A 72089-nucleotide genomic window follows, 5' to 3' on the forward strand; every position below is an offset into this window, starting at 1 on the left:
TTTTATCAGGCATATCAACATAAGAGATGGGTTGATGCAATGAATGAAGAAATATAAGCCTTGCATAAATGTCAAACATAAGAAATAGTTAGAAGACCTTTGAATAAGAATGTTGTTGGATCCAAATGGGTTTATAAAATAAAATATACGCCCGATGATAGTGTGGAGAGATACAAAGCATGACTCGTGGCAAAATGATTCACTCAAGAGCATAGATTGGATTATGATGAAACATTTAGTCATGTGATAAAAATGGGCACCATTCGCATTATTATGTCTCTAGCTGTTGATTATTGTTGGACACTCAATCAGATGGATGTTAAAAACGTTTTTCTCCATGGCAACCTAAAAGAAGAAGTGTACATGAAACAACCAAAAGGGTACACTCAAGGTAATCCAAATGCTTATATGTGTAGATTACAAAAATCCATTTATGGATTTAAGCAGGCATCACATTCATGGTTTGAAAGCTTTTCTCACAAAATTCAGAGGCATGGGTTTGTTTGTTCATATCTTGATTATTCCATATTCATCTACAAAAGAGAAGGTTGTATAACACTTCTTATATATGTTGATGATATGATAGTCACAGGGAGTTCAGAAGAACATATTCCAAAGATCAAAGGGCTACTTAGCAGCAGATTTCAAATAAAAGATCTTGAAAAGTTCAAGTATTTCCTTGAGATTGAAGTTGACAAGCAAAAGGAGATGTTAACAATGACTCAATATAAATATACTATTGATTTTCTTGTTAAGAGTGGGATAAAGGACCGCAAACCAATGGTCACGCCATCTCCCATTCACCAAAAGTTAAGTAATGGAGATGGAGACATATATGAGAATGCCACAAACTATAGGAGCATAGTTGGTATGCTTCAATATTTGACCTTTACCAGGCTAGATATAGTTTATGCTGTCAATCAAGTATCACGATTCATGTACAAACCAAGGACTGTTCATATGGAGACCGTTAAGAGGATCTTGTGGTATTTGAAGGGCACGATAGGAGATGGTTTGGTGTATGAGAAAAGAAGACAAAATCATGACATACTAGTGTTGATGGCATACTCAGATGCAGATTGGGTTGGAGATCCCAATGAAAGAAGATCAGTGATTGGTTATTGTGTGTTTCTTGGGGAAAACCTAGTCTCGTGGAACAGTAAAAAGCAAAGGGTTGTTGCAAGGTTAAGCACAGAAGCAGAATATTGTGTGATAGCCTCTGTCACATCTGAATTAACGTGAATTAAGCATCTTTTAGTTGAGCTAGGAGAACTTTTACCCAAATTTATTTTATTATGTGACAATCAAAGTGCAATAAAGATCTAAATGAATCCTATACATCACGGAAGAACGAAACATATTGAGATAGATCAACACTTTATCAAGCAAAAGATTGAAGATCGAGAACTAGAAGCAAGATACATTGAAATAGAAAATCAAATTGTAGACATGAACACTAAAGGGGAGCATGATTCAAATGCATGCTCATCTTGAGGGAGGTTGTTAAGACGATATAATGTATTCTTTTATTATACTGTTTTGGGTTTGGGTCATATGTGGATCCAAGATCCAAATATGATGTGTAATAATGTTATATTATTAAGGGATGTTTAGTCTTTTGTAGCCCTAATTAGACTGTAACATAAATACAAGAGGAATACATGTTTAGGTCTGCGGCTGCAGCTTTTGTCTCCCTCTCTACATTTCTTTTTCTCATCTTCACACATCAAGTGGCCACTGCATATCTGATTTTTGATTTCCTAACACTGGGGACATGTTTAAATGACTTGAGTATTAATGTCCCTGAAAAATTATTGGGATTTTGCAATCATGAGAGTGAGGCAGACAGAGAAGGATCGAAGCGTTGATGGTGCATGACTCTATGCTCCGGCGTTTTGAATCCAGGTAATAAATTTGATCAAATGATTGAAGGACCTGTGTGCTCAGTCATCTGTGGACTGGAGTAAAATATTGAAGTGGCAATATTGAATGCGTATAATTATATATATTCTTAAAAAAAGTTTTAATTCAAATTATATAATGTTAACTTTAAAAAGCAATTTAAAAAACAAAGGATGGTATATTTTAAAAGTGAAAATGGCCTTTTCAACCTTAAGAAACATGCTTTGGATCAAATTGTTTCAATGGAAAACATAGGGTCTATTTGGATGTTTCTTCAAAATTATTTTAGATAAACCCAATTTTCAAAACTTGTTCACTTAAAATTAAAATCTCTCGCTCTCTCTCTCTCTCTCTCTCTCTCTGAACGGCAACTATTCTGACATGGATATGGGATCTTAGGGTGTGTTTGAATTGCCATCCACAGGACACAGAGAGCGTGAACCCCCAAGCGTGTCCATGCAAACACAGGATACACTGACACTATTGGTGTCCCACAGATGCTCCGTTGCCCCTTCCCCCAACCCACCCACAGAACAGTGGAGGACCAAAAAGAAAAATATGTCTTTTTGGGGGTTCGTAGACAGGGCAGGACAGTGCATCCTGTCCTGTCTGCAGACACACATGAACATCCAACACTGTCCTGTCCACATGCGTCTGTGATTCAAACGCTCCCTTAATGTCCATACAGAGAACGAGTTTGGAACCAACCCTCTCAGAGCAGGCGCAGGTCCAACAGATAGTTGAGCTTTACTTTTTCTCTCAGGTCACTCGTATGGATCTCACCCCTTGCACCCATGAGTCCTTCCTTTCTCAGGACACCACCTTATCGACTTCCTTATTTCACTGGGTTGCACATCTCATTCTCTCCTTTAGCTTTCTTTGGGGCCATCCACTCGACCTCCTCTATCAACACCACTATATCATCACCAGCCCCCAGCCTCTTCCACTCTTACAGTCATTGCCTCAAGCTTCCAATATCCTTCATCTCTCTTAACCAGACTGTAAACCTTGATTCAGCTTGACAGAGAATGCCTGAATTGGCATCAGAAAACAAACAATTCCAATCACTCCACACTCGAAAACCTGCGGGGACATGTTAGTGCGTATGACCAGAAACAACAGAGGGGGTTAAAGAAATAAAAGCCCCCCATGAGAACCATAACTTCAAAAAAAACAAGTTTTAAAAAACGGCATTTTACTGTTTTTCATAACATGTTTTTAGGGGCCTTTTAAAAAAATGTTTTTAGAGTCTTAAAAATGTATTTTGAAAACCTTTTTTTTTTTATAAAAGCATCAGCCACAGCCACACCCACACACACCCACAAAACGTTTCAGGAACAGTTGGTTCCAAAAACGTTCTACGCATCGTCAGGAAGAATAATCATATCCAGAATCATAGGGAATCCAAACTATCAATATGAAGATCCATATTTGGGAGTCATAAAGATATATGCTTACTATTTCGAATGTCCATATCCATAAAAAACTTAACACTGCATATAACCAAAACAAGGGCATGCAGTGAGTCCAATCACAACTCAAAAGAACCAATTTAAAAAAATGACCATCTAAAGAGGCCGTACGTAAAGTTGGTAGCTTCCATAGCAGAACCTGGACATATATAAATGCGGCAACAATCTATTGAAAAGTAGGAACCACTCAGTTGTTAAAAATTTGAATTCCAGGGGAAACGGTATTCCCTACATGCATGCGCACAAGCTCATCACTTCAACAATTTAAACAACACAGGGTAGCTCCCTGCAGTCTATTAGAAATCAAAGATAGAATCGTCTATCATGCAGAAAATATAGCAGAATGAAAACTAACGGGAGGAGCACTAAGCAGTATATCAATCCTGTGTAAGCTTCAACTTGATAAAATTTACAGCGACTGAGATAGAGCATTAAAAAAGAAAAAAGGAAAAAAATGGCCATATTTTAGCTCTTGATGTTTCATATAACTGAAGAATCCAGCATCACTGGGATTTCTATCTCTCACGTTCTTTCGGAAGTCCGCAGAAGAATGGCCAATGAAGTATGCTCCAGTCACTTTAACATGAATCGACAATAAGGAAAAGAATAACCTGTCACTTGAAACATTTTGACCGACTGAATACTTGGCCGGTGGCATCTTCAAACTTGCGTTGTATACAATGACCCATTTAGCCATCTATACGCACTCACGCAGACTTGTTACCACATACCCTTCAACCTAATCACCTCTGTCTCTCAAAAACGGTGCAGGAACTCCACGTTACAACATAATATAAGCCAAATAAATAAAAATTCTAAAGTGAAGGGCCATGTTAAGTACCTTTGACGCTTAGAATCAGGGGGGCTAGAATCAGGATCATCTCTATCCTGCGAGTTACTGCCCACACCTTCACATGATCTCTTCCTTTCGCCCTGTACAAGTTCCTTAAATAATAAATATAGAACATCAGAAAACATGTCATGAAAATAAAGATGAATATGCAGTGCTGTCAATAAGTTGAATGCCTGAACTTGAGCGACCTGCAATTAGGGGTGGGCAACGGGCCTGGGCCAAAGGCCCGGTTCGGACCGGCCCGTTGGGAAAACCCCAGCCCCCTTGGGCCTAATCTGGACGGGCCTATAATATAATATATATTATATTATATATATAATATATATAATGTTAATAATATATACACCGGCCGAACGAGGCCATAATGTTAATAATATATACACAGGCCGCAAGCTGGCCCGGTTCGGGACAAGCTTGGGCCTAATTTATAGGCCCAAGCCCAGCCTGATGCCCAGCCCTACCTGCAATGCATACTGCAGGGTTAGTTCGGACAAACAAAGCCAATTACAAAAAATCGTCATTAGTGGATCCCAACTCTAAAGTATGTTTGATCTGGGTCAAGCACATGCAGGCCAGCCAGGTCATGCCAAGTTTTGTCAGCTTAGCTGTATGCAGTAGAAAACACTTTCATATTCAGACTGCATTCTTAGAACCAGTTGGATCCAGAACCTCCTTCTGGATAAACCAATAAATGGTGTGGGTCCAGGACTGGGTCCACCTGGGGAAGTTACAGTTCCACCTGTTGACGAACTGATAAACAAAGCAAAATGCAATATTCCTTACATGTGGCAGCGATGGATCGGATCCCGAAGATTCATGTTGTACATTTTCAGATAAAGAATTGACCTGCATATCAACAGCAACACTCTCACTTGCTGGTGTCTCATGAGAACCACCTGAGACTTGTGGGGCGGGGCTTGCCTCCTGCGCCAGGCGCTGATGTACAAACGGAATCACCTGCTGCAATACTCGAGACAAAAAGGTTCCCAGATCAAGAGGGATCACTGATGCTTCACCTGTTTGCTCATTTCTTGGGCCTGTATCCTGCAGCCCAACACTCAAACCCGGAATGCTGATGCCACTATGCATTTGGTCCCTGGAGAATATGGTATGGAGGAACTGACCAAATATGCTGCCTGCATGTTGTTAAATTGTAATTCATAAGACAATGTATTTTCTATATATATTTTATATATATAAAAGAAGATACATACATATATATATATATATATATATGTACATGTATCCAACTACTTGTATATATAAAATATATATTTCTTTCTTATATCAGCTGTAGGGGTATTTTAGTTATTTTTGCATTTTACGCATATTCATGTTTTTGAATATGATTGTAATTCCTCCTTTTTATTTTTTCTTATTTTTGTATATTTTTTTTTCATTTCTTTTTTGTTCTTTTTATATAATGTTTCTGGACACAGTCAGTGGCTGACTGTGTACAGTGTACAACAGTCAGCCAACTGTTGTACACTGTTTAAAAAGATAGACGTCGGGCTAATTCCCAAAGTCTCTAATAAGAGCCGTTGGGAATAGCCCAATGTCTCTTTGGGAATAGCCCAACATCTCTTTAAGTATGCTTATAAATAAGGCCTATGTGAGCCCATTGAGGTAGAGTATTACAGCAAGGAGTTGTCTCCTTAAGCTTATAAATACTGTGCATTTATTGCACTTCTTTTGCAGTGTAAAGCTTATAAACATTGTGCATTTTATTGCACTTTTTTGTGGTGTAAAGCTTATAAACACTGTTCATTTATTTTCTTGAGTATTTGAAGTATATTTGAAAACTTATTGTTTGCAAGGATTCTTCACATGGTATCGGAGCAAGGTTGGAGAAAGAAAGATCGTGTGGATTCTCACTTTTTTGAGTGCTTCGAAAAGCGCGCCCTCGATTTTTTTGTGATTGGAGTGGATCCTCTTGTTCATCCAATATTTCAGAAGACTCTTCTATCAAGAAAGGTCTAAAAATCCTTTCTGGTACGCATTCTTTTTCATCATCTCTCCTCTCTAATGGGTGAAAAAGACTCTTCTCTTGGCTTCAAACTCAATGGGTCCAACTATCACGTCTGGGCCAAAAACATGGAGGCTCATATTAAAGGAAAAGGGCTTTGGGCTATGTCCAAGGCTCGATTCTCGAACCGGAGTCAAAGATAACCTTGATAGAGAAAGGAGAAATAAAAATCCTTGAAGGCGAAGAAAGAGTCAAGGCTCTCGAAGACCACCAAAAAACATGAAGAATGAAAAATGAGGAATTTTAAAATCCTTTCATGGATTTTCTCATCCGTAGAAACAAGAATTAACGTCAATATTATCAAGTTTAAGAAGGCTTCTCAATCGTGGGAGTACCTTGAGAAGATGTACACCTCTAGAAACTTGTTCCATAAATATTACCTCCAAAAGAGGGTGTTAACTCGTAATCAAGGAGAGATGACTATAAGGGAGTATTTTGCCGAACTCTCTTCTATTTGGGATGAGTTTGCTATGCTCGAACCCAAGTAGAGTGGAGAAGCCATAGAGTTTTGTCATAAACAATTGAAAGAAGATAGATTTTTTAATTTTTTAAATGGGCTTAGGCCCGAATTCGAACAAATCCGGTCTTCTCTTTTATCCGCTTTCACTTCCCCCTTTCTTGAAGATGTAATTACTAAACTGAGTGGGGAAGAGACTCGCATGAGTCTAAGCAAGAATAACTCAAGTGTTCTAGCTACACCTTCCAATAATGAAGAAAATGAAGAAGTTAATGTCGTCTCAAGACCGGAGAGCAACTTAAGGACCTACAAGCCTCCTCACTTCAAGAATCAAAACTCAAGTGATTAAGGAGGGAAGAAGGATTATAGCAAGCTTTTATGCCATTTTTGTAAGAAACCGGGGCATATCAAACCTATTTGCCCAAAGTAGAAAAAGTTACTTGCCATGGCTACTACATCCCAACTTAAAAAAAAAGAGTGCTCGTCATCTTCAAATGGAGCTCTCTCATTGCAACAAATCGTGGATGTACTTCAACCTCTTCTAAAAGGGGCTATTTTCGGAGCCACCATGTCAACCTCTTCTCCTCCTGGTAGGACCTCTTGGCTTTTAGATTCGGGTGCTTCTTTTCACGTGACCCCAAGTTTTAGTTCTTTTTTCGAATACTCAAAAAACCCCTCTTCATCTTTTGTTTCAACTACGGATGGAACATCTCTTGAAGTAAAAGGAATAGAAAATTTTGAAAAACAAGGGTTCTTTATTCCAAAAATTAAATTTATATCCAAATTAAACTTAAATTTGCTTTACGTTTCTCAACTCTCGGATCATGGGTCTGATATAAAGTTTTCATCTAACAAATGTTGGATGCAGGATCGCCGGTCCGAGAGATTGATTGGGGGAAGGCTCTAGGAAGGGTGATCTATATTATGTCAATTCCCTTCAAATTCCAAAGAACTCGTTTTGTAATGTTGTCCAACAAAAGGATATTAATGTGTGCCACAAGAGACTTGGACATTCAAATATTGTAAAAATTTCTCATTTACCTTTTGTTAAAAGTCTATGTAAAAGTGATTTCACTTGTAACGACTATATTCTTGGGAAAATGAAAAAATTGCTTTTTTGTCAAAGATCTATGTTTACAACAAGACCTTTTGAAATTATCCATTCGAATGTATGGGGACCGGCACTCGTCCTATCAAAAGGAGGATTTGCATATTATGTCATTTTTGTTGATATTGTTGGATTTATTTTCTTAAACACAAATATGAAGTTTTCTCAATTTTTAAAACCTATTATATGATGATTAAAAAACAATTTAATGGGAATCTAAAAATTTTTAGAACTGACTCTGGTAGAGAATACATTTCAAGTGAATTAAAAAATTATCTTGAAAGTCATGGTATTCTTCACCAAAGATCTTGTCTGAAAACCCCTCAACAAAATGGATTAGCCGAAATGAAGCATAGACATATAATAGAGACAACTCGAACATTACTTGTTTCTCAAAACATCCCAAAAGGTTTTTGGGCTGAAGCGGTTTTAGCATTTGTCTATCTGATAAATCGTCTACCTTCTAAAAACTTGAACAATATCTCACCTTTTGAAAAATTGTATACCAAAGAACCCGACTATAGTCGTTTGAGAATTTTTTGTTATAAATGTTTCGTTCTTACTGACAAGAACGACAAGCTTTCACTAAAAGCCATTGCCTGCGCTTTTCTTGGATATTCTGAAACCCAAAAAGGGTTTCGTTGTTATGATATTAAGAATGACAAGCTATATGTTTCCAGAAATGTGAGTTTTCTGGAAAATGTTAATGGTTTTGAAGGGAATGAACCCTTTGAAGAAAACATGGATTACTTTTTTTTATTTGAAATGTTATCACATGATGATAGTGATGACGTTTTCATTCATAATGACGTAAATGATAAAGAAGACGTCTCTTCCCATCCACCTATCTCTCAACATAAAAATGAAAGAGCATTGAGAGATCCTATAACATATACCCATAGAGATAGAAAAAGTTTTAGGAGTGCAATTGAAAAATTCAGTGAACCTAGTGGGTCCAATTCAACAAATGATGAAAACCTACAAAGAACTGAGAGAAATAGAAAGATGTCTTCTAGGTTTATTTCATATGATTCGTTTACTCCTAAACATAGAGCCTGCCTTAGCGTCATTCATTCCTATATAGAACCCAAAAACTTCGAAGAAGCCAAAAAGAATGATGAATGGCTAAAAGCAATGAAATGTGAGCTTTCAGCTCTCAACAGGGCAAAGGCTTGGGAGTTCCAAGATCTTCCTAAGGGTAAGAAAGCAATAAGGTGTAGATGGGTATTTAAGGTAAAAACTAAGAGCAATGGATCTCTTGAGAGATATAAGGCTTGATTAGTTGCAAAGGGATATAGTCAAGAATACGGGATTGACTATGAAGAAACTTTTGCCCCTGTGGCCCGAATGGTCATTGTCCGATGTCTCATTATCGTTGTCTCAATCAACAAATGAAACATATATCAAATGGATGTTAAAAATGTCTTCCTAAATGGTGATCTTAATAAAGAGGTATATATGAATGCTCCACCACGAATGGAGACTACCAAAGAAAAAGTGTTTCGCCTTCGAAAAACACTTTATGGTTTAAAACAAGCCCCCAAGGCTTGGTATGATAGATTTAACTCCGTAATGTTAGAAAATGATTTTTCTTTCTATTTCATTGACACTGCCTTATTTGTTAGAAAAACCAATGTAAGGATTGTCATTCTGCTCTTATATGTGGATGATATGCTTATAACCAAAAGTGATTCTAAAAGGGTTAAAAGCATAAAATCAATTTTGAAGGATAGGTTTGAAATGTCTGATTTGAGATTTCTAACTTATTTTTTGGGTATTGAAGTAACATGCTCTCATAGAGGGTATTTTTTATCTCAAACTAAGCTTGCCTCTGAGATTATTGACAAGTCAGGTATTACGGATGATAAGGTTTGTGAAACTCTTGCTATAGTAGGAGCCAAAATGAAGATTGATGATGGTATTCCTCTCTTCGATCCCACCCCCTACAGACAGCTTGTGACTCTTGCTATAGTAGGAGCCAAAATGAAGATTGATGATGGTATTCCTCTCTCCGATCCCACCCCCTACAGACAGCTTGTGGAGTCTTTGATGTATCTGAGTATTACTAGACCAGATATCTCTGATGTAGTTCATACTACAAGTCAGTTCCAACATGCACCAACATCAGTTCACATGAGTGTCATCTTGCGGATTGTGAGATACATAAATGGCACACTAAACAAGGGAGTATTCTTATCCTCTTCTTCTGAATTAAAATTAATTGCTTATACTGACTCTAACTGGGGAGGTGACCCAAATAACCGTCACTCCACCACTGGTTTTTGTGTGTTTTTAGGAGACCCGCTGATTTCATGGAGATGTAAGAAGCAACAAAAGGTGTCTCTATCCTCAACAGAAGCTGGATATCGTGTCGTAGCGACTACTACCATGGAAATTGTATGGATTCATCAGCTATTAGAATACATGGGGATCTCAATAGAAGGGCCCACCAAGCTATGCTGTGATAACAAGAGTGCAATATACATTGCCAAAAATCATACTTTTCATGAGCGAACTAAACAACTGTCACTATGTTCGGAAAGCGTATCTGAAAGGAGTTATAGATCTTTCATATGTAACTTCAGAATATCAGTCGGCATATTTCTTCACCAAAGCTTTGTGTGCTCTGCGGTTCAATTTCCTCGACAAACTTTTGGTCATCTTGCCCTAAGTTTGAGGGGGAGTGTTAAATTGTAATTCTTAAGACAATGTATTTTTTATATATATTTTATATATATAAAAGAAGATACATATACATATATATATTTGATATATATGTACATGTATCCAACTACTTGTATATATAAAATATATATTTCTTTCTCATATTAGTTGTAGGGGTATTTTAGTTATTTTTACATTTTACGCATATTCATGTTTTTTAATATGATTGTAATTCCTCTTTATTTTTTCTTATTTTTGTATTTTTTTTTTCATTTCTTTTTTGTTCTTTTTATATAATGTTTTTTGTACACAGTCAGATAGTGTACAACAGTCAGCCAACTGTTGTACACTGTTTAAAAAGATAGACGTTGGGCTAATTCCCAGCTTCTCTAATAAGAGCGGTTGAGAATAGCCCAATGTCTCTTTAAGCATGCTAATAAATAAGGGCTATGTGAGCCCACTGAGGTAGAGTATTACAGTAAGGAGTTGTCTCCTTAAGCTTATAAATACTGTGCATTTATTGCACTTCTTTTGTAGTGTAAAGCTTATAAACACTGTGCATTTATTGCACTTCTTTTGTAGTGTAAAGCTTATAAACACTGTGCATTTATTGCACTTCTTTTGTGGTGTAAAGCTTATAAACACTTATAAACACTGTGCATTTATTTTGTTGAGTATTTGTAGTAAAAACTTGATTGTTTGCAAGGATTCTTCACACATGTGGCATGTATCCCTGTTGACTGTCACCTGAGGTAACATTAGCTTGAGCTTGAGCATCACCAGGGGTCATGGTAGGAACTGCTGCTGAAGGTTCCTGAGGGATATGATTCGATGTGGAAACAGAACCTGAAGGATCAATAAGCAATTGCAAAAAGGAGAAATCAATGACAATAAGAGGAATCGCAGCAGAACAAAGACGTATCAAGACCTGACAACCGGAAGCCACATTGAAGTAAAAACAAGTGCTAGAAATGATTAAGAGCCACCCTGATCGATGAGATAGAGGAGGCTATCCAATAGGATAGCCTCATCTATGAAATAGCAAGAAATTATCCATTGAATCACCATATAATCATTTATGTACTGACATTGTTGAATGTATATATAATTATATATATATAGAGAGAGAGAGAGAGTTAAAGATTGCTACAATCAGTATTGTATGTACAAACTACTCGACAAAATTTGTTTTTCTATATAAATTTTTGTTTTTTGTTCCAAACGACCCCATGGATGAGATCCACATCTTTTTAGTGAGAACGGGCTTTTAAATTGCTGGAATCTGACCTGTGTACAGGTTATTTCAGGTGATGAAAAAATTGATGGTTGTATATGCACCAATTTTTCCCGACTCAAAAAACCATGTTTTTTCATTAAAAAAAAGATCTAAAGGTCGATTCCCACTTAATCGACCACACTGAACGCACCTATGAGTTTAGATCGAGTCAAAACAACTTGCATCGTGAGATTCCAACTAGATTGTACCTACAATAGACTATATATATGTTGATAATACTTCATTCTCAAATCTATACATTTATAGGATGCACACCTTTCACTTTTTTCGATATGCAAGTCCATCTAATCATCCAGCCATCTCATTTGACCACACACATTTCACTTGTACATATGCAATAAGATTAAGATGAGCATACAACTGTTGATTTAAAATAAAGTCTAATATTGACTTTATTGAGATCATTGTCTTACAAATTTATATACAACATAGAGCATTTATCTGTTTGTTACAAGTGTACAATTAACAGATCCATTAAAAAGCAGAAAAGAAAGTATGTACTTCATGAAAGTGTGCTCCCAATCACTCATGCTCAAGACATGAATCATGTTCTAGATTTGAGGGAATATGTACCTAAGGCTGAAAATGTGACCCTAATATAAAAATCTGGTATCCATAGACGACATCTCAAGAAACATAGTTTTAGTGTTTCACTAGGAATCCACTTCCCTACAAGAGTAAACAAGTCTTCCACTTATGATTTAAGGTACATAAATCATAGGTACTTCATCCTGGTGTTCTTATAAGCCAACTCATGACGTCACAACTAAATGCACTCCTCAAATCAATTCTATGTTGCCCAATTTAATTATACATCTTAGATGCAAAATACAAAAATGTTTTACTAAATTGCAGGTATGTATGTGCGTGTGTCTATGCACTACAAGGCCACCAACCACCAACAATCTCACAGTTGCACAATAGCGAACAGGGCTTTGGAATTATGGAGACATCATCATGCAGGATTCTAGAACTATATTCAATGATCAAACATAGAATGGAAGTAGAAGGGACAACCTTGTTAAAATGTAATTCAAAATCATCATTGTACACATATATATTTATATATAGAGAGAGATACATATACATATATACTATGTATGTATGTATACGTCTCTCTCTCTCTCTCTCTCTCTCTCTCTCTCTCTCTCTCTCTCTCTCTCTCTCTCTCTCTCTCTATATATATATATATATATATATATATCATTCATAATACCCAAAAAGGGTATTTCTGTAATTTCACCTTGTGCGCATATTCCCCTTGGAATATTGCTTGTAATTTCTTTTTATTTTTTTTCTTTATTCTTATTTTTCTTTTTGTTTCTTTTCTTTTTCAAGATTGAAAATCGCACCACCTTGGGGGGCTCCCAATAGAGTCGTTGGGGGCTCCCCAATGACTCTTTTGGGAGCCCCCCATGTGGCTTCTCTTGTATGTACAAATAGGGGTGTTCTCCCCTTGTATTTGTTAAGCTTAAGAGTCTCAAGCATTCTCCTTTTTTATTGAAATGCATGCCTTAGTGCATATTTGCTATTTTTACGCATTTATGCGTATTTGTTCAAGTGTTGTGTGAGTGCCTTCGCGCACATCTTTTGTAAAGTATTTGTGCTTGTATGTGTATTATCTCTTCATAGACATCTTCATCAGAGCCAGGTTGGTGATAGAGGATCGTGGGATTCTTCGTTTTTTGAGTGCCTTGAAAAACGTGCTTTCAGTGTTTTTGAAGATTGAAGTGCTGGATCTTGCTTCTCTAATATTTTAGAAGAATCTTGCGCAAGTAAAACTTAAAGATATCTTTTTGGTTTGTATTTCTCTCTCTATCTTTTCTCTCTAATGGGCGAAAAAGAGTCCTCCTTTGCTCTCGGCTTTAAACTAAATGGTTCCAACTATGTCACATGGGTGCGGGTGCGGGTACGGGTGCGGCACTTTCAAAAACCTTGGGTGCGGGGGTGCGGCAAATATATATATATATATATATATATATATATATATATATATATATATATATATATATAGAGAGAGAGAGAGAGAGAGAAGGGGGGTTCGGGGGTTCCCCCCGGCACGGGTCCCCTGTCCCCAAAAAATTAGTTGCCTTCAGTGTACATCTCGACCGTTGATCTTAAGAGATAGATGATCGGCAAATGACTGGGGTCCACGTGAACGAGTTCAACGGTGGATGTGGCACCCAATAGCAATGGACGGCTCTGATTTGATCTGTGCCACCCGCCTTCCTGCCTTAAACCCAACAAAGTCTGGTGGAGGCAACTCAATGCTCTTAGGAAAGCTGAAACCTGGGAACTCCAAACTCTACCTATTGGAAAGAAAACTATAGGTTGTCATTGGGCATTTAAGGTTAAGACTAAGAGCGATGGATCTCTAGAGAGATACAAAGCTTGATTAGTCGCAAAAGGGTATGGCCAAGAATATAGTATTGATTATGAAGAAACTTTTGCTCTCATAGCCCGAATGGTTACAGTTAGATGTCTTATCACTATTGCGTCTATAAGTCTGTCTTGACTTTGAAATTTGAGATATCAGATATGGGATTTCTGATATATTTTCTTGGAATTGAAGTTGCTTATTATCCACGTGGTTATTTTCTATCTCAATCTAAACTTGCCTGTGAGATTATTGACAGGTCAGGAATTTCTGATGACAAAATTTGTGAAACTCCTGAGATAGTGGGCTCAAAAATGAAGATTGATGACGGGGTTCCTCTAACTGATCATACTTCTTACAGGCAATTGGTAGGCTCATTGATGTACCTTAGCATCACTCGGCCTGATTTGTCACATGTTATTCACATAGCCAGTCAGTTCCAGCATGCTCCCACAAGTGTGCATATGAGTGTTGTTCTTCGCATCATCAGATATCTAAAGGGAACAGTAAATAAAAAAGTATTTTTATCATCTTCTTCTGAATTAAAGTTAATTGCTTATACTTAACTCAGATTGGGGAGGTGACCCTAATAATCGTCACTCCACCACTGGCTTTTGTGTCTTTCTAGGTGAGTCAGTGATTTTTTGGCGATGTAAAAAGCAACAGGTCTCTTTGTTTTCCACAAAAGCATAATATAGAACCATGGCGTCCACTACCATGGAAATTGTATGGATTCGGTGCCTTTTAGAAGATATGAAAGTTTTTATTAAAGAACCAACAAAGTTATGTTGCGACAACAAGAGTGCAATTTATATTGCCAAGAATCACATTTTTCATGAGCGAACAAAGCACATAGAGATGAACTGCCACTATGTCAGGGAAGAATACTTGAAGAAGGTCATTGATCTACCATACGTGACGTCCGAATATCAACTGGCAGACTTCTTTACTAAGACACTTTGCTCGCCCAGATTTCACTTTCTTCTCAACAAACTTGCGGTTATCGCACCGTAAGTTTGAGAGGGGGTGTTAAAATGTAATTCAAAATCATCATTCCACACACACACACATATATATATATACCCGAAAACTGTAATTTCACCTTTTATGCATATTCCCCTTGGAATATTGCTTGTAATTTCTTTTTATTTTTTTTCTTTGTTCTTATTTTTCTTTTTGTTTCTTTTTCTTTTTCAAGATTGAAAATCGCACCACCTTGGGGGCCTCCCAATAGAGTCGTTGGGGGCTCCCCAATGACTCTTTTGGGAGCCCCCCATGTGGCTTCTTTTGTATGTATAAATAGGGGTGTTCTCCCCTTGTATTTGTTAAGCTTAAGAGTCTAAAGCATTCTCCTTTTTTATTGAAATGCATGCCTTAGTGCATATTTGCTATTTTTACGCATTTGTGCGTATTTGTTCAAGTGTTGTGTGAGTGCCTTCGTGCACATCTTTTGTAAAGTATCCGTGCTTGTATGCGTATTATCTCTTCAAAAACATCTTCACAAACCTAACATTAGTACACAGAGTGAAGATCATGAAATCCAAGTTAGATATGAATACTGGGAATTACCTCCCTGATGTTGAGCTGCTGCACCATTAGAACTGAGATTGGCAGAATTATTCTCTGCAACAGAAGGATCATGTGCTGACCCTAAGTTTTGTGATTGTGTGGAAGGTTGAGAACTTTCAGTGTTTCCGTGATGATCACCAGAATGTATAGGCCTGCTTGTGTCTCCGTGATGATCACCAGAATGTATAGGCCTGCTTGTGTCGTTCAAATTGCTAGGATCTAAGTTCTGAACTCTTGCAAGAAGTGGGTAGAATACACCAAGTGCACCGCCATTAGATGCATCAGATACTGGACGAGTGACTGCAGCAGGGACAGCAGCAACTACTGCTCTAACGGGCACCACCCGAACCCTACCAGATTCTGCAGCAAAGGATGGAAGCCCTGAAACAGATGGGGTGTTATGCGCGGTATTTCCAGCACCAGTTGATCTTGCTTGATCTTCCAGCCCAACTTGTTGATTTCCAGAAGCATGTTCACCTTGGTCGGCACTGCTGTTTGATCCTGACAGTTCAAACTGTTAAAGACCAAACAAGAAAAACACACAAGATTCCTAGAATAGAATAATACCTGTGTGTATCCTTATATCAATATTTCTAGGAACAAAACCAGTACCAAGTGCCCCACTTGCCAAAGCATGACCTGGATGCATGATTCCCATGGGGGTGGTTCCAAAACCAGTTCCAGGAAGAGAAGGAAGACTCTGCACAATAAACAAAAAGAAACTTCAACATACAAATTCCAGGCATAGGCAGAGAAAATGGGGAATGTGGAAGTGAAAAATGAAAGGAACCTGGACCATCATAGGATTTGGACCAGTTGTAGATATGAAAACTGGTGGTCCTGAATTTACTACTGCTTCAGACTGTTAAATAAGAACAATAGTCTCAGCTAGAAGCACTGGTAATCTACTGATCACAAAGCATAATCACAAATGAAGGAGGAGGTCCTACTGCTGCCTGTCCCATGCGTAGTGTCATCGTTGCACGTCCAAGTTCAAGTAATAAAGCCCCTGAATTTTGCAACAAAACTCCTGTACGCATTGCACTGGACTGAAGGGCCATGCGTGCCATGGGATTGGTCACACTGGCCGCCTCTTGTAACTGTCTCGCAAGTTGCTGTGGAATGAAAACAATAGTAATAAATATGTTTAAACAGTAGATTATGACTTCCATAATCATAATGGATCCATGCTGTTATGTGCTTACAGGTACTTTTTTTTATATAAAAACGGAAACAAACTTTTATTTCTTACACCAAAATGCATGTCCAATAGATGCGAATAAACATGAAATCTAGATTTTCCTATCTATGAACTGAAATCCAGATGCCAAGAAAGGACCCTCTCTCTCTCTCTTGCTGATGAAGAGAGAGAACATAGTTACTGTTTATACTATCTAGTGTATTGTGTCCCTAGTGTTCAGAAAATGTCTATTCCAGCCCTCCAACAAAAACCAAATTTAACACAAATTAAGAACAGCATTTGTTATTTGTTTCATACTCAGGTGACTCCTCCAGAGTTGTAACAATAGAGCTATTAACATTATTGGACCATGTTTATCTTCAGAAGATTAAGAGCATGACTTCCATGTGTTGCATAAAATTTCATCAGCCAAGTTTGCGAAAAAAAAAGAGCAAATTAGAGAAAAGCATTCTGGTCATCACATGCTTAAGCAGATGGTGAAAAACAATATACTATTTTTTGTTACAATTTCACAGCAGCCATGTTTATACCCTGCAAGTGTCTGCTTGTGTATACTTCTTAAGTTCATTAGAGTTACAGAGATTCTTTGGCCTTTTAGAGTTCACCATCTGATGTTGTTCCCTAACCCATGTTAATCAACATAGTTCCTTCATGAATGCTGAAGCTTAAAGCATCAAACAACTCCCAGATTACAGCCATGTAAAAAACAATCTTCCCTTTAGCAAATCCATCTTTGATTCTTTCAAAAAGAAAAGACAATAGTAATAGGTTTGAATGCTATAATTGAGGGTTCATATGACAAATTCCATCAAGGTAAATTAACTTAGGACATCAGCAGAATTCCTCCATTGCTTTTGTCCAAAAAGAGACCTGTAAAACATATGCATGTGACTAGACAAACAAGGGAAAGATTCAATTTTCAACCATTAATGATGCACATGTTCTTTAGACTTCAAAATGCCAAAAGTTCCCAGAAACAATAAACGTTTCAAAACTTGAGCACATGACCACACCTGAAAACTCTCTTCACCCATTGAGAGTATGCAGTAGCCGCTCTAATATTTATAGTAGGAAAGTGTTAAAATATGATGTATATTTATATATATATATATCTATATATATCGATTACGACACATATACATATATATGATATATATATATGTCTACGTGTCTATCTATATATATAAATATATATATATATATTGTAAAACCCCACAGGGGTATTTCTGTCATTTCATCTGTACACGCATATCCTTGATATGCTTTTTCCTTTCTTTCTTTTTCCTTTTTTCTTTTTCCTTTTTGTATTTTTTACTTTTTCCTTTTTTACATTAGAGAGGGGTCCACATAGAGTCGTTGGACCCCTCCAACGGTCATAAATATGACCGTTGGAGGGGCTCCAACGACTCTATGGGAGCCCCTCCTTGGGTCCCTTGCTGTGTATAAATAAGGGGCTCAGCCCCATGTATTCCTTAAGCTTCTTTTGAAGCATTCTATGAAGTGAGATATATTTTTTATCTTCTTTTTGTGCTTGACCACTTTTGTGGTTTATTTTGCCCTTTAGTGGCATCTTGTGTATGTGCGTGCTTCCGTGCTTTCACTTGGAGACGTTGCTCTTTTCATTTGGCACTTCATTACATGGTATCAGAGCCTTGGCTAAGAAGGCTTCATTGGATCCTCCATTGACAAGTAATACCTCTCCTCTCTCTTGTCTTATAAATTTTTCTTCTAATGGCCAACAAAGATGCAAAAATCGATCTCTCATTCAAATTGGATGGGACCAATTATCGTATGTGGGCGGCCGCTATGGAGAATAATCTCAAAGGTAAAAGGCTTTGGGGTTATGTATGTGGAACCATTCCGGAACCACAACTTAAGTTAACTAAATTTGAAGGAGGTGAAGAAAAGGCCTTAAATGAAGAAGAAAAAGAAAAGACTATTCTTGATTACTCTTCTAAAATGGAAGATTGGGAAAGTGAACATGCTAAAATCTTAGCGTGGTTCATGAATAACGTCGAATTGAAGATTTGTGCAAATCTTGCTAAATTCAAGAAGGCTAATGAAGCATGGTTTTTCATGAAAGGTATGTACACTCAAAGAGACCTTGCTAGGCATTTTTTTCTTCAAGAAAAGGTAAGAGCTACCAAGCAAGGTGATATGAGCATTAGAGACTACTATAGTGCTCTATCCTCTTTATGGGATGAACTTGTCCTTCTCGAACCTCAATGGGAAGGAAGTGCTATTGCTATGAGACAAGAGCAAATGGAAAAAGAGAGGTTCTTTCAATTTATTCATGGGCTTCGTCCCGAATTTGAACAACTTAGAGGATCTCTACTTCATAGAGCCTCTACTCCTCTAAGTGATATTTTGGCCGATTTATGTCAAGAAGAAACCCGTTTGGCCTTAAAAAGGGATGTTGATGAAGTACATGCCGTGTCTAGACCCGGCAACAATGTAAGATCATATAAACCACCACATTTTTGGAAGAACAATGGTGGAGGAAGGAAAATCATTTGTCATAATTGTAATGAACCGGGCCATATTCGTCCCGATTGCCCTAAATTCAAGAAGAAGGTAGCTTCTGTGGGAGAAACTCCTTCAAACATCAATGAAGATTCAAAGAAGGATGGTGACATAAAGGATTCCATCGCTCATCTAACCGAAACTCTCCAACAATTTATGAAGATGAACGCCTCTACATCATCATCCTCACCTTCCACTTCCGGTGCCGCCATCTCTTCATTCCCAGGTATGTCTTCTTGGATTCTTGATTCGGGTGCCTCTTTCCATATGACTCCAAATGCATCACTTTTGTCAAAACCAAGTCTCAATAAGTTTAAATCATATGTATCCACCGCCGATGGAACTTCTTTAAATGTTGAGGGTATTGGAAACCTTGAGAAAATTTATGACCAAAACAAAGAATTTTTTGTTCCCAAAATCCGAATCATCCCAAAACTTAATCTAAATCTTTTCTCCGTCTCTCAAATCACCGATTTTGAGTGTAATGTCTCTTTTTCACCAACCCATTGCTATGTGCAGGATCTCCGGTCCGGGAAGCGGATTGGGCAAGGCCATAGAAGAGGGGACCTTTACTATATGGATTTTTTGTCTTTGCCATCCAAATCATTTTGTAATCATGTTCAATCCAAAGATATTGAGACTTGGCATAAGAGACTTGGGCACCCTAGTATTTCCAAATTGTACCTTTTTCCATTTTTGGAAAAATTTTGTAATACAAATACATTTACATGCAATGATTGTATTCTTGGGAAAATTCACTCTCTTCCATATTCTCATAGCAATTTTGTGTCAAAAAGGCCTTTTGAACTTGTGCATTCCGATATATGGGGACCGGCACCCATTATGTCCAAAGGAGGCTTCTCTTATTATGTTTCTTTTATTGATGATTTTACTAGATACACATGGGTTTATATTATCAAGAATAAATCTGATGTCTTCACTAATTTTAAAGAGTTTCACGCTCTTGTTCAAAATCAATTCCAACACAATATAGCCATTTTTAGATCCGACTCAGGAGGAGAATACATGTCTAAAGACTTCCAAAATTATTTTAAAACAAATGGAATTTTGCACCAAAGATCTTGTCCTAAAACTCCGCAACAAAATGGTCTTGCGGAAAGGAAACATAGGCATTTAATTGAAACCACAAGAACTCTTCTTGTGTCTAAATGTGTTCCTAAAAACTTTTGGGCCGAAGCTCTTCTTACCGCAACATATCTTGTGAATCGTATGCCCTCTTCCTCTTTGAAAAATGTTTCGCCCTTTGAAAAATTATTTAAAATTACTCCCGATTTTAATAGATTAAGAATCTTTGGATGCAAATGTTTTGTACTTAGTTTAGGACAAGATAAGTTGTCACCTAAAGCTATTGAATGTGTATTCATTGGCTATGGTGAGAATCAAAAAGGCTATAGATGTTTTGATATTCGAAACAATAAATTATATGTGTCGAGAAATGTAAACTTTATTGAAGAACAAAATGGTTTCGATATCCACACATCTAAGGAAGACATCGATTATTCTTTTCTATTTGACTTAGCTCCTAGATTTGAGTCTCCTGAGGCTATTTCTTGTGATACTAGTTGTGATGGAATTTCACATTATAATATACAACAACATGACAATACCTCCCAAAATGAAAACCTTAATGATATAAATGTTTATACCCGACGGATAGGAAATGAACATCAACCTGCTATTGACAGATACTCTCAAGACTTCTCTTTAGAAGAATCTACTAACAACAATCTACCTAGGAGATCTTCTCGTACCAGTAGGCCACCACAAAAGTTTGTGTCCTATGAATCTTTTTCTCCAAATTATAAGGCCTGTCTTATGTTAATACATTCGTATCACGAACCTACATCTTTCAAGGAAGCTAAAGATCACCCACATTGGATTGAAGCCATGAAAATCGAATTAGAGGCTCTTAACAAGGCCCAAACCTGGAGCATTATTCCTCAACCTTTAGGGAAGAAGGCAATTGGGTGTAGATGGGTATATAAAGTCAAAACTAAAAGTGATGGGTCTCTTGAAAGATACAAAGCTCGTTTGGTAGCAAAAGGCTATGCCCAAGAATATGGGATTGATTATGAAGAAACTTTTGCTCCCGTGGCCAGAATGACTAGTGTACGAACCTTAATTGCTTTAGCATCCATCAAACAATGGCCTATATACCAACTTGATGTTAAAAATGCTTTCTTAAATGGAACTTTATGTGAAGAAGTTCTTATGGATCCTCCGCCGGGTCTTGAAATTGGGAAAGGCAATATTCTAAAATTAAACAAAGCTCTTTATGGGTTAAAACAAGCGCCAAAAGCGTGGTATGATCTCTTTAGCAAAGTAGTTCTTGATAATGGTTTTTCCTCATGTTACACTGATACTGCTTTGTTTGTTAAATCCTCTAATGAATACATAACCATTTTGTTATTATATGTTGATGATATGATTATCACAGGTAATGATAAGAAAGGTATTGATCTTATTAAAAATATTCTTAAGAAAAATTTTGATATGTCTGATCTGGGTTTTTTGAGGTATTTTCTAGGAATTGAAGTTGCATACTCACCCAAGGGGTATGTCCTATCTCAGATGAAGCTTGCCTCTGATATTATTGCTAGGTCTGGGCTAACAGATGACAAAAGGGTGGAGACTCCAGAAGTGATCAATGCCAAGATGAGAGCCAATGATGGCACTCCTTTAGCAGATCCCACGCCTTATCGTCAATTGATTGGATCATTAACATATTTATCTATTACCAGGCCTGACATTTCCCATGCAGTTCATAGTGCAAGCCAATTTCAGACTGCTCCTACCACCACTCACATGGCAGCAGTGATGAGGATTATCAGATATCTAAAAGATTCCATAACTAAGGGAGTATTCTTATCCTCTTCTTCACCTCTTACTTTACTTGCGTATACTGACTCTGATTGGGGGGGTAACCCCGATGATCGTATTTCTACCACAGGTTATTGTGTGTTTCTTGGAGAGTCACTTATCTCCTGGAGGTGTAAAAAGCAGCGTAAAGTTTCTCTCTCATCTACTGAAGCTGAATATCGTGCGATGGCCACCACCACAACTGAGATTATATGGTTAAGAAGCTTACTTAAAGATATGGGTGTCTCATTCTCAACTCCCTCAAAGCTATGCTGTGACAACAAGAGCTCCATTTATATCGCTAGCAATCACACTTTTCACGAACGAACGAAACACATTGAGATGGACTGTCATTATGTTCGAGATGAGTTCCTACGTGGCACCATTCAACTCCCATATGTTCCTACCGAATATCAGTTGGCGGACTTCTTCACCAAAGCCTTGCCTTCGCCTCGCTTCTATTTCCTCCTTAGCAAACTCTCGGTGATTTCACCGTGTGTTTGAGGGGGGGTGTTAAAATATGATGTATATTTATATATATATATCTATATATATCGATTACGACACATATACATATATATGATATACATATATGTCTACGTGTCTATCTATATATATAAATATATATATATATATATTGTAAAACCCCACAGGGGTATTTCTGTCATTTCATCTGTACACGCATATCCTTGATATGCTTTTTCCTTTCTTTCTTTTTCCTTTTTTCTTTTTCCTTTTTGTATTTTTTACTTTTTCCTTTTTTACATTAGAGAGGGGTCCACATAGAGTCGTTGGACCCCTCCAACGGTCATAAATATGACCGTTGGAGGGGCTCCAACGACTCTATGGGAGCCCCTCCTTGGGTCCCTTGCTGTGTATAAATAAGGGGCTCAGCCCCATGTATTCCTTAAGCTTCTTTTGAAGCATTCTATGAAGTGAGATATATTTTTTATCTTCTTTTTGTGCTTGACCACTTTTGTGGTTTATTTTGCCCTTTAGTGGCATCTTGCGTATGTGCGTGCTTCCGTGCTTTCACTTGGAGACGTTGCTCTTTTCATTTGGCACTTCATTACAGAAAGTGCCATCAAACTTGGGAAACATGCTAAGCCATTAAGCTTTTGAACCAACAGCCAGTTTAAGCTGAACAGCAATAAATGCATTTCATTTCCCTTCTTTTTTAATGAGTTCTAATGATATTCTTTTTCTAATACATTCAATCATTTTAGAACTGTAACTTGGGGCACTCCAGTTTTGAACCGTGAAAGAAAGATAAATAAAAATCGAACATGTGATTGTTTCCTTGTGACCTATTTTGTATGTGTTTAGAGTCTGTTTTGCTTTGGTTGAGTCATGACTTAAGTGTTGAGTCACTTGTAACTTTCTCCGGGCCACCCTTGCACTTTGGTTTAAGTTGATCAATACCCTGAAGGGTTAGCCCGTAGATCTAAACTATAATAAGCTTGCGGGCAAAATAGTAAATGAATGTAAATGGGTTGAGTTTTCTTTGTTCACCCCCGTTGTGATTACCTTCAAGTGATTGCAATTTCTCTCCTCTTATCTTTCGCTCTCTTGCACTCTCTATACTCAAAGCTTCTACAGCGGCAAGCGAGTCACCGGATAGGTTTGTGGCGGTAAGAAAGGACTGTTGCACCGCACTGGCCTATTGAAAAAATAGGCTCGTGACAAGTGGTACCAGAGCCCATTCTCGAGCTGAGGAAGGGACTTCGGAGTCGGTGTCGAGAGACGCACCGACAGGCTGTCATTTGTGAACAAAACATTGTGGCGCCACAATACAACTTACGTAGCACCAAAGGTAAGGCAGTTGCCGAAGCCAAGAAGATGTGTTCACCTCGGGGCCATGAGTAGATGGTCGACACTGTCAATAGACTGGTGGCTGATGTGACTTCGCATGAGAAAGCGATTTCATGCGCAGTTGAGTAGTTCGGAGCAATGGACGATGAGGTAACAAGCTTGCGAGAGCAGGTGAACTTGCTGATGGAACAGGTTACATCGATGACCATGACAATGGCCACCATGCAGACTGAAATAGGGGAGCTTCAGTTGAAGAACCACATTTTACAGCGGACAGTGACCGTAAATGGCGGAAATGGCGATAGGCCATCAAAGATAGATGTGCCGAGGCCAGCAAAATTCAATGGTTTCAGAGACAGTAAGGCCATAGAGAATTTTCTGTTCTAGATGAAAGACTATATGGATATTTAGAACGTATTGGCCGAGGGCCTCAGGGTGAAGGCTGCAGCAGCTCTGCTCGACGGAGATGCTATATCCTGGTGGAGAAGGAAACGTAGCGACATGAAAAGAGGGCATTGTGTCATTGATACTTTTGAGGCCGTCAAAACTGAGCTACAAAACTACTTTATGCTGCAAAATATACAACGCCAAGCATATCGGATGGTGTCAGAATTGAAGCACACTAGAGCCTTGATAGATTACATCCAGAAGCTCATATTGGGCGTACCTAATATGCCAGATGAAGACAGACTCAACTGGTTTATTGTGGGACTATAGCGGTGGACACAGTCCGAAGTAGAAATGAGCAATCCTGAGACTTTGAAATATGCATATGTGACGGCCAAGTGCCTAGTGGATGCTCAGCGTAAGACCTTCACTCCATCAACCAAGGTCGAGAAGAAGCTGGACCACGGAGGAAAGAAAAAAGATCAGCGCGACAACAAGGGTGAGGCGTCGACCCAACAACACTTCGACAAGAAGCAGAATTTCAAGAAGTACAACGACAACAAACGACGGGTTATGACTTGTTGGTTCTGTGACGATACGCATATCGCAAGGCAATGTCCAAAGCGCTTCGTAAAGGACGACGAACAAGCCAATGCGGTACAAGCAGAGAGTACTGATACCGAGGTCGTGCAGCCCAGGATGGGGTCATGCAGACCATAAATGTGGTCAGAAGTTGTGCAGTGAAAAACATATTGGTCAGCAAAGAACTCATATACTTGAAAGTCATTACGAATGGGAAGTCTACTATGGCAATGGTAGACTCTAGGGCCACACATAACTTCATCTCGCGGGAAGAGGCAGAACGGTTAGGCTTGAAGCCCGAGCCAAAGCAGAGGACCATCAAGACGGTGAACTCTGAGGCCAAGCTCATTCTTGGTGAAGCAAAGGATGTGACTATCCAAATTGGGAGTTGGGCCAGCAAAGCCAACTTCTCAGTGATGTCCCTAGACGATTTTTGGATGATTTTGGGCATGGAGTTTCTTCGCAGCCAGAATGTAATAATGTTACTGAAGGTGAATTCATTGACAATCGTGGGATCGAATTCTTCGCACACAGTTCAATGCTTCACTCTTGGAGGCAAGATTTCAATGCTATCTGCTATGCAACTAAAAAATGGCGTCAGGCGGGGAGAGTAGACATTCTTAGTTGATGTGCGCACCGAAGAAAGGAAGGTTGAAGCAACAGTGTTGTCGACCCTTGCCTCATTGTTGCCGGAGTTCGAGAAGTGATGCCTCCGAAACTGCTAAAGTGTCTGTCGTCAAGACGTGAGGTCGACCATAGGATTGAGTTGACCATTGGAGCAAAGCCCCCAGCCATGGTCCCTTATATCATGGGACCGGCTGAATTGAAGGAGTTGCGTAAGCAGCTGGACGAGATATTAAAAGCAGGCATCGTTCGTCCTTCAAAAGCACTCTTTGGCGTCCATGTGCTCTTTCATGTGAAACATGATGGTTCCAAAAGGTTATGTGTGGATTACAGTGCACTGAACAAGGTCATGGTGAAGAACAAGTATTTGTTGCCACTGCTAGTGGACTTGTTCGATCAGTTAGGCAATACCCGAGTCTTTTCGAAGCTAGATTTGCGATCGGGTTACCGACAGGTGAGGATTGCAGATAGTGATGAGCCAAAAACAACTTGTGTCACTCGCTATGGTGCCTATGAATGTCTGGTGATGTCATTCGGGCTGACTAATGCTCCGGTCACGTTCACTATATTGATGAATAAGATTTTCTACCCTTACTTAGACAAATTCATAGTAGTCTATCTTGATGACATCGTGATCTATAGCAGCAGCATGGAGGAACATGTCGGGCACTTGTGAACAGTGTTTCAGGTGCTGAAAGAGAATGACTTCTGTGTCAAGCGAGAGAAGTGTCTCTTCGGACAGGAGGATATCAGCTTTCTTGTCCATGTTGTGGTGTGTGGTTTGCTACGTATGGACGGGCAGAAGATAAGAGTCATTCAGAAATGAAGTCCGCCAACCAAAGTGTTAGAGTTTTGGTCTTTCCTTGGTTTGGCAAACTACTATCGACGGTTCATCGAAAGCTACTCTCTCATTGTTGTGGCCCTCACGGATTTGCTGAAGAAGAATCGGGTATGTCTCTAGATAGGAGTCTGCCAATATGCCTTCGATGGCTTGAAGAAAGCCTTGGTGAGAGAACCTGTGCTGCGATTGTCAGACCACACAAGACCCTTTGAAGTCCATACAAATGCTTCAGACTTTGCCATCGGCAGAGTTATCATGCAGGAGGGATATCTGAGTGCTTATGAGAGTAAGAAATTAAAGGATGCGGAGAGGCGCTACACTATGCACGAATGTGAGATGACGACCATTGTGCACTGCCTCAGGACATGACGGCACTATCTTCTGGGTGACCAGTTCGTCGTCAAGACGAACAATGTCACTACGGGCTATTTTCAAACGCAGAAGAAGTTGACGCCCAAGCAAGCTCGGTGACATGTTTCTGGTTGAGTTCAATTTCGCTTTGCAGTATAAGGTGGAGAAGACCAATGTTGTTGCTGACGCCTTGAATTGTAAGGCGAAATTGGCGACTGTACAGGCGGAGCCTTCCGAAGTTCACTTGGAGGGCACATTGCTAGACTGCATTCGTGAAGGAATGCAGCAAGACCCGACGACGCAACATCTTGTCTCTCTGGCGCAAGTGGGAAAGACTCGATGATTTTGGATACGGGACGGCCTCTTCGTGACAAAAGGGGGACGCGTCTTCGTGTCGCGATGAGAAAGCCTTTGCCGCAAACTGCTTAAGGAGTGTCATGATACACTACGGGCCAGTCATCCAACACAGGAGCAGACCTTAGCACTCCTTGAGTGCGGCTACTATTGGCCGCAGATGAGAGACGATGTGGAGGGGTATGTGCGAATGTGCCTCGTCTGCCAGCAAGACAAGGGGACCAACCAGAAGACTGTCGACCTCCTTGAACCTCTACCTATTCCAGAATGTCCTTTGGAGAGCATTTTCATGGTCTTCATTGTTAGTTTGCCGAAGGTAGATGGCTTCAGCTCCATCCTAATAGTGGTGGTAGATCGTTTATCTAAATATGTCACCTTCATCCCAACTTTCAAGGAGTGCCCTACAGAGAAGGCTGCATAGTTGTTTGTCAAGCATGTTGTGAAGCACTGTGGTGTACCAAGAAGCATTGTGAGCGATCGCGATGCTCGCTTCACAAGCAAATTCTGGCGTGAAGTGTTCCGGCTACTCGGCTCTGATATGTTGTTTTCAACAAGTTTCTACCCACAGACGGATGGGCAGACGGAGTGCATCAACGGACTGTTGGAGCAGTATCTCAGACACTTTGTTAGTACCAATCAGAAAGACTAGGCGAAGCTCCTGGACGTGGCTCAATTCTGCTACAATCTTCAGAAGAGTGAGTCTCCAGGCTACAGCCCGTTCGAGATAGCCACGGGGCAGCAATCATTGACTTTGCATACTCCAATCGCACAGGAGAAGGGAAGGTCATCCTTTGCCTATCAATTTGTTCAAGACTGGCACGAGCAGACCGAGCTGGTGAAGGCATTTCTGCACAAGGCGGCTAAGAGAATGAAGAAGTGGGTGGACAAGCGTCGTCGGCCTGCTGAGTTCCGTGTTAGTGAAGCTTTATCCTGATCGCACAGGCATCTTCTGTGGAAAGCACCGCGGACTGATCAGGAAGTATGAGAGACCATTCACCATCACCAAGAGAGTGGGCAAACAGGCATATAAGCTGGACCTGCCCCCGGACTTCAAGATGCACCCGGCCTTTCACGTCTGCAACCTAAAACCATTCTATGCGGATGAGAGGGATATGGAACGTAGCGTACCACAACACGCTCCTATCCTGCAGAGAGCACCGGCAACACAACGGGCCGAGAAGCGTCTCCACAAGATCCTTCATCACAAGGTCAACTACTTGGGTGAAGCGAAGAAGTATTTTGTGCAGTGGGAGGAGACAACGGAACCGATGTGGGAGCCAGCATTTCGAACGAAGAGCCGCTATCCAGATGAAGTCAGGGCTTACCATGAAACAAATGGCACTGAGGGCGACGCATGATTTGAAAAGGGGAGCATGTTCCCTTGTGACCTACTTTGTACAGTTGTATCTAGAGTTTGTTTTGCTTTGGTTGAGTCATGATGTAAGTGTTGAGTCACTTGTAACTTTCTTTGAGCCACCCTTGCACTTTGGTTCAGGTTGATCAATACCCTAAAGGGTTAGCCCGTAGATCTGAACTGTAATGAGCCTACAGGCAAAATAGTGAATGAATGCAAATGTGTTGAGCTTTCTTTGTTCACCCTCGTTGTGATTACCTTCAAGTGATTGCAATTTATTTCGCTCTCTTGCACTCTCTATACTCAAAGCTTCTGCAGCGGCAAGAGAGCGACCGGATAGGCTTGCGGCGATAAGGAAGGACCGTCGCGCCGCACTGACCTATTAAAGAAATAGGCCTGTGACAGTGATAGTCAGACATATTTCATCAACAAGGGGGTGTGCTCTTGATAAAAATCCTTCTGTTTGACCAATTGAACTACGTTGCAAGACCCTTCTTGTTCCCCACATGCAATCCGAATGACTCGACAAAAAAAATGTGGCAGAAAGGGTTGGGGGTGCCCTTTTCAATGAAAAGAGCAGAAATGGAAACACACTGCAAATTGGAATATAGTAAGCCTACCCCACAAACAAGGGGGCTCTTGGAATAGAACAGTGTAATCATGCATTGAGCATTTGTTGCAGAATGATGGTGACTTTTCACTCCCACTTCTTAAGGCAAAATATATTGATAGAGATTCACTTTGGCAATGGAAAGAACTTACCAGTAATAAGAAAGAATTGGAAAGGGTGGATGGCCATCCTAGATATATTCTTAGATAGCACAAAAGTGAACATTAGGAATGGATGAAATAATGAATATTTGAAGGATCTACGAGTCCTGTAGACTAACCAATAATGGACATTTTCCCACCTCTCATAGTCTGCCTGATTGCTGAAACACAAACGTATGGCCTCACCTCTCAATCACAAATTATTGATGGATCACATGTTGCTGTCATCCTGAAGATGAAGCACTCAAACATTTTGGGCAAACAATTTCAAGCATTGAGAATACGGTTCATGCTCCTTACAAATGCAATATCACAGGTTAGAAGGTCCAAGATGATCAATTTACAGCAAAATCTTGAAAAAACTTGATCAGCAAGCCTTCATTGTTATATTTTCTCAGAAAGGTTACTTAGGAAGTGGACCTTTTCTCCAAAAACCTTGATTTAACAGCATCTTGCCATGAACAGTTAACAATTGACAACATTGAACGAAAGGTTAAAATGTAGCCCATCTTTCTTGATATGCTCAGAAAACAATGAGTCAGTAATACCTTTATTTTTCTTATTACTTTTTTCTCCAAGAATCTTTCAAATGGTGTGCCTAAAACAAAAAGTAAGAATTAATTCTTGTAGAGAGATTATTCCTAAAAAGGGACACAAATTACAGGAAAGAAGTGGTACTTGGCCTGTGGTGGCCTTTGGCTACTTGGTGACATGGTTAGTCATCTGCAAATTCAAGCAGGAAGCCAATCTTAAGCGACATCCATGTGGCCAGGTGGGGATGGCATTCTCCTAACGTTTACTGACTTGCTCTTATTACTCCTCTTTATCTTGCCTGTAAATTTGTGGTGACACCTTTCCATAACACTAGCAGAGTTTTTTTTAATTGATGAAACTCACTTTTTTTACATTTAAAGAAAATATCTAAAACAAAAAACAAAAATCTAAAGTGTGATCAATCACTAGAAACTAAGGAATGAAATCAAAAGAAAAAGGATAATGTATATCACTTACGGACAAACAATCGCCAACTTGTTGAATGAGAAACTGTCTTGTTGATAGCGCAACTTCAGCCAATGTAGCTGGTGTCGGGAGACCACCTTGTGCTAAACCAGCATGTGCTGCAGTATCAGGGTTGTGCAATACAGAATTGTTCACATCACCAACTGCCACATTGTTGTCATGTTCCCGGCCTGCAGACAAGACTATGCTTCAATCTTCTCAATTTCAGATGCATTATCATAACTTCACTGATTGCTAAGTCCATGAAAAAAAATCACTGACCACTGGCGCTAAACTCTTGTCTCATGGTGTGCAGATACTGAGTAATAGTCGTTAAAGAATCCAGAATAACCTGTAAATTTCATGTAAAGAAAAAGGGCACATGAATTTTCATTCAGGAAGAACAGCATATGCAATATTGCAATAAATAACCAGGCAAGCAGAAAGATGTATTTACAGTTCCAGAATATAGCTTATGGGCATGGTGAAAAATGTCAGCTTAGCATAATTATGAGATACAGATGGCATGAAACTTACCGGGGGCAGCAAAGGCCCAAAAGAAATAGACGTAGGAAATCGGAAAGCACCATGCAGGGGATCAGACTGACTCCTAGAAGCTGATTGGTCAGGATGGATTGGAGTTGAGTCTATCCCAACAGTAGCACCAACCATTCTTTCACGTCTTTCAGGGCCAGTGACCTGCCATGGCACAATTAAAGGACACTAAGTAAACAACTACAGTCTGGACTCTAGAAAAAAGTTCAAGTAGTAAAAGTTTGTATGACTTCATATTCAGAAGTTGCAGAACGTCAGTAGTCAACAAACTCATCAAAAGCTCATATAACCCATAAGGTATTTAAAGTAGATTACCCCAACATTGTTCTCTTCATTTCTTGTTCCATTGTTAACAATTCCAACAGAAGCGAGAACAGCTGAAAGAACCTGAACTCACAAAGAATAAGACATGCAAAGAATAAAGAATTCACTAAAATAGAATCAGCCAATAAACAGTAAAGTAAATTTAGTTGCTCACGTTTTTCTCCATATTTTAAATAAAGATGCAAAATCATATGCCTTGAAACTTACCCGACTGACATCTGACATTGCAGCACCTCCTCGATCAGAAATGTTAAAGGTCCCAAGCACCACACTACTACCTGCTACACCATTGCCTCGACTGCGGTTGGAGCTTGGTGTTGGATCAGCTGCTACAGGCAATCAGACAAAATAATCAAGAGTTTCTGGTCATGAGTTGGAACTAATTATTTATCTGAATGTAAACACTAACCAAAAAGCTACATCACAAGTAAAAGCTTAAACTGACTGAACACCTCATTGACTACAAACAGTTATACAAGACAACGTGCACACACACACAAAAGGAAGTCAAACAGCTGAAACGTGAGTGGCTGGATGTAAAGGGTGAGGCCAATCTATGATATTTTTCCTACCTAGATCCGCTCATGGATAATGGGTCCTTGCAACCAGTGTGACAAATATCAGCATTTTTTTAAACCACGCAAAAAAGTGCAAAAGAATGGTCAGATGTTTAAAACGCCTAAATCTCATGTCTTTTACAAAATATCATGATATTATTGTTTTTAACTTAAAACCTGATATTTTATAAGACAAAAAATGCAAGATATGGGGTCAAATTCTTGGGTTTTCAAATTTGGCAGTTCAAATCATTAAAAGTTTTTAATCATCACATGTTTCAAAACGTGTGCACCCCATGCACTGTCCTTAACAACACATGGTTTCCTATTTTTTATTTAATTCTTTCCAAAAGAGTATGGATTCAGTTGCCCTTTCAGTGGTCATGTTTTGGAAAAGCACCTCTACCTCTAATTTCACCACAATTTTCAAGTTTGTATCTTGGAAAAAAGAAACCAGGTTGAACTTGACTTAACTATTCTTAGGCGGGTCCCGCCAGGAACAGTGGAGCTCATGCACTAGGTTTAAATCTGAACAGAATCAGATCAAATGTTAAGTAATATCCGTATGAAAATCCAAATATGATGATACTCTGTACATAGATCCAAGATCTGTAATTGAATTGCTAATTCAATGAGCATTCTCAATATTCTGACTTGAAGAGGACTCAAACCTCCACGCTCTTTAGCACAAGATTTTGAGTCTCGCGTGTCTACCATTTCAACAGATCCGACCAGATTATCTAATTGGATTTGAAAGTTTATAACAAACCCAACTAAATGCTTTTGGGTCTTTTATCAAAAAAAAATGGGTTTGGATTGGTTGGATCCATAGTATTTACATTCTTAGTTGAATGTAAGCTTATTATGTGGAAAAAGATTTTACAAGTTTTTTGCATGTGAAAATTTAATTGTGTAAATACGGTATTTTTACTATTAATTTTATTTTTATTCATTTTTTAATTTGGGTAATTTACAGAAACATACCCAGTTTATTTTTATAATTTAAATGAATATTTAAGTTTATGTTTAGTTATTCAAATGCATATCTAGGTTAACTACTCTCCTTTTAACCATAGTCAATAATCGGTAAATTTTAAAAAATATCAAATTTACCCTCATTAAGTATTTTTACTTTCCCATGTTAATGTCATCTCTCTCTCTCTCTCTTGTATGACATCTCTCTTCCGCACACCATCCTACTCTCTCTCTCTCTCTCTCTCTCTCTCTCTCTCTCTCTCTCTCTCTCTCTCTCTCTCTCTCTGCATTTGTTTAGAAAACTTCCACCAATCTGTAGTCTTGCTTGATTGATCACAATCACCATTCTGGATGGGTTCTCGTGAGTGGATTTTAACATAAACACCATTTTCAAGTGGGTAATTGCCCAACCTGTAAAAATTGGAGGTTTCCTCCTACTTTCCCTCTTTTTTCACCCACAGTCAACTAGATCTGATGCCCCTCTGCACCACAAAACCATTGGAAGAACACCAAATTCAAGAAGCATCATTGAGGTTCGAAGAGTCCCACTCACTATGGGCACTGCCTTCCATATCTTCCATGAACTTCTGAAATTAGTTGTGGAAGATGGAGACTCATGCATGCATGAATGGAAAAGATAGGGAAACGTGGTATACTAGATGTGTGAAAATTAAAAATGAAAGGAGATTGGAAAAAGAAGAAAAGTGGGAAGGGCAAAGCAGATTTTCTCTACTAAGGGCAAAATGGAGATTCAAAATGAGAATGTGAACTGTCAGCTTGGGAAACTAATCACAGATATGGTTTTGGTTAACCACCAAAAAAATGAAGTATGTAGTTGAATTCACAATTTTTTGGGGTATGATTCTGAATTATCAAAGAAAACTGGGTGTGTTTTTGTAAATAACCTTTCAATTTTTGCCGAGATTTTGCCATTAAAAACTCAAGGAAAATAAAAAATTTGAAATCTCACAAAAAATTCACAGCCGATAAATTGCCATTTTAAACTTTTGTCACTATGCTTGCAACCAACTAGTCAATTCTTCCGAAAACAACTTTAGAGGGCATATCTCTTCCTCCCACTTTGTAAGCACAAGAGCTTTTATTTCCATGCACTGATATCTCTCCATCTTCTTCCATGTATCATTACTCCTAATTTGGTCTAGTTTCCTCATAATTCAAAAGAAAACAAAATAACCCCGCTGCTCTTTTTGAAAATACCCTAAATCCTTCAACCTGCAACCACCATTCTTCGAATCAGAATTGCCTAATTTTGGTGAACCTGGTATAGTCATTCCCCACTCAATAGTAATGGGGCTACCTTATATGGTACAAATGAGAACCAATCCTTTAACATCCTGATGAACTTCAACAAGGTCATGAGAAAAAAATGCAATATGTAAATTTCCAAAGTAACCACTTGTCCAGTAAGGTGGAGATGTTGCTGGTTAAAGGACCCACAAAGCACATCTACTGACTAGGTTCCTGAAGTCTTGCGTTTACAACCTATAACGGGTAAGAATAGGCTGATTGTACCATTGTATTATGCATAAAGGCAAAAGAGTATCATGTTATAATAAGGCTCGCCTTTGCAATGTTCTATTCTTTTGATGTAAAGAAATGTTGTTTGTATCGTACCGTATTTGATGTAAAGAAATGTTGTTTGTATCATGCCGTATTGTACGATACGTATTGTTACTTTTGGGGTTTACGATACAATACACCCCTGTATCATATTGTAACATACTATACATGACGTATTGTACGATACGGGTGTGCCGCACTTAAAAAGGACCCGAAACTCGATGTTTTGTTTTGAGTTTAAGAGGCCTCTTGAGGGCCGAGTTCTCCCTATATCTAGAGGCTGTTAAAAAGGAACTCACGCACCCTACATTCCGTGAGATCGATTTAGGGGCTGATTCGTGCATAAGGGACAGTGCTTTTGAGATTTTCTCAAGAGTACATTTCTACCATTTTTCTTATTGAGTTTTTTTGGGGAAATTGCTAGGACTTAAGTTTGTTATGTGTGTGTAAACTTGTTGTCGAATATTTGTAATTTTGTATGCCTATATTTTTATTTGATAGTTAATTGGTTATATTTTATTTTAGATTTTTTGATGTCGTCTTCACGTTCATGTCATAGAGATGATCCTGCATGGCAATACTGTAGAAGCATGGATGATGTACTATGACCAGGGTCATCATTAAGATGTTTGTTTTGTGATGCTATTATTAGAGGTGAATTGCATAGATTTAAGCAACATATTGTAGGTCATGATCAAAATGTATGTCCATGTGATTCTCCATCTATTCTTGCCACTTTTCATGTTGATATTATTGTTGAACTAAAAGAAATTCGAAGAAGAAGAATTTTGCAAAAATGCAAAGATGAAGGACTTCCAACCATTATTCTAGATTTTGAAGATGATGATGAACCAATTGCCAAAAAAATGGCCAAAGATAAAGACATCATCGAGCGGCAGTTGCATGCAACACTGAGGAAATATTGTCCTAATGTTTGGCAAATAGGCTCTAAAAGATAGTTTAGTTTTAGGATCTTTATAGTTTAGAACTTTAGAAATGAAGATTGGCATGTAAGACGTTGGTTAAATGTAATGTTTTTAGTTATCATGAATTCTTAATAGTTTAGTTATGATTTATGACAAGTATGACTTGGATGTGAATTTCATATCATTAGTTAAGGCTTTAATTGTGTTTAAAATTTGAATTATGTAGTTGCTTTTTATTTACATTGTCAATTATCAGTTATCACTTATCAGTTACATGGTTTGTTATTAATTTTGGCAGGAAAAGAAGAAGAAGATGATGATGATTATGATTATTGAAGTTTTATATAATATTTTGTTTCTTTTTTTGTAATATGAATATGAAAGTATGAGTCTTGTGGCATATTCTTAATTGCAAGAGTCTTATGTAGCTCATAGATACATAAATGCCTCATATGTAATTTTATGGTTGTATTTTGTGCAATTCATCATTGTTTCATGTGTTATAATTTTTTTAGAATTTTTCTGATTTTTCTTATTTTTTTGAAAATTTTGAAAAAAAAAATATTAAAAAATTACGATACGCTGTTACTTTGGGCCCAACCGATACGGGTAACGATACGATACTTACAACCTTGATGTAAAGGGTATTTATGCAATTTATAACAAAAGATAACAATTTTGGCCATAACAAGGAGTTAAACGGTTTAAAATCCAGACAAACAATACCCCAGTTTAGCATTAACTGCTTTGATTAGGTAGTCAAGCCATAAACTATGCCACAAAGGTACATGTGCAGATACAGGGTACAACACGTGTATGAATGATACAAAATGAAATTTCTAGGAAGGAATATGGGAAATTAGGTCGAGTCAAGCCATAAACTATGTTACATAGACACAGGTGCAGATAGGGGGTACAACTCGTGTATGAAGGGTGCATTACAATTTTTTTAGAAAAAGTGAGTAGGGGGGTACGGCTACAAACACACATGCTTGCATCTTATCTTACAAAATCATCAAGTTATGAATAAGACTACCAATGACTAAAAATCTAAAACATGTCAAATATATACAGTTAACTAACGATTAATAATCAACACATATAAAGTTAATTGGACACTTTTGACCTTGCATGTTGACCACAAGTTGACCAGATCATAAAATGGGTCTACATTGTGACAGTTGGTACGAGAAGCAGAAGAGTAACAGAAGTAGGATGGATGTAGATTTGGAAATGCAATGCAACCCAGAAAAGCAACATATTAGAATGTGCAGTGCCAAGTGGTGATATTCATCAAAACCAACCAGAAAGACTAATATCTACTGGTAAAGATAATATATTCTATCATCAATATTTTCAGTTGTGTTGCTTATAATGAGAGAGATGCAAAAGCATCAAACATCACAAGCAACCACACACCAAAAGCTACATGTAGTGAATTAGTTACTGTAAACCATAAAGTTAATTATAAAAGACAAAGATAATGTGCAATAAAGGACAACAAACCTGATTGATTAGATAATGCCTCAGTTCCTGTTGAACCTGTGCCTGATGTTGATGATGAATGAAAAGGCTGTCGAACAACTAGATGCAACGTATGACCATCTTCCACATCTAAATGGAGTTACGGAACAAAAACTAAACAAATCTCAAAACATAATGAATGTCAAGAAACAGAAGGCTTCATGTTAAATCACAAGTGATAATAAAAAAGGATACGATAAGCTGAGAGGAGCTGGTCATCCTTCAAAACTTTCCCACGGCATATGAGACGCTGCTGTTCTGATAGTACACCAGTTACAGTTGCTATCTGTTCTTTCAGTGCAGGCACTGGCATCTATGTCATGTAAAGGGGAGAACGCAGTTCAGTAATCCAGAGAGAGAGAGAGAGAGCAAAACTAACAACAAGATTCAAAATCAATTTACAAGGTCTAGCACATTATTGTAATGCACACAAATCTGTCATCAGCAGATAGATCACACTTCTTTTTAAGCACCGAAAATGAAATTCAACCACAAATATCATCTTTTATATTTTTCAGAAGAGCATATTTACAGAAATTAGCAGACCTCAACTCAATAGTGATATGAAAAGCAAGCTAGAAAGTTCAGTGATTGTAACAACCCATATGTAAGGGGGAAGAAAGGTGCAATTTCAGAAAGCATTAAAAATAAAATTGCAGGCTAAGAAGCCCATAAATTTCTTGCTTGACGAAGGACATATAACAGGTCTACAAAAGGTCTCTACATTCCTCATTGCAAACATAATGACTTTCCCATTGTGTCTGAAGTTCACAGTACTACGGAAAATAAACACTAGCCTGTCAGAAGGCAGAAAACTCAGTAGCAAAACAGACAATTACCATGCATGTTAGGAGATATGACTGCTCCGAAACACAGTTAAACAACCAGGAAAGCCAAGAAAGGCAAATTGGCCTGACTTGCAACCTGCTCAAATTGCCTTTTCTCTATTGGCTCCGTAATTAGAAGAGCAAAGGATCAACCAATTCATTCATGCTTATTACCAAATAGATGCCAGTTCTGCCCCTTTCACATTGCAAATCTTGTCATCAAACTTTGCATTAAACACAAGCTGATTCTCTAAATAACAAAATCATAAACAGGGAGTAGTGAATAGCTGACTAGTCATACCATGTACATAAATACAAGAAAGGAAATTCCTATTTAGGATACCAAAAGTTTGTGGAAATGGTCAAAACCCGATTCTATTTATCAAAAAGCACCATGAAAAAAACCTAAGATTAATCTTTAAAAAGGACAAATCTTTGATTTGTGTTTTATGTCGTTCTTTGATTAATCAAGAATGGCTATTGGGATTTTTCCAAGAAGAGGCCAAAATGCAGGTGGATTTTGTAAACATCCATGACAAATATAGCACACTATTAATGTCTTTTTCTATGTTTCTGGTGGTATTTATGCCTTTTGATCTATTATTTGTCTTGTATGTAGGCCAGCACCACTACCACAAAAGAAATTAGCATTGTTGTTTCTAAATAGGTCTTGACCACGGCCAACATAAGCATAACAGAAAAGTGTAATAAACCCCAATACTGAAGCAGGATATTACACTAGCAAGGGTCGTATATTTGAGGCGACAAGGATCAGAAACTTAATTATTGTGCTTGCAATGAAGTCATGCATTTTGTGATAAAAAAAGTGCCTTAGCTCTTGCAAAAAATCTATTTCCATGTATAATATATGCTACAATCATTTGTATGTACAAACGAATTTGCAAATCCTTTTCATTTTTGCATTTTTGAATCTTACAGATGTGTTCTACATGGTTCCTTCAGTGTGGATCAGTGTATAGAATCTATAGATCGCCAAAGTATGAGCATGATTTTCCAGCGTTGCAAAAATCGATGGTCATAAATGCATCAAAACTTGTTGAGACAAAAAAACACTTTTTGTCAAAAACCCCAAATCCAAGAGTTGATCCCTAACAAATGTACCATGCTGAACTCATCTACAGGGTCGAATTGAGTCAAAACAGCTTGCACCATGAGATCCTAGGTCGCTTATACATACAAATGTTTATAGCACATATATTCCCATGTATGTATATATATATATATGTGTGTGTGTGTGTGTGTGTGTGTGTGTGTGAGTGCTGGCACATGTATGTGTGTAGGGAAGTGTTACAATCCACAACCATTTGCACATTCTAATATCATGCGCAAATGTTTGTAAGAAAGAACATATCCCATCTCTCGAAGTGGCCTTTTTGTAATTTTTGCATTTGATTTTTTTATCATTTCTTTTAAATTCAATCATTTAATTTTTAATCCGCAATAATGATTATACCCTTAAAAAATCCATGTCTTTCTCTAAACCCTCCTCCCACCAGTTATCAGTATTCCAATTGCCTTGACCAATTCAAGAAGTCATATGGAAAAGTGTCGAAGGGATCAGCTATTTATGACTTCTGTTATTTTTGTCACTTCCACTTTAGTCTTTAGCTATTTCTGACGGTGAAGATTTATCAAATGAAGAAGAATCTGTCAGAATTATGAATTTGGGATGATACAGAGAAGTGGGAGCCATCAGAGTTGATATGCCCACTATCTTGTGGAAAGGTTAAGGGATAGATGGTGGTGGAATCTGCTCATACTTATTTCAATACCAAGAAGAGGAGTTGCATGCAAGATGCACGCTCCTATATAGGTAACTATGAAGAGCTAAGGAAGCATGTAAGAGCAGAGCACCTTACTGCGCCATTGCATGAGGTGGATATTGTGCTATGACAGATCCAGGGGCATTTGGAGCATGAGTGCAAACAGTATGACATGCTCAGCACAATTACGCCAACAATGGCATAAGAAATGGTATTAGGAGACTGTGTTGTATAAAGGAATGGGTTTGGAGTGATGGGGGTGAGGTAGGCATAGACAAAAAGAATTGGCTGAATGACCTCTGCATCTTTCAGGCGTTTGGGCCTAACGGCAATGTAGCCAGTAATTTGTGGCAGGTTCCTTCAATTTTGCAGTGGGTAGGAGTAAGGGCGGGGAGCCAATGGGTGAACGGAGAAGAGGTTAAGGAAGGAAAGGCTACAAAAGGTATGCACGGTTTTTAAGAAAGGGTAGAATGGCGATTGTGGGTTAAACATTACATAGTAGAATTTAAGGGAAAAACAGAAAAACCCAATGCAAAAATTATAAAAAGGAAACTTCAAGGGATTCTGCCCTAAAACCATGTGTGCTTGATATTAGCCTGCACAAATGGCTGTGCATTTAAGATATGTCCATGTTGGAAGAAACACACAAAGGCATACCATTAACACCAGCATCACAAACATTTATGGCATTAAGAAAAGATGCAAGTACAAACGCACATGAAAGAAAGACTCATTTAATACCCCAAATTTTTTGTTGAATCATCATACCATCTAAGTGTTCAAAAATTGCCAATACGAAAAGATTCAGCAGTCAGAAAAGTTAGAACAATAAAGTACTTTTGTCAATCTCAATGTAAAAAAAATGAAAGGAAGATGGTCTTACATATTTATTAACTCGTAAAGTATATGTCTGAGAATCTAGAGTTTTTATCTTGATCGCCACAGTGGTTTCTGAGCAATCAGTCTCCTTCCCACTGGGTACTAATACTTCATCAGTCCCGTTAGACCCCATCCTTCTACAAAGCAACTTAATCCTGAAGTAAATGGGTACAGTGTCGGGGAAAACAGAATATAATCACCAAGTTCACAAAAAATGCCTCAACTTAAGCATCATCTCCACTTCAGAGTTTTCAACTCATGTTCAAAAAGTGGAAGCATATAAAAACCTTAACTCATCAACAGAGATTACTGTATATTAACACCTCTCATCTCCTTCATCTCTCTTGTACAGAACAAATACAACTAAACCATATCAAAGATTATGAGAAAAAAAAAAGATTGTTAACCCCAGGCATGATGATGATGATGATGATGATGATGATATCTAATGTTAACATTCCCTTAAACTAACTGTATCAAGTGACTATTGGGAGACAGACATGTGGCAGTCAATATATGAGTCAGTGAGGAAATATGCAAGTTATGGAGATGAGACAAACCCATACATTTGATAACTATAACAACAAATAAAGGAGTGCACGATGAAGTGGGCAGCTTACTTCAATATGTTTTGTTTGTAGCTGGACAACTGAACATATGGAAAACACTTGCAACTCCTCTTTCACACTGTACAGGTGCAGACTTGGACAAAAATTATTGCTGTACACAGTTTGCAAACTTTTCAAGTTTTATTTCAATCTGTTGCTTTCATTACCCAAAGTAGTAAGAACACAACAGCTTCAAGAAAAAATCTCAATAATTAACATCAATTACCCCATTGATTCCAGCCCCCACACCATCACCCCCACCCCGCCCGAAAAAAAAAGAATAAAGAGAGAGAGAGAGAGAGTACACATAAGCACAATACTTTTACTTTTCCAGAACATCCGTTCCTCACAGTCCACTTGAAGCAACCCCTCCCTTCCCAACACACACACGCATATATATAGAGAGAGCGAGAGACTCCCTCCCTCTTGATGTGGTAAGACAAAGAGCATAAAGAGAAATGACATCAATATTTTCCATAAAGTCTGTCTGACATTGAGTTTGTTCTCATACAGAACTCAAACAAAACTAGCAGATATAGAATCGGGGGCTTTGTTTGAAAAGCATAACAAGTAGCTTCTCAGCTTTTCTTAAGGGCCACATTGGGAGGAGCTTTAGAAAGTCGAAAATTTTTTGAGTGCCTATAAGACAAAGAGAGGCAGTTGGAGTCAGTTTGAACCTCTCCTCAGAAACCCTGCCCTTCCAATCACCAACAGACCTTGTGATGTTTATTGGCTGATGTATCACATTCACATCTCATCCATTACTTACTGGGTAATTTGGATATGCTTGTTCTTTGTTCAAGCCTTTTCTTTTGCCTAATGACCAAATTATACTTTGATATGTGCCATTAAGGAGGTTAAAATAATAAAATTTCAAAAAGCTTCTCCACATGGTGTTTTACCACCTTATGGCGGCTCAAATCTGCTTGATGGTCTTGCAAGAACACATCAGTGGAAGTAACTCCATAGACCTACATACTCAAAAGTTTTATGCCGTCTGCTTGATGCAAACCAGCATCCTATAAAGTAGGTTTTCCATATAAAAAAAAACAACCAACCAAATACTGTGTGCGCCTGCATGTACAAAAGGACCAATATCAAAGCATCATGATAATAATAATACCAATGTTTTTCCTCAAAAAAAATTTAGGAGATGTATCTATTCTTATAAAATTATCAGATAATTTCTTGCCAAAATTTTAAAATAGAAAGTAATAAATCTTAAAAGATGAAAAGAATGAAATTACATTTGGAACATTCACAAGAAGATACCATCATAATATTATGATAAACTGAAATATGCCATGATTTCAAGTTTCCCTCAAGCTGTTGGAGCAATTTCATTTTTACAAATATCAATGAGGAAAGAAGATAAATCCAAAACATAAGATACGATTTCTATAAAATAAGGAAGGGATATAAATGGCTGATTATACTCAAAATGTTTAATTATATAATAGAATACATAGGAGAATTGAGAATGTATGCAGGTCTCGTGTGTGAGAATCCTAGCAGCAGTCAATTTGGTATCATGTGTCTACAAATAACTCACACCATATTCTCAATGAAGTTTTCAATCAACCAGCTATCTACATCATGAAACAAAGTGAGTTCAAAATGTATGGTGCTGATAGAGCAAGGATGAGATGATGGTGCTGATAGAGCAAGGATGAGATGGCATATCAAATAGGGCGGACCAAACTGAATTGCGACATCTGGATACTGCATCAAGCAATAAATATCATGTCTGACCACACTATTTCACTTTCATTCCAATGACTTTGTTTTGAATATAGAAAAGGTAAAAGAGAAAAATACAAGAGGGAGGGAGGAAAAAAGGAAAACTTTGAAGAAGTTTGTGAGAAGCTTTCAAGGAAAAGATAAATGCTACTAAAATTGGTGTTTTAATTTAAGATGAGATCTATGTCACATGGGTGCGGGTGCGGGTGCGGGGGCGGGGGTGGGGGTGGGGCACTTTCAAAAAACTTGGGTGCGGGGGTGCGGCAAAAAAATATATATATAAAGTCCAAAAGTTGGACATAAATGACTTTGGGTGTGTTGACCGCACCCAGGGTCAGGTTGACTGCACTGGGTGCCGCACCCGCATCGCGCCACATCGACGCGGGTGCGCCACCCAGTTGGCCGAGTCCCTGTGACATAGGATGAGATATAATCAGCTTTATGTCGTGGGAATATCAATAAAATGTTAGATTTTTTTTATTATTATTTTTCTTGCTTGGACAACAGGTTAGTATTAAAGTGTAATATAAAAGGTACAGTCTTTTCCCCGCTTTGGCCAAACTCTTCAAGACAAAACTAGGGTCGTTGGACACTAATTGCAACATCAAAGATGAGAACACAACTATTTAGCTAAATATGGAAAAAAGGAAAAGATGAAATTAGCCAATTCATTAGGTAATTCTTTTTACACTTTTAGTACTTGTTATTTTCCAGTAATTCTATAACATCCCGCATATTTTTTACCAATTTCCCCATTTTTGTGGCAATAATAAGGGAACATGGATAAAGTTGGAATTATCATCTTCTGTGAAAAAAATATGAAACAGAAGAGCTGACTATGTTGAGTACCAAAGCTACTGTAAGGGCAGACATGGAGACCAGTCATGCTGATGTGATGTCTAGTTATTCTTATATGACAGCCAAGATGAGAACATAAAATAATCAGATACCATTGCATATAACTGTGGAAAGAGTGAGTCAAGTGACTAAAAAGCTTAGGTGAAATATCACAATTCATCTACATTCATTCATACATATAACCGAATATGAAAATTAACCATTGTATGACTAATCTTTTACAACACAAGAAAATATCAATAAGTGGACAAGCAGTTAAAATAAAAAATTGTACCAAGTTTCACATTTTTATTGCATGTGGGAATGTGTTTTTGCATCAATTACAAAAATTATTTTTTCCCCAGTTGCTTTGGTAGGAAAAAAAAAACTCAAACCCATCAGTTAACCATTTGCATGGAATTTAAAATCCCCACTTGCAAGCTTTGAAAAAAAATGGAGGAGAAGAAGAACCTTGCTTGCTTACCAAAATATATATCTGCAAAAAGGTATTTATGCCTAGGCACAAGCCATACAAAACTAGTCACGAAAGCACACCCTTTTTTAATGTAAGCAATTGTGATATTAACTATTCTCGAACTTTTGAGCAATTTCAAATTTCAAGCAGGTCGACAGATGGGTAGATTGTGCCATTTAGGGCGTTTCTCCATGGCAACCCACCACTGAAGGCTTCTTGAACATATCCATTTGGCCATAGAGAAGACATGTGTTGGGATAATACATTAAAAAATCACCACGTGATCTCCCAGATTATCCCATTCTCGTAGATAAGTGGGCATATCCAATTTCTCCCATAGAAAAAGAACTGGTTTGCTCAAGTACTTCTCCCGCACTGCCTCCATTCATAAATCACTTTTGTTATTATCATTTCCATATGCTCGTAAGCCCTTACCATCAAGAAAACTTCCACAGGTTATTCTTGCATGTTTCTGGATTTGCAATTTGAGTTTCTACTCTAGTAACACGAACGAGGACAAACCACTACTTTCAAATCCATCACACTTATTATTTACTAAGTGAGCGTTCAGTTTACCACTTGAACCCATAATGTTTGACGGATAAGCATATATAGAGCCTCAGAAGCAAGAAACGGTGCTTACCGACATTGTTTTACCATCTTCATCTCAACAAGTAACTGACAAATATTTGCTGCTATGCTAATTTCCTCATGATGCAGCGATCACACGAACTACGTTGGATGAAATAATATCACCAGTCCTTAACTCCTTATGCCTACAAACTTCAAGTTTCACAAAAACCAATAAAGACCATTTGAATTCAATAACTCCACAAACAACCCGATCACCATGTTGAGCACAGGGCAGAAGTCCATGCCACCTAGAATTTCCCACGACGTGCGTCTCAACACATAAAAAAAAACATCCGAATCCACAAAATTCTTGATGACCAACCCTAACCAACATCACATCAAAACTCAAGAAAATCCAAAATCCCAAAAAAAAACGACCGAAAAGAAAATCCGCAATGTGAAGCCAACGCATTCATCCCCGAACTCTACGCACAATCAACTTCACTCACTCCAACTTCGGTATCCACGTTTCATATTCGACCGTAAATCACGCGCAAAGAGCCAAAGGAGATCAAAAACTTGAAAATTTTGCAACATCCACCTCATTAATATCAAGGAACCAAATTCATTCAAACAACACAATCACAACATACATGAATACACCAACTTAAAAAAACAGAAAAAAAATTTCAAGTCAGCACATTAGGGCTTCCAACAGAAATCAGGATCCCTCTCTAATCATACATACATATATATATATATAGAGAGAGAGAGAGAGGAATTGCCTGAGAAAGAGAAGTTAGGGTTCCGATGATCCACAGCGCCTCGGGAAGCACCAAATGGAGAGAGAGAGAGAGAGAGTCTTTCCCTCTCTCCCTTAAGCCTCCCCTATTTTCCCCTTTTTTGTTTAATACAAGAAACAGCGAAGACGGACTTCCCGAACGAGGCCACCTCTCACCTTCCCTTCTTCCTTTCCAAGAAACGTAGCAGGTATAATAACGCAAATGTAATTAAATACTTACCAACGGTGATTCCGCTTGTCTGGTAGGAGCCGCTAGTGCACGTCACCTCGTGTTGGGACGTTGCAGGTTCAAAACCCACTGGTATAATTGTATAACTGGTAGGGGTCTGCCAACCCCAACTTGCCTTTAAATAAAAAAAAGTAATTAAATACTTGATTACTTTAAATCTCATTGTACGAAGGGAAACTTTATTCTTCCAAAGAAGACACTTCAGGAAAAAAACAAAAAGACGAGTTTGGCTTCAGTTCAAACCCAGCCCTCTTCTAGTGAAAATGAACAAAAAAGAAGCACTGAGAGGGAAAACAGGAGAATTTTTAGGTGGTTTGAGAGACTTCCAAAGCTTTCTTCGCCGCCGTGATCGTGTTCAGGAACCAGGGACCCACACCCAAGCCGACCTCGGGTTCCGTGGGCCCCGCCCAGACCACTCAGAGGAGTTGCCTATCGTTAGCTTTGCTGAGCAAGCGGGGAGGGTTCTCTGAGACTCGGTGTAATAAATAAATATTGCGATATTTTTAAAAATATAGTGAAAATATCGTGATATTTTTTTAGTCAGCCGTTTTGAACGGGCAAAACAAAACATCGAGATAGTTTTAAAAGAGTGCGATATTTTTATTGCTCAAAAACTTTTGCAACTTTGTTGTTTTTTTTAATAGTCCACTTTGGGGGATAAGCCCCGTGGGATCCGAAGCAGACTCCCTCGGTTATGATACTACTGAGTGATTTTACCATCCAACTATCTCATTCCACCTCTTTTGTGATTTTAACATGATATATGTAAAAAAAATGCTATTATTGTCTGAAGATACTACGGACTATATTTATGTTTTTATGACAATTTTTTGCCACAAAAAGTATCATTTATTTTTTACATATTTTCTAATCTTATAAATGCATCAGCTGTTTTATGCAGCCATAACATCAGGATGTCTTTAAAAAATATTGGGATACTTTTATTTATCCAATTTTTTTGTGATTTTATCATGGTATTTATGTTTTCATCAGCAATACCTCGATGTAAAAATAACATTTATTCTTTAAATATCTTTTTCCGTTCTTTTTTACACATATTTTATAGAGAAATTTTCAAATACCCCCAAACCTTTGAGACTTTGCAATTGTTCACCAAAGTTTTTACTTGGGTTAATCAAATGACCCCAATCATAAACTAATGTTGGGTTGTTCTTGGTTTAACCTAACTCATGTTGTGAAGTTATCATTTTACCCCTATAAATAGAAAATTAAAATGTGTAGTAGGGTTGTCAATTGAATATATTTAGATTATGATAAGCTAATTAACCCAATAATTACTCGACCCACTAAAATATGATCATACTGATGTGATCTACATGCTTAATTTTATAGAAATAAATGCTTAAATCTTCCAATTATGAGATCTAAATGAAAACCTTAAAACTCACATATTTACTATCATAGCAATAGCTAATTGAACTTCATTCTTGAATTAATAAAACTTTTGCCAGCTATATATAACCACATTAACTTTTGGGTCAAATGAAAATGCATTTAGTTTGTATTCAGATATTTATCGGACAAACCCAATTGCATTACAGTGGGGTCGAGTAATTATTGGGTTGATTGGCTTATCACAATCTAAATATACAATTGTTTTTCGAAAATGATTAACAACAAGCTTTATAGTGTAGTGGCTAAAGTTGTGGTTTATGTAAGGAGATCAATGATTTAAGTATCGTTGTAGGCAATAAATTTTTGCCAAATAAATTCAGATGGCAGCCCTACTATACGTTTTAGTTTTTTATTTACAGGAGTAAAATGGTAACTTTACGTTAGGGTCATTTGATTAACCCAAGTAAAAACTTTGGTGGGCATTTGCAAAGTCAGAAACATTTGGTGTGCCGATGAATTAAGCCCAAACGTTTAGGGGTATTTGAAATTTTATCTATTTTATAATTAGCAAGGACCACCTAGTAGAAAATATTGGTGTAGGTTGCATCTCCTCGACCCAACCTTATGTATTCAACATAGTTTGCTCTCCAGAGTCATTGAATAATGTTGTATAGGCATAAAAATATATTTTTTCGAGTGATGAAGTTTTAATAAATTATGAAACATTGATTTTTTAAGAACTTAAAAAACCCTTGCATGTTTTACAACTTGTCTTGTACTAAGAAATGTATGTAGATCACCAACTGGGGCTCCGCGTGGTTGGTAGGAGCTGTCAGTGCACGTTGTGGTAGGACGTTGCAGGTTCAAAACCCTGGTATGTTGAATAATAACTTGGAGAGTCTGCCTAACCCCAGCTTGCCTTTGAAAAAAATGTATGTAGATCATATTTGTAAGGTTTTGACAAGCAAAAAAAAGCTCAAAATTATGAAAATAAAGGATTTCTATTAGGTGGGAGTGGCCGAGTGGGTGCACTAGGAGCACCCTATCATTGCTATTTTATTCTATTTTCTTAAATAAGTTGCAATATGAAAATCTTTTATTTCTCGTGAAAATTTAATGGCCATTAAGTTGCAATTTTATTCATTTGTCACTATAGAAATGGAACATGCCATTTTGGTCGCATGTCCCTGGTGACACGAACGGGTATGTTGATTTAAACACGGATTCGTAGGGAAATTATATTAATATTTTAAAATTAATTTTTTGTTTTAATAAAAAGCACTTTTAAATATTGAAATATTAAAATAGTTTTTTATTTATTACAAATTTTTTTTGTTTTGTCCTCGTGTACCATTTTTTTTTAAGTTGAATTTGTGAGTTGCACTTGAATACCGTGTCTTGATGTCCACGTATTAGGCGTGCAAACGGGTCAAATATGGGTTGGACCTAGGGAAAATCAGCCCTATATCTGATTTTATAGTAAAAAATCTTGTTCCAAGTTCAAAGCCGACTTAGAACTCAAAACAGAATTCCAGATTCAGGACCGAATATGACTTTTATGATACCGGATCCATAGTCCAAACGACACTAACTTTAGAAAAAGCAATAATTGGTGGTGCCAATCAGGGATGCAAACGGACCGGATACAGTATGCTGTCGGGTCCGGCGGGGTTTTCCAGCGAGGCGGCATTCTAGACGGCGTCATTGTATGGCAGTGGCCCTGAAAAACAAAACAGAAAAACAAGAAATATAGACAGCTTACCTGATGCTGTCATTTACGGAGGTCGGAGGTCGCCAGAATTTCTGCTCAGCCGGACTGCAGCCCTTCACGAGCCCAGGCTACCAGATGCAGTCGGTGAGTAGACCTTCGATCTCCTTTTTCACCGTATTTTTCTTCACCTAGGTCGCTCATGATACCCAGCCTTTATATGCATAAGGTGGGAACGGTTACGCACTGTTTCCCTTTATCTCATGCTGATTTATCGGCATGATCATCCCTCAATGGGGATGTATCCACATTGTGGATAACCACCACGTTAATCGTGGTGGTTAATCCAACATTCTCCCACTTGATCCGATGATAAATCTTTTTAACCAGAAAACCTTATGAAAATAACTTGATGAATAGAATGGCCTTTATATTCTATTCTAAAGGTCCTTAGTTGAATATCTAATCCTTATGAGATTAACAACAACCATAATGAGAATCAAATGCCTGAAAGTGATCACTTTATTTATATGCATATGTCAAAAAGAGTTTAACAATCTCATCCTCATTACATGTTCGGAATATAATCTCGGTGCTAGCCCTTTAGTAAGAGGATCAACGATCATCTCTTTGGTACCAATATTGACAATATGCACTAAATGATTCTATGTCCTTTCTTTAACAACAAAATACTTCAATTCCATATGCTTGCATGACGTAGTACTTTTGTTGTTGTTCGAAAAGGACACTGCAGCTTCATTATCACAGTAGACCTTCAGTGGCTTCCCAATGGAATCGACCACCTTTAACTATGATATGAAGTTATTTAACCATATAGCCTGCGAAGTAGTCTCGTACAATGCAATGAATTCTGCCTCCATGGTGTGGGCAGCAGTGGTTGTCTGCTTTCCACTCCTCCAAGAGATCGCTCCCCCAGCAAGTAAGAAGACGTACCCAGTAGTAGACTTTCTACTATCAAGGCATCCTCCTAAATCCGCATCTGAGTAGCCAATGACCTCGAGGTGGTCAACTTTATGATACGTTAACATATAGTCTTTTGTCCCTTGCAAATACCGCAAGACTTTCTTGGCAGCCTTCCAATGGGTTAAACCTGGATTAGACTGAAATCTGCCAAGTACCCCTACTGCAAAAGAAATATCTGGTCGAGAATATGTCTGCGCGTACTGCAAGCTGCCAACAACTGATGCATATGGATAAGCACTCATATTTGCTTTGTCAATATCGTTCTGTGGACAATCCTTTAGGCTCAGCTTGTCACCTTTTGATATGGATGTAGAAGTAGGAGAACAATTCTCCATCCCATATCCCTTTAACACCTTTTCTATATAGGATCTTTGGGAGAGGCCTAGAAACCCTTTTGCTCGGTCTCGACGAATCTCAATGCCAAGAACATAAGCAGCCCCACCCATATCTTTCATATCAAAATGTGATGCAAGAAACTGTTTTGTCTCTGAAAGCAACTTTATATCGTTGGTTGCAAGTAAGATGTCATCCACATGCAACATCAATATAATGAACTTACTCCCACTTTCCTTAAGGTATATACATTGATCAATAATGTTTTCTGTAAACCTGAAAGTCACAATGACTTGGGAAAATTTAATATACCACTGTCGGGAGGCCTGTTTAAGTCCATATATTGATTTGTTAAGCTTACAAACCAAATGATCATTTTCAGAGAAACCAAAAGGTTGTTCCATGTATACCTCTTCATTTAGATCCCCGTTGAGGAACGTTGTTTTCACATCCATCTGATGTAGCTCTAAGTCATAATGAGCTACGAGGGCCAGAATAATCCTCATTGACTCCTTAGTTGAGACAGGAGAAAATGTCTCATTATAGTCAATGCCCTTCATCTGGGTGAATCCTTTAGCAACCAATCTTGCTTTATGTCTCTCTATGTTACCTTTGGAGTCCTTCTTGGTCTTAAAGACCCATTTACACCCTACGGGCTTTACTCCTTTAGGTAACGTGACAAGATCTCACACTTGATTTTTAGCCATAGAGTTTAACTCTTCTTTCATGGCTTCAATCCAGTACGGAGATTGTTTGCTCTCAACAGCTTCCATAAAAGTCAACGGGTCATCATCCATATCTATGAAATCACCAGGCTCCTGAAGGTACACCACATAATCAGGATGTATGGCAGATCTTCTAATCCTTGTGGATCTCCAAACAGGTCGTTCCTCAGGCTCATATGGAACCTGATCATCCTGTTTGTGCTCTTCCGCATTGTCCACAATAGGTTCACTTTGGATTTGTGCATTAACAATCGAATGATCAACCACACCATCATTAGGAATAACAATGTGGTATCTTTCAATGTTTTCCTTAACAGGTGATGAAACTGGATCCTGTATTTCCTCAAAACCAATGCTTTGAAGTGCACTCAATCCTACTGAACTATCTTCTAGGAATTTAGCCTTATCCGTTTCAACAATCTATGGTGAGTGAGATGGGCAATAAAACTTGTACCCTTTTGATCTTTCTGGATAACCAATGAAATATTCATTGGTTGTTCTTGGATCAAAGGCTTTAATGTGGGGGTTATATAGTTTAGCCTCTGCAGGACATCCCCATATGTGCATATAAGACAGTGATGGTTTTCTACCTGTTCACAACTCGTAAGGAGTTTTAGGCACAGATTTCGTAGGAACCTTATTCAAAATATGCACAGTTGTCCTTAAGGCTTCACCCCACAACTTTATGGGAAGTGTTGAATAATTCAACATGGCCCTGACTATTTCTTTAAGCGTACGATTTCTCCTTTCAGCTACACCATTCTGATAGGCACTACCAGGCATGGTATATTGAGGCACAATGCCTTCCTCTTTAAGAAATCGCGCTAATGGTCCTTCCCTTTGTCCCATCTCAGTAAATCTACCATAATATTTGCCACCTCTATCAGACCTGACTATTTTAATAACCTTATCGATTTGTTTCTCTACTTCTTTTTTAAATTCCTTAAACATCTGAAAAACATCAGATTTTTCGAAAATCAAGTAGAGATACATATACCGAGAATAGTCATCAATAAAGGTGACGAAATATTTTTCGCCTGTGTAACATGGGGAAAACGGTTCACATACATCCGTATGAACTATTTCTAATATCTCACTACTGCGTTTGACACCCTCTTTATATGTGTTTGTATGCTTAGCCTTTATGCAATCAACACATGGGTCATTGTCAGTAAAATCTAGAGATTGCAAGATCTCTTCATTTACCAATCTTTTTATTCTCTTTTCAGAGATATGACCCAACCTTCGACGCCAAAGCATGTAAGATTTATCATCTGTCATGCTACGTTTATTTCCAACTAATGCGTATTCAGAAATCAAAGACTCCTGAGTTTGGATCTTCACATTCAATCTATATAAACCATCATAAACAGATGCAGAACCAATTTCAATGGAATTTCTGAATATGAACAATTTTGAATTTTCAAACTTAAAACAATATCAAAATTTATCCAACTTTGAAATTGAAATTAAGTTTCTACTATACGATGGAATATAAAAGACATCATGAAGATCTAAAACTACGCCTGTATCCAGAGTAATCCTGCAGGTTTCAACACCCTTCACATGTGAACGCATCTTGTTTCCCGAATAGATACTTTTCTCATGCATTGTTGGTTCCCTTCTGCTCAGGAACAGTTGTAGACAGTTAGAAATATGAACAGTAGCACCAGAATCAATCCACCAGCTATTTTCAGGAATTTGTAATAAATTACATTCATAAGAAACAAATGACAAATTACCTCTCTTTTCCAACCACTTCTTGTACTTTATGCAATCGGCCTTTATGTGTCCCTTCTTCTTGCAAAAGAAGTACTTTATGGGAGCAGAGTTTGATTGTTTATCTTGGGATGACTTATCCCCAGTTGGCTTCTTCCTAGCATTTTTCTTAAATGCATTCTTCCTTGGTCCTACTTTGGACGTATGAGAAGCCATATGTGCACTTTGCACCTTCTCACCTTTCATCCTCTCTTCTTCTTCAACACACTTGGACATGAGTTCATTAAATGTCCATTTATCATTATGTGTGTTGTACGAGATTTTGAAAGGTTCGTATTTCAAAGGTAAGGACGTTAGAACTAAATGCACTAGGAAAGAATCAGAGATAGTGAGCTTCATGTCATTCAGTTGAGATGCTATGTTTCTCATCTCCAAAATGTGCTGGTGAATGTTTCCCCCTCCAGTATATTTCATAGATATCAGTTTTGATATCAGGGTACTGGCTCTGGCCTTGTTTGAACTCACAAACTGTGCCTCAATGACATTCATAAATTCCCTCACTGTTCTGCATTGTGGGATAGCACTTCGAATGTTCTTAGCTACTTTAGATTGCAAAAGCAACAAGCTAAGTCTATTCGAGCGCTCCCACTTCTCAAAAGCAATCTTTTGATTAGTAGTACTCTGATCAGTGAGGGCAGCGAGTTCATCTATTCTTAGGGCCAGATCTAGATCCATATACCCTAATGCAAATAAAACAGTTTCTTTCCAATCACTAAAATTGGATCCATCTAGAAAAGGTATAGAGCTAGAGCCATCTAAAATCATAAAACTAGAAACTGCATGACAAAAGACAAGTATCAGGAAACATTCATACGAGACTAAAACTTTAGTGGAAAAAGCAAAATAATAAAGGCCCTTGATATGCTTCTTTCCAGGCGAGTGAAGGGGGTCATCAGAGTCCTACTTTGGTAAGAGCTCCGACACGCGAAACCACTTCGCCTACCGACCATATTCGGTAAAACTAAGGTTCTTGTGAAGATAGACCATCAACACAAGATATCTTTGGATACACATGTGTGATGTATCTCGACACATTTACCTTATTCTACCCTACTTAAATTTCAAACACGATAAAACTACCTTTGGGTCGTCTATCGTTTCATGAATATAAGTACAATGTGCATATCGGCTTAGGAACTGTATGATAGTATAAAATTCATTTATGACTCACGTGTATTCAGTCACTTTGGTGACATGAAAACACTGATTCATCTAACTATCCTTAATGCTAATATGCAAAATTATATCTTAAAATGGTTTGTAAACCGAATGGAGCAGACATATGACTCTTGAAATGGTTCTAAAACTAAATGAACCTGTCATATGTTCTACGAACTGGTCTTAAGGCACTCTGAACCGTTCTGAAACAGCCCCGAACCGGTCATCCAAGGGTCTAAACCGGTTCTGAACCTTATGAACCGGGTCAAATATGAACAAAAGTTCATTAAAACCCTATAACCGTATGCCGAAACCCTTATATTTTCTTATATTTAAGAAAAAATAGGGTCTTAGCATCTCGGAACCGGTGAGAAACTAGAAGGAACCGGCCAAAAACAGCTCTGAACCGGTCCCGGAAGGGGACTGAGTCAGTCCCTGATCCGGTTTAGGCCAAATAGTGCCTGGACCCTTCTGGATCCAGGTCAGACCCGGGGTTATCCGGATCTGGGTCGGACCCGGTACAGTCCTGATTCGGGTCGGACCCGGTTACAACTGGATCCGGGTCGGACCCGGTACTAACCGGATTCGGGTCTGACCCGGTACATACCGGATCCGGGTCTGACCCGGTACATATCGGATCCGGGTTTGACCTGGTTCATACCGGATCCGGGTCTGACCCAGTTCATACCGGGTCCGGGTCAGACCCGGTTAAAACCGGATCCGGGTCTGACCCGGTTGCTTCTAAATCCGGGCCTGACCCGGTACATACCGGATCCGGGTCAGACCCGATTAAGACCGGATCCGGGTCTGAACCCGGTCGAGTCCCCACCCGAATCTCTGATTCGATCTGAATCACTTTATGGATCGGTTTCGGGTGGTCGGGTCCGGTTCAGAAAATGAACCCGACCCGAAAAAACAAAATGATAAGGGTCGAGTTAGGGTTTACAGAAACCCATTTCACCCTTTTTCAAAAAATGCAGGGTGTTGTCGCCGCTTGTCGGCAACCAACGTCGGCGCCTTCCGGCGACCAACGCCGCCATCCGCCGGCGACCAACGCCGCCATCAGATGGTTCTCCAACTCCGGCGAAAGCATCCATCCGCCGGCCAAAAACCGATGCTGCAGAAAATTTCAGAAATCCGGCGACTCAAAAAATCGCCGGCAACAGCTCCCGCAGCCTCCTAATGGCGGATGAAGAAAAAGACGTCGGCGGGATCCTCGCCGACAGGAAAACCCCCTCAAAAACCAGTGGAAAGTATTTTTTTTATTATACTGTCGCCCAACAGCGACAGTCGCCGGTGCCGGCGACAGGCGCCGGTGACCTGCGTTTCTGGTCAAAACCGGAGCACACCCCGCAGCGGAAACGGGGTGTGGGCCCATAACCCAATGTCGGGTCCGACGGGGTTTTCCGGCGAGGCAGCATTCTAGACGGCGTCACTGTATGGCAGTGGCCCTGAAAAACAAAACAGAAAAACAAGAAATATAGACAACTTACCTGATGTTGCCATTTACGGAGGTCGGAGGTCGCCGGAGTTGGTCGCCGGAATTTCTGCTCAGACGGACTGCAGCCCTTCACGAGCCCAGACTACCAGATGCAGTCGGTGAGTAGACCTTCAATCTCCTTTTTCACCGTATTTTTCTTCACCTGGGTCGCTCATGATACCCAGCCTTTATATGCATAAGGTGGGAACGGTTACGCACCGTTCCCCTTTATCTCATGCTGATTTATCGGCATGATCATCCCTCAATGGGGATGTATCCACATTGTGGATAACCACCACGTTAATCGTGGTGGTTAATCCAACATATGCCACTTTTATGATTTTTTACTGTTCCAACCAGGTCCGGATCTGACTTTTCCATATACTTGGCTGATGCAGATCTGATCTACTTGCATCCCTAATGTCAACCATATAATAAACTCGGCTCAAAAGTTGTCTTCCTTAAGAAAATTATGAGTGACGACATTTGCTTATAATTTTTACACCTTACATCGATTGATTTTATTAACATCTATTATATAGCTAGCAGATGTTGCCCACCTTTCCATTTCATTTTACAGCGTCTAAGGTGCAGAAGAAGGGTCGGGTCGGGTCGGGTCAGGCCTGGTTTAATTTTATTTTTTCTTTGTTCTGTTTCGACCTAGATCCAGTTAAATCTGAAATTCTTGGTTTTGGATTCAATTCATTCTTTAAATGAAACATGTTTTTTTTTTGTCCAAATCCACCCACATTAAATTTGGTCGGGTCGGAATCAGATCAAGATTTGATCCGCTTGCAACCCTACCACGTATCCTTGTGACAGAGATGGAAAGTGGTGCCATAAACCAAACAGATGGCAAGCTTGAAAATGTACATGGCCAAAATTATACGTGCATTTGATCCACCAATGTGGGTCCTGCCTACAGTGCATTGCTAAAAAAGAGTTTAGTGATAGGCATAGTGATAAAAGTTAAAAACGGCAAAATATCGGCAGCAGAAAACTTGCAAGAATTTGAAAATATTTTGAAAATATCATGTTTTTTCGACCAAATCTCGGCAATAAAAAAAAATAAAATATATAAAATATTTTATAAGGAAATATAAATAAAAAAATTTTAAAAACAAAAACCACACGAGATTTCATGATAAATAGTCAATAAGAACATAAATATCGTGTTTAAAATGTGATATTTATGTTTTTGATGAAAAAGTCATGTGAATTTACCATTTTTAACTTTCAAATAATTTCTTAAGATATTTTGGTGAGATTTTCATAAATATCGCAAGATTTGTCATTATGGTGGTAGGTTATCGGTTGGCTGGAAAAACTTTCCAAGTCCTCACAAGTGATCACAGTTTGGAGGAACCTGATAATGTTAAAGAGTGGTCCCTCCCTACCCTAATGCCAAAACTTTGAAACTAACAAATAACGGCTGCCAAATTCTCATGAAGAATGTAATTTTTTTTCAGTTTTCCTATCATTTTTGTCAACAAAAAATACATTCATTAGAATTAACAAATGGCATGCAAAAATAATAAAAAACCCAAAATAAAACATATATAGTAGGCCATTTTTCTTGAGAATAGCCAATATGCATAAATATTAAATATAATAAATTTGTTATATCATCATTTAAATGATAATATCGTGATATTTAGTTGTTTAAGGCATTATTTTTTTCCCTTTTCAAGCTTTTGATGGGTAAAGCTCTCAAGGTTCCCTTGCTCATCGGGTAGTACACTCAGCTTTGATTTAATGACATTTATATTCTAAGAGGAAGTCGAGCAAGTTTACTCTTAAGTGAAAAAATACATGACAATGATGTTGATCACACGTACCGATCCATTTCGATATAAGAAAGAATAAGAAATGATTAGTTATATGAAATAAGTAGGTCAAGCTTATTGGACAACTTTCTAGGGTTTTGGGGAAGAACAACTTTCTAGGGTTTGGGGCAAAGAACCACTCAAGTTTCCAACTTAGCCGATATAACTATGCATGTCTTTGATAAGAGGATGAGAAATGGAAGATGTTGAGTTGTGCATTGTTGATTCAAGTGTTATAATATAATCTTTTTCCCATAATATTTAGGTCTTAAACTTTGTTAGCCTTTATATGCTAGATTTTTTATGTTTACAATTCCATGGTTTCTTTTCTTATGTCTTAGGTTAAAATACATTTTTTTATAGGAGGTTAAGATAAGGAAGCCATTAGACCCCATGGCGTTGAAGGAGCCAAGTAGGGATGGCGGTGGATCGGGGGAAAATGGTGCCGCACCCTGCCTCACCGTGTTTGTACAGAGGATGGAGGACATGAAACGGGGATGAAGGTTAAAATCAAAACCCGTGCGGGGATGGAGGCGGGGATAGACTTATACTTTTCTTTGCCCCACCTCGTCCCTATCTCCAATCTCTACCTTGCCCCGCCCAGCCCTGTTCCCTTAGGATATGTTTGATCCCTTGTCCAAGATTGGATGAAATAAACAAAAAGAACAAAATAGAACATTGATTCTGTTTGTTTTTGTTCTTTTTGTTCCAAGCCCAACAAATATCCTTTGTTTGATAGAGAAAAGATGACGAAAAAGAATAAACCCTAATCAATGAAAAAAAACTTAACGAAGAAGAAATCTTAATCAAGAAGAAGACATTATTCTCTTTGTCATCATCATTTTTGGCCATCAAATTTGGGCATCCGTCGATGAGCGCCGTGATTCCCTGGTCTGTAACAGGGCATCCCTTGATGCACAGCTTTTTCAAAGACACATACTTAACCACGTTGTGCACAGTGTCACAGATGACACTCTTTTCCTTAGAGCCCCTAATTGAGCATCACCTCACATCCATTGATCTCATGGATGGTGAAGGGTCACCAGAGATCCGTCTTGCTTAGGACGTAAAATTTAGTGCTTTATGGGAGGCAACCCATATTTGTGATGTACCAATAGTAGCTTTAGTAGTTTTTTTGTTTTTAGGTAGTTTTTCATCATGAGCGTCAAGCCTAGATCATGTATGCATTACATTTTTTTGATATATTTTGATGAGTTGTCAACTGTGAGACACGTGAAACCTCTGCAAAACCATTCACATGTCGTATCAGGTAAAGTTCCACAGTGTGCATCAAATGACTTCTACCCTTTTCTCCCATTTATTTTGTTCTCATAATCATTCACTTAGTTTCATATAAGCATGGGGAGTGCCACTAAGGATATTGTCATTCACGCATGGGGGAGGATGTAGTTTGCACACCCAAACTTTTTTTGTCTTCGTACTTACATGTTTAATAAAAACTCATAAAAATTAGGCTTTTAAGAAATGCGTTTGAATTTATATGAATGCTTTACATAATCTAATATTTTTAGAGAATTTTTAAGCCCCACAATTTTTTTTTTTGACAATGATATAGAAAAAGCATGGTTGTTTATGTGGATTTCAAAGAAATGGTGATAGGTATATGTTAGAGCTTATTTTGATCCATAACCTTAATTTCAGACTGGTGTTTGAGGCATTGAGCGAGACTAAACTTGTCTCTTTTAGTAACAAGAGTATCCCCTAGTTTGCAATCCTTCATGCCATACCTTTCCAGAATCCTTTCAATATAACTCTTTTGCGACAATCCAAAAATACCCTAAGAACGGTCTCGATGTATCTGGATCCCTAATATAAAAGAAGTGTCTCCAAGATCTTTCATTTCAAATTTCTTTGTCAGAAATTTTTTGATTTCGTACAGTATGCCTATATCATTATTGGCAAGCAATATGTCATCCACATACAAAACTAGGCAAATAAATTTACTCCCACTGAACTTATGGTATATGCATTCATCAACCACATTTATCTCAAAGCTAAATGAGAGAACAACTTGATGAAATTTTTGATGCCACTGACGGTAAGTTTGCTTAAGTTCATAGATAATTTTTTGTAGTTTGCAAACTATTTTCTTGGCATCGCTTGAGACAAAATATTCGGGTTGAACCATGTTTATTGTCTCATGGATGTCCCCATTATGGAATACAATTTTAACATTCATCTGATATAGCTCTAACTCATAATGAGTCACAAGTGCCATCATAATCCTAAAAGAGTCTTTCGTAGAAACCGGAGAGAAAGTCTTTGTGTAGTCAATGCCTTCCTTTTGAGTAAACTCTTTTGCAACAAGACAAGCCTTATATGTTTCCACATTATCTTTTGAATTGCTTTTGATTTTAAATATCCATTTACAACCAATGGGTTTCACACCTTCAGGTAATGGGATAAGATCCCACAAGTCATTTTCCCTCATGGATTTAATCTCCTCATGCATTACTTCAATCCACTTTTGAGAGTTAGAACTTTGTGTGGCTTGATGGAGGTTGATTGAATCATCTTTCATTAGGTCAGTATCACCCTCATGTTCTTGTAGAAAGACAATATAATCATCTGAAATTGTCCATCTTCTTTCTCTAGTGGATTTTCTTAATGGCATTGGTTCTTGAGGTGTTTCTTGAGGTTGTTGAGTTTGAACTCTAGGAGTAAAAGCTTGATTTTGGATAGGAAGATCTAAAACATTACCTTGATTCAAATTTATGGGAACAATGTCAGGAATAAAAATCTGATCATTGTGATCTGCAACTGTAGGAAAAGAAAGATGCTCTTCTTGAAAAGTAATGTTTTTTACTTGATCACTCTCTCCAAACTTAGCACCCTTAAAGAAACAAGCATTTTCCATTTTGAAAAATGACTTATTGGCAGGGTTATAAAACTTATAGCCCCTAGACCTTTCAAAATACCCAACGAAATATCAACTAACCGTTCTGGAATTCAGTTTCTTTTCATATGGCCTAGCCTCAGCTGAACATCCTCAAATATAAAAATATTTCATACTAGGCTTTTGGCCTATCCACAATTCATATAGGGTCTTGGTTATTGCTTTAGAGGGTACCCCGTTTAAAACATAAGCTACAATCTTTAATGTTTGTCCCTAGAGGGACTCTGGTAAGGTAGAATGTGAAATCATACTCCTTACAATATCCTTAAGATTTCTGTTTTGTCTTTCAGCAACACCATTCATCATAGGGGTGCTTGACATGATATACTGAGGGACGATCCAACATTTCTCTAGGAATTTAGCAAATGGCCATAGACGTTGTTCTCCTGATCTATCATATCTGTCATAGTACTCACCACCACAGTCAGATCTAACTGTCTTAATTCTTTTGTCAAGTTGGTTTTCAACTTTGGCCTTAAACGATTTGGACACATCAAAGGATTAAGACTTTTCATGAATTAAATATAGATACCCATAACAAGAATGGTCCTCTATGAACGTAATAAAATATTGTTGACCATTCCAAAAAGTCATAGGAAAGAGTCCACAAATATCAGTATGGATTAGTTCTAAGATGTCTGTTCTCCTTTCGACACCTAATTTTCTTATGTTTATTCATTTTCCTTTCATACACTTAATACAAACCTGAAAGTTAGTGAAATCAAGAATCTTATTTGACACAAACCTTTTAATTTTTTGTTTAAAAATATGACCTAAGCGCTTGTGCCATAATAAAGCATAATTCACTTTTGTCAATTTTTGTTTTGTATCGTGAGAGCTTAATTGCAAGGTTTCATTAAATGAGGTAATAGTATCAAGCAAATAAAGGTTATCAACCGCAGATAAAGAACCTGTCCTAATAAGATTTGAATAAAGAAATAATTTAAATTTATTATTTTAAAATAAACAAGAATAAATATATTTGTTCAAAATGGAAATAAAAACCAAATTCTGCCTAAAAGAAGATACAATAAATGTTTCTTTCAAATCTAAATAATTTTCACTCTTTAATAAAAACCTAAATGTCCCTATTGCCTCAACTTCAATTGTTTTGCCATCGCCCACATAGATGAATCTTTCAGCATTAATTGACGGTCAACAACTTAGGTAACCTTGCATAGACACACTTATGTGAGTGGTAGCACCAGAGTCCATCCACCAAGTATGCTCAGGCATCAAAGTCAAATTAACTTCAGAACAAACCAGAGTAAGGAGTGTACATTTTTCTCGCATTAGACATGATACTTGGTACAATCATTCATTATGTGACCCTCCCATTTGCAAAAAAAACTACTAGACTTTGGATCCTTTTGTATTTTCTGTTTCTTCTGCGATTGAAGGTCAACTGCAGCCTCCTTAGCCCTTTTCTTTTTCTTAAACCTGTCCTTAGAGGTTACTGCTAAATGAGCACTTTCTGTCTTTTCTTGTTTCATCCTATCTTTTTCTTGCAAATAGTGTGAAATGAGCTCATTAAGAGTTTGTTTTTCCTTCTGGCAATTATAACTTACCTTGAATTGACTATATTATGCAAGAAGAGATATCAAAACCAAGTGTACGAGTAAGTCCTCAGACAACTCTAACCTTATTGCCTTGGATTTTGAAGCAAGATGAGACATCTCTATGATGTACTCCTGAATGTTTTCTTTGCCCTTATATCTCATTGAGACAAGACTCGAAAAAAGTGTACTTGTCTAAGCCTTTTCATTTTTTGTAAAATATTTTTTAAAATTTTTCAAGGAAACGTTTGGCATTTACATTTTTGAATATAGTGCCTCTGAAAGATTCAAGAATTGCACGTTTCATGATCATGAGACTCATGCGATTAGATCGATCTCACTGCTCAGGGTTTTTTTTATCCTCAGTAGAACTCCAATCTGTAAGAGCAGGGGGTTGATCTTCTCGTAGTGTAAGTTCCAAATCCAAACATCCGAGAACAACCATAACATTCTCTTTCCGGTTCTTAAAATTAAAACTGCTCAAAACAGAGATAGAATTAATGTTTGCAGATATCATAGAAGCAAATGTATTAACTGAATAAAGAACAAACAAGCTCATAATTAATATTCATATTCACATGCAATAACATAAAATAACATATTTAAATAATGGTGAACCCCATTACAAGATACCCAACATAAAATTAACACTTAGCCTTTGGACAGAAGTGTCAACTTATAAGTGATATTCTCAATACAATAATCAAAATATGGATAATCAGTTCTGTCAAACAATGAGCCTTTATTTAGACCGACTCATTATTCACATGGAAAATCGAATAATTATCCCATATTTATTACTGAAAGTATAGACTTAGGCTCCATTAAATAATGATCGTCTTTTGGGCCGATCACTATTTGCATGAACCACAAACATATAAACATCATAATATTTCAAAATGAACTAACCTACACAATAGAGGTTACTTTGGCAACATATTGATTTAATTAATTTAATTTAAAATATTAGACCCAGAATCAGAACTAATACCAACGTCCAAATATGTCAATACATGCACATGAACAATAAGGCCAGAATAATAACATACATGAGTCAAATAGTAACCGAATATCAACCCACCAAAGTGACCCATAATGCACACCAAATAGCCCTATAATCCTTTTTTTATAAGGCATAGTGCACGGGTCTGGCCAAGCGGGCCTGGCTGGACCCACCTGCGGGTCCCAAAGTCAATCTGACCCATAATGGGTCAGACCCAACATACTGAAAAACCAGGTGCAGGATCAAACCAGTCTGACCCGATAATCCAAAATCAGACGCAAGTCTGTGCAGTGGCTCGGGTCTTGACTAAGTTCGATCCACATAAAACCCTATAATTTGACTCGATTTAGCCCCTCAACTGAATGGTGGCTAAATTGGGTCATCAAGCCTCATCCTTATAGATATGCATGCCGATTCGGTCCTAGATCGGGCATTGAACTGACTGGTATCTAGGTGGAGTCAGAATCTGATGAGACACAAAGCCAAATAGGTCCAGTGCCTAAAGCCTTACCCAATTCAGCCCTGTATAAAAGCCCAACCCGGTTTGCTGAAAATGAATTGTCCTGCTTAAAAGTTAAACCGGTTCGGTTTGGTCTGTTAATGAACCAAAATGGCCTTGAACCTAATGGTCGAACCGACTATGTGCACATAGGATGAATCCACCCAAACTAGATGGCTGAATAGACCATATGTATAAAGGATGAGTCAGCCACAACTTGAAGAAGCAAAAAAATGTCAGTCCGGTCAGGGTTGCTAAATCGGCCTGAAGCACGGGTCAGCCGGGTTGGTCGACAGTCGAACCGGTCCCATGTATCAGTGCATCGTCTAAAGGCAGAGCCTGATGCAAAATCCTGCTGGCCAAACTTCGATGTCGATGTCCACTGACGAAAGACTGAAGCAACTATAGTTGGTCATCGGATGACGCCAGTGATGATGGAATCTGATCCAGAATGCCGGTAAAGACACTAAATCTGGTGAATGACCGAAATCCTAATAAATTGCTTTCGAGAGTGCCCCAAGGTGGCTTGCGAATCGAGTTCCTCCAGCGATAGCCAAAAATGGCCTTGGATGCCATCAAACTCAAATATGGAAGGGCGTCTGCCCTCCTGTCGCCCAACAAATAGAGCAGATAAAGTCCGACCAGCAAGATGGTTGGATGACACCTCCGTTCGGTAATCCAAATGATGATGCACCCTCATATGCCTTGCGATCTGAAGAGGCCAACTTATCTCCCTTTGGTCGACGATACGAAAAGAAGGGAAAACCCTCTTTCGTCCGGCCATCAGGAAAGATACGTTGGCCTACCATTTGATAGTCTAAGTAGGTAAGCACCCATCCGTTGAGTCTGAATGGATATTCACCCTCGCTGTCCAGCGATCATAATGGGCGATAACAATCGACCCTCACCGTCCAATGATCAGAATGGGTGATAACCCCTATCACTGTCCGTCCAACAGAAAAACTGGGCAAGGGCCGAACGACCCTTCCGTTTGATCGGCAAGAAAAGGGGAAGGGCCTGACGACCCTTCCGTTTGATCGGCAAGAAAAGGGGAAGGGCCTGACGACCCTTCCCATCCGACAACCTGAAAAAGGGGCAAACCCCTTTGTCACGTGGCGGTGATCTGGCGATCGAAAGAGGGAAGGCCAAATCGGCCCTCCTATCCCTTTGAAAACCCTTAAGGGAAGGGCCGATCGGCCCTCCTTGCATCTGGTCAAAACTAGTTGGCGGAAGAAGGGTCGATCGACCATCTTTTGCCAGCGTCTTGATGTCGATCCTTATAGATCATCACTGCGAACATAAAAAAACTATAGGATATATAATAAAATCATATATTTCAACAATTCAATGGAAATAGTAGCTCTGATACCAATTGTTGAAGTTAGAAATTCATCGAAAACCAAATAGAACTGATTTACATGTTCTCGTTAAGTCATTAAAACGAAAACTAAACTTGATGCAAAAACATACTTGAATCCATAAGCACTTTGTGAACACCCCAAATTTTCCAAAAAAATCTAAAAAATTCCTTTTTGCCTCTGGCTTCATTCTCTGAATAAAGCGGGTCAATCTTTAATCAAAATTCCATCTATTTCTCAGAGTCACTGGAATCCAAAACCCAATTTTCATATCTAACCCAATCTTGGATCCAAGCCCATTCCTGAAACCCAGTTGCTGAGATTAAACCAAGTATATTTTTACAAAACATCCTTTACGTAAAAGCCTGAAATTTCAAAAAAATAAATATCCTCTCAAATCACATATGGATTCTCTTATAAAATTTCCCTTCAAAAGCATAAAAAGAAAAAGTTCAAACCTCTTCTTGAAATCCTTATTATAAAACCCCTTTTTGAGAAAACTTTATAAAAGAAACCATCCTTTTGAAAATTTAGAAAATCAAGAGAGCCGTTTTGAAACATTTCTAACGGCTTTCGGTTATAAAAGTACTCGCAGGGGTCGAACAAAACTCACCCGTCTTCACCCCATCAGAATCACAATCTCTTCTTCCCTCTTTCTTTTTCTTCTTACCTCTTCAATCTCTCTTCTCCTTTTCCCCTGGTGTTTTTCCCTTCAATCGGCCGAAAGTTGATCACCATCCAGGAGAGCGAAGGTGAGAGCTACCATCTCTCCTCTCTTCAATTCTCGGTAAATTTTCTTTTCTATTTTGTAGCATTTCTTTGTTTCAATTTCGTTATTTCTTTATTTTTTTTAAGGCAAAGTGGTGGGATCGACCTGCATATAGCAGCATCAACCCACCCATTGCTACAAAAAAGGAATGAATCATTCCAGCATATTTTTTTTCTTTCTTCTCTAAAAAAAATGTTATGATTCTTGGATTTCTGTTTTGATTGTCCATTTATATTGATTGTCGTATTGATCTTGATTTTCCTGTCGCTCCCCTGTTTTTTTTTTTTTTGGTAATTTAGATCATCTATAGGATGGTGATCTCTTTGGATCAGGATATGATCGTTTCATGATCAGAACTCTGAGTAAATTATTTCGGAGATCCTTCATGATTTTGTCTAAAGGGTGTTTTGGATACGATTTACCCACATCTTCCATAATAGTATCATTGGCGCCCTTTCCCTTTTAATCATCGTATTGTTATACTATGTTCCCTGCTTTTCCCTTTTTATTATTCTCATTTCATCCTCTCCATAATAATCTTTTATGCTTCACACATTAGATCAGCTCTATTTCAGCATCTGTATGTTCCGATTGTATTCGTTTCGTTTTATTCTTAGCATTTCACTAACGTATATATTTCTCGTTTCATCTTTATTATCTGCATTTACATCATCACTTATAGAATTACTTCTTTATTTTTGCTTCTTTCTCTTATTCTACTCATTCGATTATGATCATTTATGACATTCCCCATGTTTGATTTACCTGGTTTCGTCTTCAATTTTCATGGCTATAGCATCATTTCGATTATTCTTCTATTTTAAATTTAATTTTATTAAGTCTTGCCCTGTGTGTCATCGCGTCACTTATTGGGAATCAACATTTTTCTTTTCTTTCTTCCTGCAGCCACGTCCCAGGAGCCTATCAGCATGCTGTATATAATCTCCCTATTCCCCGGTAATAGAATAACCCTGCTCGATCCTAAACCTCATTTTGTGATGCTTGTTTATCATGTGCTTCTCTAATGCATCCGAGTAACTTAATTCATTTGCATTTATTTCATTAAAATCCTGCTATGAATCTTCTGTAATTAAGCATCAGTAGGTTCATCTATCTTGTGATTTCATCCATTATCCTGTATCGTCATATTTGTTTTAGCCTTGCCACTGAAAATTCCCCTCTACTTGTTTATCAGCATCATGTGCTAACTATCCAGAGTGGTCAACTTGTTACAGTTGTGATGCCCGTGGTTGTACCATATTTCGAGGCCCTAAAATATGTCTATCGTCTGATGAACAATCTAAAAGGATAAAGGGCAAATGGTTTAACTCTGTAAGCCATGGAACTAGGATTGAGTTGGGATTCCAAGACTCCTAGTCAGTTGACAGTATCTTAGATTTTCCCCAGTTTTATCTTGAACCAGGAAGAAATGGCTGGTTCCCCTGATTCAGACCATCACAATTGCGCATGTATCATTTTTCTTTCCTTCTGATAACACCTTAGGTTCATGTTTCCAATACAGCAAGTTCGGGAGCCTGGAAGATAGTTATGCGCATGTCAGACACACACGTTGTGTGCATTCCTGTGTGTTCTTAAAGAAGAGAGCTTGTAGATTACACTAAATGGGATATTGTTTGTGGATTAAAATAGCCATACATGTATCATATTGTGATGAACTTTATTTATTTAATTATTTCGTGCAAATGGCTTCTGTAATATATACAATTGTATTGTTATTGGTTAGTTCTTGATTAATGTTATTGTCTTTGTGAATGGTTGCTATATTCATGACTCTGAAGAATGGATGGTGAAAACAACTTCAATTGGATCAGAAACAACTCAGAATTTTGAACACTCTGAAGACTCAGGAAGTTTTTTTTTTCTCCTTTGGTAATGGAAAGGGGTATTGTGTCCCTGTTTCATGGTTAGAAGCTAACAGAAATCTTCAAGCTTTACCTGAGAAATTTGGTTTTCCAGATGGACTTAAAGCATTTGTGGTTGAACCCTGCTCAAATTCCAGTTTTCTTCAGAATGTTGATGCTCTAAGCACCACTGATCCAAGGGTGGAACACATACATAGTCTCAATACCTCCCTGCAATCATCACTATTCACATTATAATATCACTTCACCTGTGCACCCAATTCATCACTGTTCATTCATATTACAACTTTACTGTGGCCTCCATATGCTGTCACTATTTGACATTTCCTATCACACCCTCATTGTTACAACACCTTACTATGCTGCAGTTAGCCATTCAATCCCCCTGTTGTGTCTTCTCCAACTGTCAACCCTTCTATGTCCTACACCATAGCCTCCTTCATCCTATCTACACCCTTCCAACACATCAGACCTTTCCTACTTTCCTATTATTGCTCATATCTACCTATTGTAGATGCACAAAACCCTTTCACAGCCACTCATACCTCTCCACCTTACTGTTTTCATTCACCAACCACGCACTTGCTTATGGACCTACACAACACATCACAAACTTCCACCAACTTCCAGTTTCCTAACATTTTCTAACCTATTGCAACATACAACATTCACACCTTCACTCTACTATACCATTTCAGTATATTGTGCATATTCATTTACTGTTATCCCCACACACCCACAACAGTGTTGGGCACTACTGTAGCCTTTTACATGCTTACAGTAGTGCCCATGCACTGCTGTGTTTTCCTCTATCAATACTCATAGAAGTGTTTAGGCACTGCTGTGATTTCATCTTAAGCACCTGCAGAGGTACTAATCACCTCCAGTATCTATGCTGTAATCTTTCTTCAGCCCATCTGTGCACTATTTGCACTTGCTGGAGCCTCACTTCTTGTCAACACCCCAATCCCTTTGCATATCATCTATCCTATCTACTTGTCACATTAACTTATGTCAATTTTTCCTGTTCCATCTATACCTCCACATCCAGCTACCAGATTACTTTCCACTGTCACCTTACTTGCTGAAACTCAATACACACCATCCCCTGCATATAGCCTCCACCTTCACACGAACAACCATCACATAACCATTCCCTCACAACCCTCCATTTCATTTTCATTTCTAGTATTTTCTGCACTCACATCTTGTCACAACACTCACTAAGTGTGCATATAGTCTGCCCTCATTAGCACATGGGCATCTTCATAGGGACTTAAGCTTTAATGTAACCTCTTAATTTCTTTTATATTTTATATATTTGCTTTGTACTAACCTTGTTTTGCAGAAATACATGGAAGATATTGCTCTTCTTTCTTAGTTTAAGGAATCCTGATTTCAATTCAAATCTAATGATGTAATAGCTAGATATCAAATGAGAACTTTACATTTTCAGTCTTAGAATAGAATGTATGAGCATAAAATTTCTTGTTTCATACCATCTTTGCTTTTATTTTTACAAAATCCACCATGGTGAAACACGAATGACACACGCATCATTCTAATAAAAGGTGATTAAACCCTAAGTTGACGATTTGCATCAATGGCCATAGTCAAGGTGCAAACAAAACTTATGGTTTTCATCTTTTATGGAATAACACTAGATCCACACTGGATCTCTTTTTAAAAATCATCATATTTTTAAATACTTTCTTCCTTTATCAGAGTTTAATTTAAAATTAATTCAAAATATATATCAATGGCCATAGTCAGGATATATTGAGAATTAATTTCATTCTAAACTCTATAAAAACACCAAAATATATTTTATTCTTCACTTGAATTTAAATATGATTATTATATAATACACTTTATGACCATAGTCAGAAATGTATTATATCTTCAATCTTATTTTAATTCATTTAAAGAATAAAATATGCTTTTCAAATTCAATTTTAAATTCTTTTAATTCATTCATCATTTAGAATAGAATTTCATCAGATTTTCAATTCATTTCAAAAATCCAAGTGATTTTGAGATAAAATTTTCAAAATATCTTTTCAAACCCCTTTTCAAATCTCTATTTCTCAATTGAAATTCATATATTTCAGAATTTCATCTTAAATTCTCATTCTTCATTCAAAATTCTTTATTTCCATCTTTATTTTCAAAAATTCATTTGAAATCGATTTCAAAAACCCATTTGGATCTCCCAAATCCCATTCTATCTTTAAAAACCATTCTCATTTCAACTCCAAATCCCAATTCCAAACTCACTTTCGATTTTCATCTAAAATCTCTCAAGTCCGATGCCAATTTCCAAATTCTATATGGATTTCCAACTCATATTCCAACCCTATTTAAAAAAAAAACTATTCTCTTCAAAGATTTTAATTTTTGTTTTGAAATTCATATTTAATTTCAAAGTCAAGATTCATTTCCAACTTCAAATTCTATTTTTAACTTCACCCTCAATTCTATTTTCAAAGTCTAAATCCAATTCCAAAATTCATATTCAATCTCAATTCCAAGTTCCATTCTTATTTTCAAATTCTATTTCAAATATGTCATTTTTCATTAAATCTTCCTACTTCAAATCAAATTCAAATTCATTTCAAAATTCTCATCTCAGAAATGAGTTCTACTTCAAAATTTCAAGTTATCTTTTCAAAATCTCAAATCCAGTGTAAATTTCCAAGTTTGCATTTAGATTTCAAGGTTTTTAAATCAAGTTCAAACCTTTTGAAATATTTCTTCAATTTTTTTTTCAAACTTACTTCAGAATCATTTGAATAAACCCAAAAATTCTAAAATTATTCTTCTCAAAAGAGCATACATCTCTGCATTCACACAAGCATGACTCTTTGTGCATTCCTAGACTTAGAATAAATTCTTAGACAATATTTAGGCAAAGCAAAAGGCATAAATTTGATCCTTTGTTCGATTACCCCTGGTAAAGGCGTCAGGAACGGTCGAACCTTATGCCAACGAGCGGATCTCGTCTCTCTCTTTTTTTCGCAAATATTTCAAAATGGAGACGACTAATTTTCAAAATCTCTTCAAAAATTACGGTCAAGTGAGACCTTCGCAAAAGAGTTTCTCTCATTCACTTCTTTCTTTTCTCTTCTCTCTTCTTTTCTGTCTTTTATTTCACCTTCAAAAAGGGAAATAGAGGTTAGAAAGGAAAAGAGAAGGAAGAGAAGAAATACAAGAGGAAAATTTTTATGATGATCACACACTTCGATAGATCATTGACGGTATGATCTTTCAGAACCTGTATACGTGGCTATTTTCCTTTCTCTAAACCTAATGAGAGAGAGACTGGATTCTTATTTTGACTTATGGGAAATCTGAAGAGAGGGTCATTATATAAGGTTTGAGGACCATAACTTAATGTATTTAGGAGTCTGTCTTCAATTCAACCAATTACAGAATTGTTGACAGAATAGGTCTCTCCACATAGGGTACCATACCATATAAGACATCACAAGGCCCAACTGGATTAGATCATATGAACCAAGCGTAAACCTAAGACAACCTTATAATGTGTGGTTCAACGTATGTAGTCCCACACAATTTTCTAACAGGAAAGACTAGGACCTACTTGTGCCAGCATAGCTTTGTCCCACCATGATAATTTGTTGTTTATTTGACCCATGGTGAGAAAAAAAGAAAGGAATGTCAACTCAACAATTTCCCATGAAATTAAATTGCATGAAACAAACAGAGCTCTTAATTTCAGTTCATTTATAGTTGATAGTCAAGGTTGTGTTATTAAGCTTAGTATGATATTGTTAATTGTGCTAATCTTGAAATGAAAGTTATGCATGACAAGGTGCACCGACTTGAGTTGAAAGCATTGTAGGATCGATGCAACGAGTACTAGAGGGGGGGGGGGGTGAATAGTGCTTTTAATCTTCGCCTTTAAAATTTAAAGAAATTTGAATACTGCAAAGCAATCATGCACAAAGAACACAAAATTTTTATCCTGGTTCGGTCTTCCAGACCTACATCCAGTCCCCAAGCAAAACTTGTTTGAGATTTCCACTATCACACTTGTGTCACCACAAGATCAAATAGACCAAAACCGATCCGACTTTCAGCAACAAACCTGCTAAAAGCAAACTTCTTCTTTAAACCAAGGAGACTCTGTCCTTTTACAAAAAAATTGAAATAACCAACTTACAATCAATCTACGAGCTTTTCTTATGAATGCAAATGGAGTGGAATAGGCTTCTAAGGCTGCTGAAATACTCAAATCACAATTTCACTAACTTACATAAAGAATTGGAGTAAAAAACTAGAGTGAAAATACTCAGTGAGTGAGAAAATGAATACTTGAATGAATAAGAGTGAAAAATAAAGAATTTGATATTTTTCTTGATGATTTTGAGTGTAGATCTCATTTTTATTTATAGCTAAAAAATTCAAGACGTTGGTGGTATGAAGGGGTGTCAAACAAATATTTGAACACTAAAAATTGTTTGAAAAATGAAAAAACACAACTTCTGAAAGTTTCAAAAAATGGCTATATTAGTTGATTGGAACAGTTATTAGTCGACTAAACTCAAATATTAGCAGATTGGCTGTTATCGCTAGTTGATTACTGTGTCTAGCCTAACAATTTTAAATTCCGAATTTTGAAACTTAGTCGACTAAAGAAAAGTTAGTCGACTGATAAAAATCATTAGTAGACTGGAAATTTTTTCATTCGACTCCTGTTAAACTTTTCAGAAATCGAACATTCTATTCGGTCGACTGAGAGTCGATTTGTCGACTAATCAGAAAGTTGATGTTTTGCTTTGAAAATTTGGCACAAAAAATCGGTCGACTGATGAGTCTATTGGTCGACTGATAAACCTGAAAATGTGGGTAAAGAGCTTTCTAAAATGATTTTTGCTAAGGGTTCTTTTAGAAAAGTTTTTCTTAAGTATTTTTAGGTGTAATGCAAGTGAGATATGCAATCAAAGTAAGGCTCTTACAAGAATTTAAAACTTTTAAAGAGATTTACATTTTCACACTTGTCTTCACAGATTCTTCAATGAATTCTTCAATTCTTTTCATCTTTCTTCATTGCCTTAGCTGAAATTCAGTTGTTTCAGTTATTCATCATCAAAATCTTGTACTTAAATTATCGTATAAACTTATTTTTTTT

At 37.8% G+C, this 72089-nt stretch overlaps 1 protein-coding gene across 12 annotated transcripts; it reads right to left on the bottom strand.

Annotated features, from left to right (window-relative positions):
- Positions 1–3520: 3520 nt before the first annotated feature.
- LOC149835374 (ubiquitin-like domain-containing protein CIP73) lies at positions 3521–41033 on the bottom strand. Of its 12 annotated transcripts, XM_090008437.1 has the most exons (17): positions 40957–41033; positions 40341–40484; positions 37042–37159; positions 36829–36936; positions 31491–31612; positions 31275–31346; positions 30942–31103; positions 30687–30756; positions 30417–30595; positions 16676–16840; positions 16516–16587; positions 16293–16425; positions 15726–16226; positions 11230–11328; positions 5011–5363; positions 4216–4319; positions 3521–4123 (listed from the first exon to the last, which is right to left on the bottom strand). In XM_090008437.1, exons 2-17 carry the CDS (start codon positions 40467–40469, stop codon positions 4114–4116), a joined length of 2397 nt encoding a protein of 798 aa, XP_089864563.1. In that variant the 5' UTR covers positions 40470–40484; positions 40957–41033; the 3' UTR covers positions 3521–4113. The 12 variants fall into 12 exon arrangements, with proteins under 12 accessions (XP_089864563.1, XP_089864569.1, XP_089864566.1 ...); XM_090008443.1 differs by lacking the exon at positions 40957–41033 and having other exon boundaries at positions 4216–4307; positions 5074–5363; positions 31491–31609; positions 40341–40591; XM_090008440.1 differs by lacking the exon at positions 40957–41033 and having other exon boundaries at positions 4216–4307; positions 31491–31609; positions 40341–40591.
- Between the last annotated feature and the right edge of the window lie 31056 nt (positions 41034–72089).

The sequence above is a fragment of the Nuphar pumila genome, chromosome 6, assembly GCF_984573655.1.
Source record: "Nuphar pumila chromosome 6, dmNupPumi1.hap1.1, whole genome shotgun sequence".
Classification (NCBI taxonomy): Eukaryota; Viridiplantae; Streptophyta; class Magnoliopsida; order Nymphaeales; family Nymphaeaceae; genus Nuphar; species Nuphar pumila.

Excerpts from the sequence above, each read along its gene's own strand:
- LOC149835374 (XM_090008437.1), bottom strand. The coding sequence starts at position 40,469 with ATGGGGTCTAACGGGACTGATGAAGTATTAGTACCCAGTGGGAAGGAG. Across the intron at positions 31,347-31,490 it reads CAATGTCAGATGTCAGTCGG|GTTCTTTCAGCTGTTCTCGC; the intron begins GTAAGTTTCAAG and ends TTGTGAGTTCAG. Across the intron at positions 5,364-11,229 it reads TCAAGCTAATGTTACCTCAG|GCAGCATATTTGGTCAGTTC; the intron begins GTGACAGTCAAC and ends AACAACATGCAG.